Source organism: Ichthyophthirius multifiliis, assembly GCF_000220395.1.
Source record: "Ichthyophthirius multifiliis unplaced genomic scaffold scaff_1120509251272, whole genome shotgun sequence".
NCBI classification, from domain to species: domain Eukaryota; phylum Ciliophora; class Oligohymenophorea; order Hymenostomatida; genus Ichthyophthirius; species Ichthyophthirius multifiliis.
The window spans coordinates 6,497-70,959 of NW_004086036.1; the positions used below are offsets into that span (position 1 = coordinate 6,497).

The 64,463-nt window shown below is 15.7% G+C and overlaps 9 protein-coding genes across 9 annotated transcripts, besides 121 other annotated features; 6 read left to right on the forward strand and 3 right to left on the reverse strand. All coding sequences in view use genetic code 6, as the record gives it.

Annotated features, from left to right (window-relative positions):
- Positions 1-609: 609 nt before the first annotated feature.
- Positions 610-642: a microsatellite.
- Positions 643-2,730: 2,088 nt separating this feature from the next.
- Positions 2,731-2,782: a microsatellite.
- Positions 2,783-4,178: 1,396 nt separating this feature from the next.
- Positions 4,179-4,237: a microsatellite.
- Positions 4,184-4,250: a microsatellite.
- Positions 4,189-4,245: a microsatellite.
- Positions 4,237-4,294: a microsatellite.
- Positions 4,295-4,842: 548 nt separating this feature from the next.
- Positions 4,843-4,912: a microsatellite.
- A 785-nt stretch (positions 4,913-5,697) lies between these two features.
- Positions 5,698-5,724: a microsatellite.
- Positions 5,725-6,826: 1,102 nt separating this feature from the next.
- Positions 6,827-6,875: a microsatellite.
- Positions 6,832-6,892: a microsatellite.
- Positions 6,832-6,900: a microsatellite.
- Positions 6,833-6,871: a microsatellite.
- Positions 6,901-6,969: 69 nt separating the features above from the next.
- Positions 6,970-7,051: a microsatellite.
- Positions 7,052-9,246: 2,195 nt separating this feature from the next.
- Positions 9,247-9,316: a microsatellite.
- A 3-nt stretch (positions 9,317-9,319) lies between these two features.
- Positions 9,320-9,371: a microsatellite.
- Positions 9,372-10,542: 1,171 nt separating this feature from the next.
- Positions 10,543-10,583: a microsatellite.
- Positions 10,584-11,029: 446 nt separating this feature from the next.
- Positions 11,030-11,084: a microsatellite.
- A 353-nt stretch (positions 11,085-11,437) lies between these two features.
- Positions 11,438-11,503: a microsatellite.
- Positions 11,498-11,551: a microsatellite.
- A 619-nt stretch (positions 11,552-12,170) lies between these two features.
- Positions 12,171-12,372: a microsatellite.
- Positions 12,373-12,565: 193 nt separating this feature from the next.
- Positions 12,566-12,595: a microsatellite.
- Positions 12,596-12,637: 42 nt separating this feature from the next.
- Positions 12,638-12,698: a microsatellite.
- Positions 12,699-13,585: 887 nt separating this feature from the next.
- Positions 13,586-13,642: a microsatellite.
- Positions 13,636-13,678: a microsatellite.
- A 229-nt stretch (positions 13,679-13,907) lies between these two features.
- Positions 13,908-13,952: a microsatellite.
- A 740-nt stretch (positions 13,953-14,692) lies between these two features.
- On the forward strand, positions 14,693-16,666 carry IMG5_173430 (hypothetical protein; the record flags this gene model as incomplete). The annotated part of the gene is made up of 1 exon (XM_004029714.1): positions 14,693-16,666. A coding segment is annotated over one exon (1,536 nt), but the record flags the coding sequence as incomplete, so codon positions are not given.
- Positions 15,667-15,766: a microsatellite.
- Positions 16,667-20,594: 3,928 nt separating the features above from the next.
- Positions 20,595-20,660: a microsatellite.
- A 269-nt stretch (positions 20,661-20,929) lies between these two features.
- Positions 20,930-21,391, forward strand: IMG5_173440 (hypothetical protein; the record flags this gene model as incomplete). The annotated part of the gene is made up of 1 exon (XM_004029715.1): positions 20,930-21,391. The coding sequence occupies one exon, from the start codon at positions 20,930-20,932 to the stop codon at positions 21,389-21,391; it is 462 nt and encodes a 153-aa protein (XP_004029763.1).
- A 650-nt stretch (positions 21,392-22,041) lies between these two features.
- Positions 22,042-22,095: a microsatellite.
- Positions 22,096-22,172: 77 nt separating this feature from the next.
- Positions 22,173-22,226: a microsatellite.
- Positions 22,173-22,228: a microsatellite.
- A 1,188-nt stretch (positions 22,229-23,416) lies between these two features.
- Positions 23,417-23,484: a microsatellite.
- Positions 23,485-23,661: 177 nt separating this feature from the next.
- Positions 23,662-23,761: a microsatellite.
- An 802-nt stretch (positions 23,762-24,563) lies between these two features.
- Positions 24,564-24,624: a microsatellite.
- Positions 24,625-24,643: 19 nt separating this feature from the next.
- Positions 24,644-24,675: a microsatellite.
- Positions 24,676-25,180: 505 nt separating this feature from the next.
- IMG5_173450 (hypothetical protein) lies at positions 25,181-27,713 on the forward strand (the record flags this gene model as incomplete). Its single annotated transcript, XM_004029716.1, has 3 exons — positions 25,181-26,256; positions 26,449-26,950; positions 27,222-27,713. 3 exons carry the CDS (start codon positions 25,181-25,183, stop codon positions 27,711-27,713), a joined length of 2,070 nt encoding a protein of 689 aa, XP_004029764.1.
- Positions 26,373-26,432: a microsatellite.
- Positions 26,952-27,065: a microsatellite.
- Positions 26,955-27,023: a microsatellite.
- Positions 26,984-27,076: a microsatellite.
- Positions 27,655-27,697: a microsatellite.
- Positions 27,714-27,790: 77 nt separating the features above from the next.
- Positions 27,791-27,869: a microsatellite.
- Positions 27,870-28,149: 280 nt separating this feature from the next.
- Positions 28,150-30,352, reverse strand: IMG5_173460 (radial spoke head protein, putative; the record flags this gene model as incomplete). Its single annotated transcript, XM_004029717.1, has 3 exons — positions 28,150-28,530; positions 29,091-30,191; positions 30,236-30,352. The coding sequence occupies 3 exons, from the start codon at positions 30,350-30,352 to the stop codon at positions 28,150-28,152; spliced, it is 1,599 nt and encodes a 532-aa protein (XP_004029765.1).
- Positions 28,631-28,727: a microsatellite.
- Positions 29,029-29,067: a microsatellite.
- Positions 29,050-29,089: a microsatellite.
- Positions 30,353-30,919: 567 nt separating the features above from the next.
- Positions 30,920-30,951: a microsatellite.
- Positions 30,945-31,007: a microsatellite.
- A 1,460-nt stretch (positions 31,008-32,467) lies between these two features.
- Positions 32,468-32,512: a microsatellite.
- Positions 32,513-32,769: 257 nt separating this feature from the next.
- IMG5_173470 (hypothetical protein) lies at positions 32,770-41,355 on the forward strand (the record flags this gene model as incomplete). The annotated part of the gene is made up of 14 exons (XM_004029718.1): positions 32,770-32,775; positions 32,926-33,000; positions 35,365-35,483; positions 35,541-35,663; positions 35,784-36,402; positions 37,155-37,309; positions 37,532-37,600; positions 37,794-38,028; positions 38,293-38,673; positions 38,804-39,952; positions 40,006-40,107; positions 40,232-40,366; positions 40,448-41,098; positions 41,140-41,355. 14 exons carry the CDS (start codon positions 32,770-32,772, stop codon positions 41,353-41,355), a joined length of 4,035 nt encoding a protein of 1,344 aa, XP_004029766.1.
- Positions 32,802-32,908: a microsatellite.
- Positions 33,205-33,239: a microsatellite.
- Positions 33,510-33,563: a microsatellite.
- Positions 33,516-33,575: a microsatellite.
- Positions 33,542-33,655: a microsatellite.
- Positions 33,608-33,749: a microsatellite.
- Positions 34,299-34,347: a microsatellite.
- Positions 35,252-35,315: a microsatellite.
- Positions 35,673-35,767: a microsatellite.
- Positions 37,648-37,725: a microsatellite.
- Positions 37,683-37,734: a microsatellite.
- Positions 38,038-38,109: a microsatellite.
- Positions 38,059-38,107: a microsatellite.
- Positions 38,150-38,282: a microsatellite.
- Positions 38,702-38,802: a microsatellite.
- Positions 40,134-40,216: a microsatellite.
- Positions 40,392-40,442: a microsatellite.
- Positions 41,356-41,513: 158 nt separating the features above from the next.
- Positions 41,514-41,555: a microsatellite.
- Positions 41,545-41,601: a microsatellite.
- Positions 41,602-41,640: 39 nt separating this feature from the next.
- Positions 41,641-41,683: a microsatellite.
- Positions 41,684-42,848: 1,165 nt separating this feature from the next.
- Positions 42,849-42,887: a microsatellite.
- Positions 42,888-42,971: 84 nt separating this feature from the next.
- Positions 42,972-43,024: a microsatellite.
- A 115-nt stretch (positions 43,025-43,139) lies between these two features.
- Positions 43,140-43,180: a microsatellite.
- Positions 43,181-43,642: 462 nt separating this feature from the next.
- On the reverse strand, positions 43,643-45,508 carry IMG5_173480 (hypothetical protein; the record flags this gene model as incomplete). The annotated part of the gene is made up of 7 exons (XM_004029719.1): positions 43,643-43,813; positions 43,875-44,301; positions 44,407-44,527; positions 44,569-45,084; positions 45,154-45,214; positions 45,259-45,308; positions 45,460-45,508. The coding sequence occupies 7 exons, from the start codon at positions 45,506-45,508 to the stop codon at positions 43,643-43,645; spliced, it is 1,395 nt and encodes a 464-aa protein (XP_004029767.1).
- Positions 44,334-44,405: a microsatellite.
- Positions 45,304-45,368: a microsatellite.
- Positions 45,310-45,368: a microsatellite.
- Positions 45,310-45,372: a microsatellite.
- A 1,293-nt stretch (positions 45,509-46,801) lies between the features above and the next one.
- Positions 46,802-46,867: a microsatellite.
- Positions 46,868-47,212: 345 nt separating this feature from the next.
- Positions 47,213-47,262: a microsatellite.
- A 455-nt stretch (positions 47,263-47,717) lies between these two features.
- Positions 47,718-47,742: a microsatellite.
- Positions 47,743-47,856: 114 nt separating this feature from the next.
- Positions 47,857-47,887: a microsatellite.
- Positions 47,888-48,185: 298 nt separating this feature from the next.
- Positions 48,186-48,272: a microsatellite.
- Positions 48,210-48,255: a microsatellite.
- Positions 48,210-48,259: a microsatellite.
- Positions 48,221-48,269: a microsatellite.
- Positions 48,273-48,855: 583 nt separating the features above from the next.
- Positions 48,856-48,912: a microsatellite.
- Positions 48,913-49,321: 409 nt separating this feature from the next.
- Positions 49,322-49,354: a microsatellite.
- Positions 49,323-49,369: a microsatellite.
- A 71-nt stretch (positions 49,370-49,440) lies between these two features.
- Positions 49,441-51,673, forward strand: IMG5_173490 (vacuolar sorting protein, putative; the record flags this gene model as incomplete). The annotated part of the gene is made up of 7 exons (XM_004029720.1): positions 49,441-49,493; positions 49,664-50,108; positions 50,158-50,550; positions 50,718-50,959; positions 51,025-51,209; positions 51,338-51,540; positions 51,582-51,673. Exons 1-7 carry the CDS (start codon positions 49,446-49,448, stop codon positions 51,671-51,673), a joined length of 1,608 nt encoding a protein of 535 aa, XP_004029768.1. The 5' UTR covers positions 49,441-49,445.
- Positions 49,485-49,552: a microsatellite.
- Positions 49,526-49,623: a microsatellite.
- Positions 49,537-49,636: a microsatellite.
- Positions 49,574-49,646: a microsatellite.
- Positions 50,587-50,704: a microsatellite.
- Positions 51,217-51,324: a microsatellite.
- Positions 51,674-52,121: 448 nt separating the features above from the next.
- Positions 52,122-52,151: a microsatellite.
- Positions 52,152-52,485: 334 nt separating this feature from the next.
- Positions 52,486-52,524: a microsatellite.
- Positions 52,525-52,607: 83 nt separating this feature from the next.
- Positions 52,608-52,698: a microsatellite.
- Positions 52,699-52,758: 60 nt separating this feature from the next.
- Positions 52,759-52,788: a microsatellite.
- Positions 52,789-52,857: 69 nt separating this feature from the next.
- Positions 52,858-52,901: a microsatellite.
- A 718-nt stretch (positions 52,902-53,619) lies between these two features.
- Positions 53,620-53,673: a microsatellite.
- Positions 53,674-56,092: 2,419 nt separating this feature from the next.
- Positions 56,093-56,156: a microsatellite.
- Positions 56,094-56,148: a microsatellite.
- Positions 56,157-56,739: 583 nt separating the features above from the next.
- Positions 56,740-56,809: a microsatellite.
- Positions 56,791-56,846: a microsatellite.
- A 218-nt stretch (positions 56,847-57,064) lies between these two features.
- Positions 57,065-57,102: a microsatellite.
- A 716-nt stretch (positions 57,103-57,818) lies between these two features.
- Positions 57,819-57,859: a microsatellite.
- A 51-nt stretch (positions 57,860-57,910) lies between these two features.
- Positions 57,911-57,958: a microsatellite.
- Positions 57,930-58,852, forward strand: IMG5_173500 (hypothetical protein). The gene is made up of 2 exons (XM_004029721.1): positions 57,930-57,982; positions 58,041-58,852. The coding sequence occupies exons 1-2, from the start codon at positions 57,978-57,980 to the stop codon at positions 58,681-58,683; spliced, it is 648 nt and encodes a 215-aa protein (XP_004029769.1). The 5' UTR covers positions 57,930-57,977; the 3' UTR covers positions 58,684-58,852.
- Positions 57,963-58,011: a microsatellite.
- Positions 58,853-58,863: 11 nt separating the features above from the next.
- Positions 58,864-58,908: a microsatellite.
- Positions 58,878-58,937: a microsatellite.
- Positions 58,938-59,147: 210 nt separating this feature from the next.
- On the reverse strand, positions 59,148-60,010 carry IMG5_173510 (protein kinase domain protein; the record flags this gene model as incomplete). Its single annotated transcript, XM_004029722.1, has 3 exons — positions 59,148-59,213; positions 59,258-59,782; positions 59,918-60,010. The coding sequence occupies 3 exons, from the start codon at positions 60,008-60,010 to the stop codon at positions 59,148-59,150; spliced, it is 684 nt and encodes a 227-aa protein (XP_004029770.1).
- Positions 59,812-59,845: a microsatellite.
- Positions 59,842-59,899: a microsatellite.
- A 194-nt stretch (positions 60,011-60,204) lies between the features above and the next one.
- Positions 60,205-60,249: a microsatellite.
- Positions 60,250-61,761: 1,512 nt separating this feature from the next.
- Positions 61,762-61,791: a microsatellite.
- Positions 61,765-61,863: a microsatellite.
- Positions 61,791-61,862: a microsatellite.
- Positions 61,864-62,715: 852 nt separating the features above from the next.
- Positions 62,716-62,785: a microsatellite.
- A 606-nt stretch (positions 62,786-63,391) lies between these two features.
- Positions 63,392-63,481: a microsatellite.
- A 20-nt stretch (positions 63,482-63,501) lies between these two features.
- Positions 63,502-63,541: a microsatellite.
- Positions 63,542-63,889: 348 nt separating this feature from the next.
- Positions 63,890-63,935: a microsatellite.
- A 156-nt stretch (positions 63,936-64,091) lies between these two features.
- Positions 64,092-64,130: a microsatellite.
- Positions 64,131-64,180: 50 nt separating this feature from the next.
- Positions 64,181-64,228: a microsatellite.
- Positions 64,229-64,259: 31 nt separating this feature from the next.
- Positions 64,260-64,326: a microsatellite.
- A 35-nt stretch (positions 64,327-64,361) lies between these two features.
- Positions 64,362-64,402: a microsatellite.
- Positions 64,367-64,402: a microsatellite.
- Positions 64,403-64,463: the final 61 nt, after the last annotated feature.

Sequence of the window (64,463 nt, forward strand, 5' to 3'; positions counted from 1 at the left end):
AATATAGTAAGAATATTAAAATATTGCTGAGGAGAATTAAAATTGGTAAATTTAATTTGAAGAAAAAGAAGTATTTTTTTTTTTTTAAAAAAAAAAAAAAAAAAACTAATAATATAAAATATAGATATTATACTAAAATTTAAATTAGTAATTATAATCATAGAAAAATGGTCTAGAAAATTAAATTTAACTTTTGAATTAAAATTTAGAAGAATAAAAAAATTAATATTATTAATAATAATAAAACGATGAGAAGATAATATGCGAATTAGAGGTAACATTTAGTTAAAAATAATTTTTTATAAATAAAAAATAGAATTAATTATCTATAAAAGAAGATATTATTAATGATTAATTAAATTAGATTTAAATATTGAAAGAAGATAATTAAAAAGTAAAGTATATTTTTTTGATTTTTATAATAAAAAAAAGAAAAATCATGAAATCGTAAAATATGAAAATATCTATTTAGAATATTAATGGCTTTAAAAAAATTATTAAGAACTTTAAAAAGTAAAAAAACATTATTTTATTTAAAATCAATGAAAAATTTTAGGTTTGTTCAAAATACGAAAATTCAAACAATCAAAAAGAAAAACAAATATTAATAATAAATTAATTAAAAGAATAAATTAATAAAAATTAACAATAAAAAGAAGATTTAGAAAAGAAATTAATGTAATAAAGTGAAATAATAAATTAATAATATACAATAGTAGAAGAATTATAAAACTAAATAAATGGACTTGAAAAATGTGCAAATTAGAAAGATGAATAAGTTTAAATGATTTAGGAAAAAATAAAAGAATTAAATTAATAAATCATTTAAAAAGATTAAATAATAAAAGATTCATTTTAACCAGTTATAGAATATAAAAATTAATAAATAAACGAACTTTAAAATTAAGAAAATGAACTTTTAAATTAACTATAGGAATTAAAAGAAGAATTGGAAGAGAAAATCGAATTATTATAAGAATTACAAGTTTAGAATTAGTTTTTATAAGAATAAATAAATGATTAAATTAATGAAAGTTAAAAGGAATGTTATTTAGAAGAAATTCAATAATATAAACAAGTTTTATTTTTATGTTTACTAATATTTATTTTAAATTTAAAAAGGAACTACTAAATAGATAAGAAATAATGCAAAAACAATAGGAAGATATTGAATTATTAGAAGTCTAAATGAATAATATTAAGGAAAGCTATAATTAAGAAGTGTATTAATTAAAATAAGAGTTACTTTAAAGAACTAAAGAAAAGAAAGAATACGATTAAAAAATATAAGAATAATAGAATCAAATAAGAGACTTATAAATGAAATTTTAAGAAATAAATAATAAACATTAAAGAGAAATAAGCATAAAAAATGAACATTATGAAGAAATTATATAAAAATAAATCAAAAAAATTTAAGAAATGGATAAGTATAAAACCACCTAAATTGAATAAAAAAAAGAAAACGAACTTTTAAATAATTAAAATGAAAAAATAACAAAATAACAACCTAATCTAATTCTTATTTAAAATAATCAAAAGTAAAAACAAAAAAAGATTATTAATAAACTATTTTATTTTATTTTTTTTAAAAAAAAGATATTAAAATAATCAAAATTCGCCTTTAATATATAATCCTTAATAAACAAATGTTTTAGATTAAGCTTATTTGAAATGTATAGAACGTTCTAAAAATTTATTAAGTAAAAACGAGATAATATTAAATAATTTAAAGGCTTAAAAATAACATACTAGATGTAATAAATCTCCATAACCAAACAATTAGAATTAACAACCAATATAATAAAATATTAATAACTATAATAGTTTAAATAATTCATAGAATTCTTAAAAAATATAAATATCTTCTTACAATTAAAGCTAATTGAACTCATAACATTAATATTAAAAAAAATACAGTAAAATGATAAATAAACACCTTTATAAAATATGAATTTAAATGAAATTAAAACTATTCAAAATTTAAATAATAGTTAATATCCTAAAAGACCTCCTATAATGGAATAAAAAAATAGAACTTTTTCTATAGGAAGCTAATAATCTAATATTCAAATTGATGATTTATAAAATAAGTTTAAATAATATTAATTATAAAAACCTTAAAATGAAAATACTCATAAAAATAATAATATTACATAAGCTAATATTCCTAAATATGAAGGAGAAAGATTAGGAAATTTAAGACATGGAAGAGGTAGATGTTATTATCCTAATGGGGAAATATATGAGGGCGAATGGAAAAGTGATAAGGTATATATATATATATATATTTTATTTAAATTTTTAAGATTTTTTTTTTTTTCGTTATTTTAAATAAAGAGACATGGATTTGGAATCTTAAAAGATTAAAATGGAGAAATATATAATGGAGATTGGGAATATGACCTTTATCATGGTCAAGGAAAACTAAGAAATAAATTTGTTGAAGTTTTAAATAAAGAATTCGATTATAATAATTTCGAATTACTTAAGAATTATTGGGTTAGTTATAGTGGAGAGCTTAAAAATCATTCATTGCATGGATTAGGCACTTTACTTTTGTCAAATGGGGAGAAGTTTTTGGGAGCTTTTGCAGGAGGAAAAATACATGGAGAAGGCAGTTTTTATAGAAAAAATGGGGAAATTGAAGTTGGTTATTGGTAAAATAATAAATTTGTAGGAAAATTATGAAAACTTTTTTTTTTTTAATAAATTTAATTAATATGTATTTTTTTTTTTATTTATTTGCATTTTTTCTTCTTTTTATGATTTTTTTTTTTTTGGGGGGGAGGGGGGGGGGAAAATCTATAAACAAATATTATTTTTTTTTTTTTTATTATTATTTCAAAAAAATGAATTTTAATATATTTTCTTGGACTATATTAAGGTCTATATTTCTTTAAAATTTGGCCGTTTTTCATCTAAAATTTCTATTTAATCTATATAATTTTAAAAATTTTAAATATAGAGGTTATTGTTTTGTTAAAAATAATTCAAAATTTAATTTGTTTATTGAATGAAAATATCTTTGCCGAAAATCCAATAAAATCCAAGCAAAATTTAATGAGAGATTTTCAAATCTAAATCTTCTTTTTTAATTATAGAAATAATTAAGTTTTAAAAAATTTATTAAAAAACCTTTATTTTTTTTTAAATAAATAAAAATATTATTTATATGTTATATATATATATAAAAAGATACTTAATAATTTAAATATTCTTTGTATTTTTAATTATCTTAATTTTAAAAATAATAATTCATAATATCTGTAAAGAAATTAAGATATTTTTAATCTTATTCAGATTCCTTAAACATAATCTATTTATTTATTTATTTATTTTAAAAAAAAACATTAAATTTAAATTATTTACTTAAATCAAATTTAAAAATTGCTATTATTCTAAATAAGTAAATATATATATATCTTTTTCAGCAAAAGTACATATACAAATATAAACACTTTATAATTATTTTCTGAATTAATCTCTACGTTATTCTGTTAAAGAGTTTAAACATATAAATATATTAGAAACTAAAATTTAGTCTTATTCATTTTAAAAGGATAGTTGTTAGTTTTAATAAAGATTATAGACTATTTAGTATATATATTTCAAAGGCTTTATTAATTAGTCTTCTTCTTTATTTTCATCAAATTAATTATTGATTATAATATTTTAAGAATAAATGGTTATTATAATAATTTTATTTTATAAATCCTTTTACAAATAATTTTTTAGATTAATGATTTTCGAACTAATTTAAACCAAAAATTTAAGGGTTAAACTTGTTTCTTATTTTGTTTCTATGATTTATCCAAAAAACTAAAATATGTTATAATTTAATAGAAAATTATAAAAATTTTCAAAAGAAAAATAAGAAATATGTTTAGAAATTCCAATTAAAGCATTTAAAACTTTACTAGAATTTTCTAAATTAAGATTTTATTAAAAAGAAGTATAAAATTCTTATAATAAATTAGACTGTTTTTTATTTTATAATTATAAGTTTTTCCATTTTTTCATATTTGTCAAGAATTATGAATATATTTTTGTATATTTACTGAATTTATTTATTATTTTTTAAAAGAAAATAAAAGCCTTTTTAATGATAAGTAAATAATATATTATTCTAAAATTATTATATATCAAATAAATTTGTAGCAAATAATAATCCCTATTATAAATATATATAAATATATATATATATATATATATATATTTATTTATATATATATATTTTTTTATTATTTTTTATAATTTTTTTTCATTATTATTTATAATTTTTTTTTTATTAATACTTCTTCAGAAACTTAAATTAAATCAGCGAAATTTCTTAATATTTTTATAAAATAAGGAAATTAGTTTTTTTATAAAATATATGCCTAAAAAATATATATTAAATTTGGTAAAAGAGAAACATTTTTTAAATTAATTAATAAAGAAAATTAAGATATTTATTTATTATAATCAAATCTCATATTATTTTTGAAACCGAAAATAAGCTTTATTGTTTTATTAAAAAACTTTACGATAATTTTCTAAATAAAAGATGGAATATTAGTTTTTTAAAGATCAAAAATGAATAAAAAAAACTTAGAAAAAGATGTAAAAGATAATTATAAAATATTTAAATCTTCATTTATATCTATTTAACGAGAATTTAATTCAAAATGCTTATTTACAGTTATTAGTTCATTTTTAATGTTTTAAATTTAAAGTTTTTCTAATAAAATTAAATTAAATGCTAATTTATTATATTAAATTTAATCTTATTCTTTGTTATATTATAATTCTTATAAATTTTCAAATAATATTTCTTCAAATTTATCAATCCTTTTATTTTATATTATATATATATATATATATATATATATATATATATTATATATAAATATATACATATATATATATAATAATTGTTTTTACCATATATGTCCTAGTTTTTAAAATATATCTAATGTTTTTTGATGTTTTTCCATATATTCTTCGAAAAAATCTTATGTTAATATATTTTATTCTATAAATGTAATATTATGCCTAATATAAACAATAATTATATCCTCAACTAAATTTCTTAAAATTTATTAATGATCACTTCCTTCATGATTTAAAGCAAAATGATATCCATTCCAAAACTCAAGAAGTATTTCAGAAAATAAAACTTAATTTTGTTAAATTAAGCCTATATGAAATTACTAAATCTAACTTAAAAAATCAAGAAAGTCTATATTACTTTTAATATTTTTGTTTTGTTTTTTATTAATAAATACAATTAAATATATATTTTTCGATATACTTTTCTCCATCATTAAATGTAATACCTATAGGAATTTTAGCTATACATTCACAAAAGGCTTAAATAATTTATTTCTTTAGAAAGAAGAAATTTTAATCTTGTAATATATTTTCTAACACTTTATTTAGGTTTTTGATTATATGGAATATATGTTGGAATTTTTATTCTTGTTTTTTGAAATATCGGACACTTAATTTAATTAAAAGTCCTATTATATTTAATGCAATAATAGAAATATCAGTATTAATATCAATATATTTAAAATAAAAATCGAAAAGAAAGGAAACAAATTATTCGCTTTTTAATTCATTATGGTAAATATTTAATTCACTTCTTTATTTTTACGGAACAGTGATAATAGCTTATTATTTTTTAAAAACAAAAATATACATAATTAAATAATATATATATATATATATATATATATACTGTAGTTTATAATAAAATTATTATCAGAAACTTTTTTTTAGTCAAAATAATCATAATCTAAACATTCGAATAATAAATTAAGTATTTGAAAAAGTACATATTGACTTTCTTAATCTTATTTGTATGGATTTTCTTTATATTCCTATAATACTTAGAACGGAATTTCATATATTTAAGGAAGTATATTAAATTTGAATTCGTTTTCTTACTTTCTTAAGAAATAATTGTAAGAGTCTTTTGAGTGTTTTGGATTCAGATCGTATTTTTAGATTTCCTGTATTAAGTTTATGAAAAATTAAAGCCCTAATCCTAAATGAAACATTGAATTTTCACAAAAAGCTTTAACATCATCTATTATATTGAAATTTTGTGTAGAATAATTATAAAAAAATTTAAATATAAGGATTAACAAATCTTAATAATAATATGAATTATCTATATTGTATCTATAACAGTAGAAAATTCCTTTATATATTTCTTATTTTTATTATTCATTGAAAATATAATAATATTATTTGATTTATTCCTTTAATAATAGTAATAAATCTATTTAGGATTGTTTATTTGAATATTATTCTTTTTATAGATTTTCAATTATTTTTAGTATTTATTATGTCTTTTTTGAAAGGTTTTCAGAATATTATGTTTATATTGGGTCTTATATTTCCTCTTTTTATAATATTATACTTAATGGGTAACTTTTTTAGGCGGGTAGATATTATTTTTTAGGAGTACTTTTTTATTTATTTATTGTTTATGCTTTTTATTTTATTTTTTACACTCTAAATTGTTTGATTTCTTCTAAAACTTAAACTAACTCTTATTAAATTTCCATTATTTGTAATATTAAATTAAATAATAATGTTTTTTATTTTTTTTTAGTTAAATAAAATTTAATTTTAAATTTCAAATTTTTTTTTTTTGGGGAAATATATAAAGTTGAAATATTTATTTTATAATAAAAGTGTTTTTATTAATTATTTTTTATTAAATTAAATTTAATAATATGAATATATTTTGCATGTTATATAATTAAAATAAATATATATAAATTATAATATAATAGAAATTTAAAAATTACATTAATATTTAATATAAATGTTTAATTTAATTAATATATTATTTATATTAATTATATTTTATTTAATATATTTTTTTTTAAGTATAAATTTTAAATTTGATTTAAATTTTATATATTATAAAAACAAAATTTGTTTTTTTTAAAAATTTTCTAGTAAAAAGAAATATTATATTATATATATATATATATATATATATATATATATATATATATATATTCATATATATATATATATATATATATATTAAATCTCAAAGGATCATAAATCAGTCTACTGAACATAATTTATTATTGATTTATAATAAATTAGGCTATTTTAAAAAGAATGAAAACAATAACAACTATATAATATGTTATATTCTAGTATATTCTATCAAATAAGATCATATAGGTAAATATAAAAAAAAATATATATAAATTTTTTCTTCTCAAAAAAGAGTAGAAATAATCCAGTATTCATTTCATATTACGGGTGAGTCGAGTACTATTAAAAACTACAAACTTATCAAATCATCAGGTGACCGGTCTACTATAGTATCAATTCTATAGGGAAATAAATACAGTAAGATACATACACACTCACTGACTCATATTTTCAACTATAAGACTTTTTTCTGATATAGAAACGACGATTTTTCAAAACAAAATAATAAATTGGGTATGTTTTTTTTTATATATATTAAATTTATTAAGAAAATAATAAATTTCAATAAATAAGACAAAAAAATTCATAATTGAATGACTAAATTATAATTTATATTTAGATAATAAAAATAATAAATTTGAATATATAAGAATAAGTAATTCATATAATTTTAAATTAGTTTTCGTGGTTAATTAAGATTTATTGAATGACTATAATAATGATTAATAATTAGATAATAAAAATAAGCACTTTTTTAAATAAATTCTATAATCTGGATATATATAAAATAAATAAAAAGAATAATATTTATTAAATATAATGAATATTTACTTACTTACTTAGTTAATTTAAAATTATTAAGTAGAAAAAGTAAAAATATAGAATAACAGTTTACGGCTTTTATAAACAAAACATATTATTTAATTAAATAAAATAAATTATAATAACTAAAAGGTTTAATCATGCAATTTAATAAAAATAATAATATTATAACTTGAGTAAATTATATAAAAATGAATGAATTAATATTAAAAAGAAACAAAAAAATAGAATAAATTAGATAAATCATATTGAATTAAAATACTATAAAATAATTCTACTATAAATGTATAAGATAGTGAATATTTAATAGCTAATATATGAGTTATTATATTAATTTAAAAAGCCTTAAAATAAAAAAAGCTAATTTAGTTAATTAAACGACGAAAATATATCAAATAATTTGAAAGAAGTATAACTCAATTAAAAAAAAAAGTATTAATATAGAAAAATAGAGCAATAAATAAATAGAAAATTTTAGTGATTATTAAATTAGATAAGAAATTAATTTAACATCAAGTTAATAAAATAAAATTATTAATAGGAAATAGTCTAATTGTGTTATTTGCTAAATTAAAATTATAAGTTTATTAATTAAAAATAATATAAAAGTATGATTAAAATTTAGAATAATTAAAGACTTGATACTAATTTAGTTTTAAAAATAATTAATTCTAATTTAATAATGAATATAGCATGGAGGAAATTCATTATTATATGGTTTAGATATAATAGAATATAAAATAATAAATAAATTGAATTATATTATAAAATATCAAATTATATTGCTTTATAAATTATTATTAATTAATAAATAAAGTTTTTATAATATAAATAATTTACAAACATTTAAAATTAATAAATAATTAAATATATAAAATTTTTAAATTTATTTTATTTTTTATTAAAGTAATATTTTTCATATTAACTTTTTTATTTATTTTTTTAAAAAAATATTATAGAACATAATTATATGATATTATTTTTATTAACATATAATGTTTTACAAAAATATTAAATTTTATTTTACTATATATGGAAATCCATTAAATAAATATACTAAAAAGAGCATTTTTTATTTAATATAAATATATGTATATATTACTACATATATAAAGTAAATTAATGACTATAATGTATTGTTTTTAAAATAATATATATTTGATAGTTATTTTTATATACTGATTAAATGGAATATATTTGTTTTGATTTGTGCATATTATTAATAATAATAAAATGAAAATAGAAAGATTGATATATATAATTTATTTTTAGAATTATAAAAGCTATGTATTATTATTATAAAAAGATAAAATTAAGATAATATAATATTTATAAAAAAATGAATATTATTTTTATTTTAAGTGTATTTTATAATATTTTAATATATTTTAATTATTGTTCAGATAATTTGGATTGTATTTTCAGAAGGATAAACCTTCAAAGTGAGCTGGTTGTTATCATCATAAATTAATATATATAGTTTTTTATTTTATTTTATTTTATAAATACATTTTTTTATTATATATTTTTTATTTAATATTTTAATAATAATAATATATTTTTTTCTTTTTAAATAATAATTATTTATTTTAGTTTTATATCTATATAAAATTAACTAATAATTACCCTTATTTTATTTTAATATAAAAATAACATTTTTATATATGAAACAAAAAATATAATATTTTTTATAATAATACTAATTAAATTTATCTTAAATATATATTTATTTATATATTAAATATTTTATATTTTATTATATTTACTAATTTTTTTTATTTTTTTTCTCCTTATTACTATTTGGAAAATACTTTTTTTATTTTTTTATAAAAAATCTTTATACATTATTTTTAAATTTAAAAATAAATTATATTCAAGTCATTTTTTAACATAAATGCCATTTATTATTTACTATTTAATATCTGAAATTTCTTAGCATCTTTAAGCATATTGATAAATATTAGAAATATCTTCTATAGATCTAAGTCCTTTAATAATTATATTTAAATCAGATTTCGCTTATGCAAACAAATTATTATTATTTTACAAATACTGCTTAAATTTTAAATTAAATAATTACAATAATTAACTAATTTTATGCTTTTTAAATGGTTCGAATTTTCTTATTTATTTACTATTGTATTTTGTTAATTAGCCTTCTATTCTTAATTAATTTATATCTATTTTTATTAAATCAAAATTATATTTTCATGATTTTTTAGTTCAAAATCTATATTTATTTGTCTTTTTCATAATAATCGAAATATTCTAATTCTCTACATATAGAATTGTGCATTTAATATTGTTCTAAATCAATATATTCTTTGCATTTATCACAGAATAATTCTAAAGTAAAATTCGATTTGTATTGTATTTTATTATCGTTTTATTAAAAACCTATATTATTAGTATTTTAATGTTCTATTTGTTATTAATAATTTTTTGGTAATACTTTAGTAAAAGATAAATTTTTATAATCTAAACTATCATATATAATAGCATTATTTAATATATTATCTTTTTTTTAATTTGTTTTTGATAAATTTTGTTTTGAGGGAATTTATTCTATATTAAATATCGTTCTATCATTATCTTTATTTATATTTGATTTTGTAGAAAGTTTGGTTTAGGTATAATTTAGAGTTGGTTAATTTTCTATTCTTTAAAAATTCTTATTTAATTCTGAGTAATCTACACTTTTTTAGGACTAGTGTAAGATTATTGTTTTATTCTTTTAATCGTTTTAATGAAAGGTTTACTGTGGTTTTTTTTATTTATAAAAAAATAATATTTAGTTTATATATAAATAAATACATTTTATTCGAATTTTTTTAATATAAAAAATTTGTAGTTTATACTCCGCATTCTTTTTTATTTTAAATTTAGTTTTTTTAAAATTATTAATAATTTTTTTCGGGAATTCTAAAAAATTATTATTTAGGAGGAATCGAAAATATTTTTTATTTTTTAGTATTTTGAGATTGATAATTTTAGCTCTTTTAATCATTTATATCTTTATAGAATTCATCTAATTTTCTTTATTCTAATTGTATTTATTATTAAGCTTATATATTATCATTATACATATTGGATTAAATATTAACAATATCTTCAGATTATTCAGTATCAGTAATAAGTTAAGGTTATTTTTTTACTAAGTATTATTCAAGGTTTCAATTTTTACCAGGAACCTCAGTTTTGAGTTAAATGCTATTTTAGTTTTATTGATTTCTTTTCTCCTAATCTATTAATAATGATTATTTTTCTAATAAATATCTTTCTTATTATAATAACTATTATTATTTTTATAAAATCTAAAATTATATTTCATTTTTTTACAAATAAATTTATTAATACTAAAAGGTTTTGCTTCTTATACTTCAAAATTTAAAGGACTTTATTTATTTTTTATAATTGAGAAACCTATTTATTTTAAGGAGTTTAGCTTTAATTTATAATTTGGTTATTTTTATTATTATAGGATTGTATTGATTAATTTTTTAGTTGAATTTAGTTATTATTTATATTATTAATTTGATTATTTATCCCTAAATATGGGCCTTTTTTAGGATGATCAAATGACAAGTTACTTCGATCTTATGGACTTTTATTTTAATAGGAATGAAAGTGTTAATAAAGGCAATTTTAATCCATTTTTTTGCTATTTTATATATTAATAAATAAATTTTATAATATAGTAATATTTATATATAATAAATTTTTATTTATATATTATTATTAATTTTATCTTATTTTATTAATTTTTTTTATTATTATTGGTTATAAATTCACATTTAAACTTTATATTAATAAAAAGTAAATACAATAATACTTAAATTTATATATTTAAGTTAATATATATATAAATATCATGTTTATAATATTTATATAAGTATATTATATATTACTGCTTTTTTAAAAAGTTTGATAATATTTTCTAAATTTTCTCAATTTATGTTAAATATTTAATTAATTATTCTTTTTTCATCTTTTTACAAAATTGCCAAAAAAACATTTGAAAAAAATAACAGATTATTAATATATTTTTAGTTAGTTATAAGTTTAGAAAATAATATTAATCTTTTTCTTTTTTTAATGTTTATTTTTTTTAAAAAAAAGTTATGGCTTAATAATTTTATAGTGTTTAACAGAAAAAATAATAATTTATCAAAAAAAATAATATATTATTTACGAAATATTAATTAAATGTGGTAAATATTTATATTACAATTATTAAAATAATATTTTATAAATTTAATATTTCTTAAGCAGTTATGCTTTTATTTAGGACATTTATTAAATGTATTATTTATAATAAAATGATTATATTCTTAATTTTGTTAATTTATATCTATAAATATGATCCTAAAAATAAATAAAAGGAATGTTTTAAAAACATTAATATTATTATTATAAATATTATTAATATAATAAAACTTATTATTATTTTATTATTATTATTATTATTATTATTATTATTATTATTATTATTATTATTATTATTTTATTATTATTTTTTTTATATTAATTTACTTTTTTTTATTATTTATTATTATTTTAGTTTTATTTTTTTATTTATTATTTTATACTATTTTATTAATCTTTTAAAATTTTTAATTTTTTATTATAATATAATTTAATTTTTTATTTTAAATTTATTAGATCATATATTTTTATTAATTTTTAGAAACTAATTTACCTAATTATTTAAATTTATATATTTCTATTTTCTTTAAAAGTTTTATACTTTAATTAATTTTTATATTAATAATATTAATGTTTTATCATTAAATTATTTTTTTACTTATTTTTTTATTTATTTCAATGTTTTAAGAATAATTTAAACATAGTTTTAGCTTAAAGTTTTTTTATTATTTTATATTAATATATTTTGTTTTTTATTATGATTTATAATAAATATATTTATATTTATTATATTACTTAATTATTAAATCTTATTTATTCTTTATTTTTGTAAATTTAAGAACTAGAATTTATATTTTATTATTATTATTTTTAACAAAAAATTAAAAATTTATTTTTTATAATAATTTTATTTTTTTATTCTATATATAAATTAGATTTTTTATTATTATTATCAAAAAATAAATACAAAGTATTAAAAATAAGATTTTTATATAAAAAAAGAAATAGTTTCTCAAAAATAATGAGTATTGCAAATAAATTAGTAGAAGTTCCATATTAAAAATTACCAAAGACACTTATTAAAAAGATATATTTACCCAACATAGGAAAAATCTAAGTTTTTCATAAAAACTAAAGTAAATTATATATAACAACTGTGAATTTTATAAATAATTACGCACCATCGATAAAGTATTATAATGAACATTTAAACTTCGAAAGAAAGATTAAGAATGAATAATAAACACCTATATTTAATATATTTGATATTAATTAAACATAAGTAGAATAAGTTGATGCAGGAAGTATTACACACTTTAATCTTTTATTAAAAAGAATTATGGAAATAAATAATAAAATTAATAATGAAAATAAAGCTTATATTTTAAATATGAAATCTAACGAATATGAAATTTTGGAAGAAGAAAAATAGAATAAATCATTATTTTAATGAAATAATAATAAAAAAAAATTCTAATATTATATTTAAAATATTAAATATTATGTTTTTTTGTTATAAATTAAATATGTAAAAGTATATTTAATTTTATTTTTTTTAAAAAAGATAATATCTGATATTTATTTTTTAATTAATAAAAATATTTTAAAATTAAAATTATTAAAAAAAAATATTTATTTGAATATAAATAAATGTTTTTAAAAATAAATATTATATATATATATATATATTATATATATATATATATATATATATATATAATATTTTTTTATTTAATAATAATATTCTTTATTAATTTAAATAAAATCAATAAAATATATTTTATATTTTTTATATTTATATTTCATTTTTATTTTTTTTTTAGCCAGTTTTATTAAAAATTTAGAAAATAAATAAAATATAATATATTCTTTTTGTTTTTTTTTTATTTATTCAAAAACAAAAAAACAATTAAGTTTTTATTTAACTCCTTTTTAATTTTGTACTTTTCGATATAAATAAAAATTAAGAAATTTAATCTAAGTTATCTTTTTTTATATTAAAATATTTTATTATTTAAAATTATTTATTTATAATACTATCTTATAGAATACGAAGAATCTATAAAATAATTTTTTTTCCTTTGATATTATTTTCATGTTTATAAATTGAAAAAGCTTTTAATTAAGTTAATTTTTTATTTATATATTAAAAGTATTTTAGGACAAAATTTCATATTGATTTATATTATTTTTTATAAAATAAGTTATTTATATTTATAAAGAAAAAATAGTTTTTTAATTTTCTTTCCTTAAAATTTACTAATAATTAAATTATTAATTACAATGCATAATATATTTTAGTTTTATTATATAAATTAATAAAATGATATTTTTTATATTTATTATATATACTTCATATTTTTTGTTTAATTATATTGATTTAAAAAATACATAAGAAATATGAAATAATGTATTACTATCCGTCTTTATATTGTCTAAAAATAAAATAGCTATTTGATAATATATATAATTAAGATGACCTTAATCAATAAATAAATATTTTTAATCTAAACTATTAATTCTTATTTAATTAACTAAGAACTAAATTCTTAAAATGATTTTTATTTTGTTAAAAGAAAAATATTGCTAAAGTTTCTATATTTCTTAAATTAATTTGTATTATAATTAATTAAGATATTTTATTTATTTTAATCAAAAATAAATGAACCAATATAAATATTTATTTATATAAAAATAAACCAAAATATATATATAAATTTAATAGTTTTTAAAAATTTTTTTATAGATCTAAAAAAAAAAATATATATATGGATTTTAAAAAAAACGAAAAAAGGCAATTAAATAATAAAAACGAAAAAATCCAACATTATTTCACATAAGAAGAAGTATTTGCCTATTCTGAGCATATAAATCACTATTTAAAAGATGATGAAGACCTAAAAAGCATATTACCAATAAATCCTAATAGTGAGGAGTTATTCGAAAAGGTAGGAAATGGCATTTTATTATGTAAATTAATAAATATTACACAACCAGGTGCATTAGATGTGACTAAAATAAATACTAAGAACCCTAATATATTTAAGATAAACGAAAACTTGAACATGGCAATTAGTAGTGCTCAAAAAATAGGATGTGTATGTATTAATATTCATAATTAGAGTATTATGGAGAAATCCGAACATATTATTTTGGGATTATTATGGTAGATTGTTAAAATTTAATTATTAGGAATTACTGATGTGAAGAAAAATCCTGATATTTTTAAACTAAAAGGAGAAAACGAAGACGAAAATACGTTTTCTTAATTGCCAAAAGAAAGCCTGATTATAAGATGGTTTAATTTTCATCTTTCTCATGTGGAACCTGCTAGAAAAATAGCGAATTTGGAACATGATTTATAAGATGGAATTTAGTATATGTATCTTTTGAATTAATTGAATAGAAAAAAATGCCCTATAGTGATGTTGGAAGAAGATTAGAAAAATGAAAGGCTAGCTAAGGTTATTGAGTATTCAAAGAAATTAGGAGTACCGAACTGTATTAGGTATTAAGATATTCTACATGCCAATTAAAAGTCGAATTTAATATTTTGTGCACATCTATTGAACGTTTGTTCAGGGTTAAATGGAGAACAGGAAGATGGGCAAGACGAAGAATTGGAAGATTTGGTTGAGTTTTTAAACAGTTTTGGAGTTAATTAAGGATTGGTTAATGGGGTAGATGAGATTAGTGAGGAAATTAAAAACGGAAAGCTTTTGAAAAAAATCTAAGATTTGGAAGAAGAAAAGGATAATGAATAATAGTAGGAAGGATAGAATTAATAATAAGAATTAAATGAATAAAAGGTCGGATAAAATTATTAAAAGAATAATGAATAATAAAATATAAAGGAAGCTATATAATTAATAAAAAAACAATGTTTAAAAAGACTAAAGAAATATGTAAATGACCCTTATTTAAAGAAATTAAAAAAGGAAGGAGAAAGTATAGAAGAATTCTAAAAAATTCCAGAGGAAAAGCTTTTATTAAGATGGGTTAATTATCATATATAAAAAAGTGAAAAGGAAAAAAAAATAACTAATTTTTCGACTGATTTTGAAAATGGAAATGTTTATTTAAAACTTTTGGATGAAATTACTGGAAGAAAGGGAATTTCGGGAGGTGAGAATAGGATAGAAAATCAAAAAGAAATCACTTAAATTATCCACGAATATTTTCCGGTATTAAAAAGTGTAATATGTCCTATTTAAATTAGTAAAAATGAGGATTTAAATACTATTTTTTGCGCATAATTATATGAGGCAAGTTAAGGGAATTTATGGTAAGAAGAATTAGATGTTTTTTGAAATATATAAATTAATTTTAAATAGAAAAAGAAAGAATTACTAAGGAATAATTAATGGAAAATAAAGAGTAAATAATAAACGAATATTTATTAAATAAAGAAGAACAATTGTAAGTAAATGAGGAAAGTATAATTTATAAAAAAGTAGATTTTATATGGGAAAAAGGAATAAAAAAACATATATAAATGTAAGTTTAAAATATGGAAATTTTAATAAATTGGGTTAATTTTCATTATGGAAGATAAAAAATAGATAAAATTGAAAATTTCAATTATTTAGAATTTTCGGGTTTATTTAATTAATTATTATAGGAAAATAATAAATAGGAATTTTTATATGAATCGTATTAAAAAATATTAGAAAAAATGAAAATTAATCAAATTATTTAATTTGAATAATTAATTTAATAAAATGAGATTTTTAATTTTATTTTTATTTCTTAAATTTATTAGGCTTGTCCGTTTTATTTTTTAAATGAAATAAGAAGCTTTAGCTAATTTATTAATTTCTTATTTCAAAAATAGATAATTGATGAATTTAATCCGTCTGATTTCATAGAAAAGTTAAAAGATGGCTTATTATTAAGAAATATAATTAAATTTTTTAGTAAATAGGAAATTTTAGACTGCAAAGATAAAAAAGAAAATATCTCTTTGGCTATTTTAGAGGCTCGAAAACTCGGGATTTCAGAATAAATAACAATTAATGATGTTTAGGAAGGTAATGAGGAAAAAATGGTAGATTTTTTATTTGAAATTATTAAATTTTCGTTAATAAATAATTCCTTTGTGAAAGATAATTAGGCTTTGTAAAAGATTAGTTAAAAAACAGACGAAAGTTTAATTTTAGATTGGTTTAATTTTCATATGGAAAATTTACAAATGTAAAAAATTTCTAATTTTAAAGAAGATATTTAAAATGGGGAAAAATATGAAATTTTATTGAATTTTTTATTTAAAAATACGAATTTTTCAAAAGAAAATTTAATTTAAGAAATTGTTTTTTTTGTAAATGAAAAAGTTTTTGAAAAAAATGAAGTTTTTATATAAGAAATAGATATTTAATAAGGAAACGAAAGATTAAATTGGATTTTTGCGGCTTAATTATTCAATAAAAAGGCTAAAATTTATAATAGAGATGAAGTTTAGGCTTTTAAAGCTATTATAAATGTCGTTTTGGATAAAAGTGAGACTTTTTTAGATGATGATGAGTTTTTTGAGAAGATTTTCGGTGAAAAAAATGAGGTTTTAGACAATTTATTATGTAATAAAACGAAGAATTCTAATATTATTTTAAGGGAAAATAATTAATAAGAACTTCTTGATTTTTTATATAATATTTTATAAAATGAATTAGTTAAAGACATAAAAATAGAAGAAGAAAATGAAAATAAATAGGAAGAATTAATATTTAAATAGAAATTAGATAAATTAAAAGAATGGGTTAATAAAATTTTAAAAGAAGATAAGATAAATAACTTTTCCTAATTATAAAATATATAATTATATATGAAAATACTTGATTAAATATAAAATAAGAGACCCGAAATTAATTTAGATTTAAATTTAGAGGATTAAATTATATATAGAGTTTAATAAATGAATGAAAAGATGAAATTTTTGGAAGGTTTTGGGTAAAATTTATTGAAAAAAAATGAAAAAATACATGTTCTTTTTACTTCTTTAATTTATAAATATGGTAATTTTTCTCGTTTGGGAGAAGTTTTGGCTTATTAAGGTTTTATAAATTATTTTTTTAAGGAAAATGTTATTTAAGATCAGGGAGTTTTCTTTGAGAGAATTAAAGACAGGAAAATTCTAGCGAAAATTTTGGGAATTTAAGAAGAAAATTTGGATGAAAAAATCGGAAGTTTTTTACAAAAAAATAACAGTTTAGAAGAATTGTTTGAAAATAAAGATAAAATGCTTGATTTGATAAATTTGGTTATTTTAAGTAAATATATTGATATTGAAAAATGTTAAAAAATAAATTTTTAATGAATTGCTAAGAAAAATCATTAGAAACTAATAATATTTATGAAGATATTTTATTAAAGTTTGTGAATTTTCATTTATAAAAAAAAGGAATTTCTATTTAAAATTTAAATAAGGATTTTAGCTTGAATTCGTCAATTTTCCTTTAGGAAATTTTGATAAAAGAAGAAGACCATTTTTAGGGGAAAAATAAAGAATTATTGGAACAAAAAATATTTCAAAATTAAGATTTCATTTTTATTCAAGAAGATGATTTTTTAAAGGAAAATCAAAAATTAAATTCATTTTTTTTAAGTTAGGTTCTATTTTGGAAGGCTTAATTATTCCCTAGAGAGGAAATTTCAGTTTTTGTCAATTTTATCAATAATAAAATACAATCCAATGATAAATTTTAAGATTTTTAATTATTAGATCGTCTAGATGGAGAAGGTTTTTTTAGATTTATTAGAAAATCATCAGAAGCCTTTTTTTAAGAAAAAGAGGAAGATTTATAACATTTTAGTGATGAATAAATTCTTGATTTTATGTGGTGTTAATTAAAAAAGGAACTTTTTGAAAATTTCATAGAAAAAAGCGAAGAATTTTTGAAAAAATGGGTGAATTTTCACCTTTCTAAATGCAATTAAATTAATGATTTCGAAGAATTAAACAAAGGAGACTAATATAAAATATTATTGAATAAAATTTGTTAATAATAATAACAAAATTAATATTTGTAATAAGAAAATGATTTATAATAAGATAACAAATTATAACAAATTAAATTATTAGAAGAAATAATAGAATTTTCTTAAAAATAATTGAATTGTCCAGTTTGTGTTTATGCCGAAGATTTAATGACTAAAAATAAAAAAGTCCATATTGCTTTTTGTGCGAATTTATATAATTGTAGTTAAGGAGGATTATATTTTTAAGATGAAATATAGACTTTAAGTGTATGTTTTAATGAAGTTTTTAAAAATGAAATATAAGTAAACGAAAATAATGGAGAATTACTATATATTGTGCCTTAAGAATTCTGGGAATCGAAAAAATAAGGATAAAAGATGTAAATATTGAAAAAAAAGCAAGATAAAATTTATTAAATTTATCAGGTTTTGTAATCTTAAATACTTGAAAATATTGATTTTTAGAAAAATCCTTATTTATTATAATTAGAGGATTAATAGGATGTTAATTTATATGATTCTCAATAGGAAAATATTTAAATTTTATAAAAGGAAGAAACATAATAATATAAAGACCTATAAAATAAGAAAACATTATTACTAAATTGGATAAATTATCATTTAAAAAGAGGAAATCATTAGTAATTAAATTCTTTTTCAGATACTAATAATACTTTATATATGAATTTATTATCTACATTAACTTAAAAAAAAATATAAAAACATAAATGATAATCCTAATGAAAAAATAGCCTAAATTATTGAAAAAGAGTTAAATATGAATCCCGATTTATACAAAAAAAGGTAAAATATATAAAAGGAAGATCTCTATATAATAATTTTGGGATAAATATATAATAAAATGGGAAGGAATAATGTGGTAGGATGAAATTTATGTATATTCTTAGGTTATTAATTATATTTTAAAGGAGAAAATTAATGCTTTTTCGAATTCTGATCTCTTCGAGAGATTTTCGGAAGGTAAAATTTTAATTAAAATGATAGAAAAAAGCGACAAAAATTACCCGTCAATAAACTCGGGTGAAAAAACGGAATTTTTCAGGCAATTTTTAGAGGCTTGTAGAGAACTTGAAATTTTGTCTTTAAAAAAATTAGAAAAATTTAAAGTTGAAGATTTTTTGGAAAAAATAAAATTAAAATTTTGGAATTTTTAAAGTTTTTTTATATAAAATGCTGCTTTTAAAAATCTAAAAAAACGCCAATATTTATAAAATAACGACTGAAAACAATGTAGAGGATTTTCCATTAGAAAATATACTAGAAAAATGGCTTTCTACTTCCTTTTTATTTAAATAGGATTTAAAAAAATTCTCTTATGAATAAATATATGCTCTATTAGATATTTTAAGGCCTTCTCTTTTAAAATAATACCAAAATCAGTCTTTTTCTATCGATTTATTATTCGAAAAATTAAACCTTTTGAAAATACCGAAAGTATTAAATATATAAATAGCGAAAAGATAACAATAAAATTAATTTTTTAATATTATTTTACTTTCCTTTATTTTCTTTTAAATTAATGGACTTTCTAATCCAGAAATTAAAGCTTATACTATTTATATTAATGAAAAGATGAAATAATAATATGATTCTGAAAATATATTCTTTAAAATCCAATAAGGAGCACTATTATGTCATTTAATTAATAAAGAATGGCCTTAAACAATAGATGAAAGAGCCATAAATGAAGAAAAAACATAAGAAAATGTAGTAAAAACATAAGAAAATGGAGAATAAATATAAGAAAAAGATTAAATAGAAATTTTATAATAAAATAAAGACTTTTTATAAGATGAAATAAATTATTTATAATAAAGAACAATTTAAGAAAATATTAATTTAGGGATTTCTTCTGCAATATCTGTTGGGTGTATTTTCGGGAAAATATAAAAACAAGAAATTGTTAATGGGGAAGAAAGTGCTATAAATGAGGTTTTGGGAAATATTATTAAATAATAAATACTTTAAAATGTCGATATAGTACACTATCCGTATATTTTGAGATTTAAATAGGAAGATGAAGAAGAATAAGACTTAGAAAAATTAAATAAAGAAGAAATTATATTAAGATGGGTAAATTATAGACTAAAAAATGCCTAAAAAGAGCCTATAATGTCCTTTGGAGTCGATTTTGGGCCTATTTATGAGATTATATTACCAAAGGAAAGCGATTTAATGGAAAAATATAAAGAATTAATTTCATAAAAAGAATAAAAGGTTAACATGTTATTATGTGGACTCATATTTATTGAGAATTCAGGTCTATTGGCAAGTGAGGAAGAGAAGAAATATTCCGAAAATTTAAAAAAAGAATAAGAGAAAAACTTAGAAGAAGGCCAATAAGAAAAAGTATTTAAAATGTGGATAAATAGCCTAGGAATAAAAAAGGTTAAAGTAAATAATTTAATTTAAGATGTAAAAGAGGGCATTTTATTATGTCAATTAATGGATTTTTTATTTCCCGGAAAAGTGGATATGAAAAAATTGTCTTTTAAGAAAAAAAATAGTAAATTCCAGAAAATCTAAAATGCTAATTATTCAGTTTAAATAGCTAAAGATATCGGATGTTAAATAATTAATATAGGAGGAGTGGATATAGTAGATGGAAATTAGAAATTAATATTGGCAGTAGTCTGGTAGTTGATGAAAAAATAGCAACTCGAGTTAAATGGAGAAGTTAGTGAACATAAATTAATAGAATGGGCAAATTCTATTGTGCCTAAAGAATATCAAATTTAAGGATTTGGGGATAAAAGTCTTAAAAATAGTATACTTTTTATTAAATTATTGGAATTTATATAGAAGGATGTGGTTGATTTTAATATTGTTTCATAAGGAAATAATGAGGAGGAAATCAAAAATAATGCTAAGTATGCGATTTCAATAGCAAGGAAAATTAATGTCGCTGTCTATTTAGCTTGGTAACATATTAGGGATGTTAATTCGAAGTTTTTACTTACTTTTATTGCGTCTATTTATAGGCAGGCGAAAAAAATAAAAGGGGTTAATATTTGAAAAGGAATTATTTGTGTGTTTTATTTTATATTTAGAAAAAAAGTATTTTATATTATTTATTTAAATACTTTATATGAAGAGCAATATTAATTATATAATAATTAAAAAAAATGTTATATATATATATATATATATATATATATATATATTTATATATAAATATATATACTTAAGAAAAGATGTTTATGTTTTTTTTTTTATAGTCATTTTATTTTTCTACTTCTTTTTTATTTATTTTTTGAAATAAAAATATTAAAATTATTAAAAAAAATATATAAAAATTATAATAAAAAAATATATATACATATATATTACATACATATATAAAAATTTCTATATACAATGGATAAAAAAATAATAAATTCTTCTGAATTTAAAGCTATTTAAAATACTTAAGCATTCAAATAATTACAAAACTAAATTAAAAAAATTCAAAAACACTACACTGAAATCGGTTATAATACAAAATAGGTTTCAGAAATAATCCACTCGATTCTTTTGAGGAAAAGCAATTAAGAAATAAATTGGTAAAAAGTCTCAAATACATCCGAATATTATAATATAATGGAAAAATATAATAGTAATAGTATAGTAGCTGAATCTGCGTTGAAATTTAAAAAAGAAATCAGTTAAATTTAATAATATAATTAGAAGGAAATATTAGAAATAGAGAGTTTGGAAAAGAAAAGATAATAAGAAATTAATTAAATTAGTGATATTTTTATGTTTAGACTTGATAAAAATATAAAAATAGAAAATTATTCGAGTAGTAGTAGTAGTGATAGTAATGATTAGGATCATTATTAATATAAATTAAGTAGTAATATATTAAAAAATGAATAGGAAATGGAGAATTTGAGTAGGAAAAGTTCAGAAAATAAAGGGGATTCTTTGAATAATTCTTACAATAAAAAAAAGAGAAAAATTAAGTTTGAGAATAATTAGGATATTGTTGATAAATAAAATAAAAAAATTCGAAAATGTATTAGTAATTATGAAGATATTTAATAAAAACATAAGTTTTCTGGCAAAAAAAGATAACTGTTTTAATTTAATTAATAAAATAATTAAGGAGATCATAATTTATAGTAATTTTATGATATTGAGGAAATGAAATTGCTGGAAAAAAAATTCAAATATTTTACTCAAAACGAATAATAATAATGAATTTTATATTTATTTAAAGGGGGGGGAGGGGTGCAAATCAATAAATATTAATATATATATGAAATAAGTTTATATATAGATTTTTAAGTATTTAATAATTATTAAGATATATGCAATTTAAAAATAAAAATAAAAAAATTATGTATATATAAATTAAATTTCCATTTTTTTTTTTTAAAAAAAAAATACAAAAATTAAAATATATATATGTTATTATTTTTATTAGAAAAAAAAATTATTTTTAATATTTGCATTTAAATATATATAATTATTTTAATGAAATATATAAAATTAATATTTTTACTTTTTAATTTATTTTTTGAATAAGAAACTATTTAAGATTAATAAGATACTATTTAAAATATATAAGAAAATAGTTAAAATTAATAAATAAATAATAATATAAAAAAAAGAAAAACCAAGTGTAATAATTGACAAAATAAAAAATGAATTAAAACAAGATATTAAATATTAAAAAGGTTTTTTATATAATTTGCCTTATTTAGGTTTAGGTCTTTAATAAAACCCCAAAAAAAAAAATTCTTTAGTGATACTGAAAAAATAGAGTATATATATAATAATATATATATATATATAATATATATATATATATATAAAAATATGTATATATATATATATATATATATATATATATATATATATATATTATTATTTTTAGATAATAATTGCATCATATTGAAAATAGCAATTTAAATAATATATATAAATAATTAAAAGAATAATTTAAATAAATATAACTCAATTTGATAAAGAAAGACGTTATAGAAGATGTTCAAATTATTTAAAATATTGAGAACTTATTATAATAAAAAGAAAATATTAGGAAGATAATATTTCGAATAATATATTTTAAAACTAAGTTTAACATATTTAATTAAATTTGAAAAAGTAATAAGCTTAAGACAATATTTATAAAATAATATGAAATTTATATTTAAGGAAATGATAAATAAGTTGATTAAAATAATTAATTCAATATAAAAGAAAATTTAAAAAATATTTAAAATATATATATATATATACATATATATTTATTAATGAAATATTAAAAAAAAATATTTAAATTATAAATTTTATTTTTATATTTAAATATAATTTATCATAATAATTAAATGTTTTAATATACATATATATATTTTCTATTCATATTATCTTTTTTTTTTTTTTTAATAATATTTAATATATATATATATAATTCTTCCTTTTTTAATTTAAAAATAAATTATTTAATTTAGTTTAAAAATAAACAATATATATATATATATATAAGAAGTCTTATGTTTAAATAAAAAAATATAAAACATATAATAAGAAATTTCAAAAGATTTATATTTTAAACATGTTAGATTGTAAAAAATTAAAATAATTGGAATATTCAATTAATTTACAAGACAATATTATAAAAGAATATATGGCATTTTCTGATGAATTTTATTATTTGGCGGATCAATTATATAAATAAATTTTAATTAATTGAATATATCGAATTTTATTAATATATAAATAAATAAAAAGAAATTAATAATTTAAAATAAAATAAATAAAAATAAAATAATAAAATTAAGTATTTATTTTTATTAGTTATAAGAAATAAATAGGGATTTATATAGCAATAATAAGTTGTTTTTGAAAAAAATTTAATATAATAAAGCTTTGTTAAATATTAAAAAGAATAAGAATATTAATATAATATAATATGCATTTTTTCAATAAAAAATCTATCTATTCTAATAGTAATTTTGAATATTTAATTTATTTTAAAGGATGAAAAAATAAAAATTAACTGAATATGTATATTTGCTATGTTTTTATTTTATATATTAATAAAATAAAAAATATTATTTATTAATAAAAATTTTATAAATTTATTAATTTTTATTATTTTATTATTAAATATTTAATAACAAAAAATTATTAATTTATAATAAAATGGATACTGATAATAATTCTTAAATAGAAAAAGAAAATAATTAGGAAGAATAATAATAAGAAAATTAATTAAATTTATAAGAAAAAGAAATGGAAAATTAAGAAAAATAGGAAACTTAGAATTAAATTTTATAAAATGAATCTTAATAAGATATTAATTTATAAGTAAACGAATAAAAATAAATATAAAAATCTGATAATAAATTAAGCAAATCATAAATAGTAATTTATAAAACAAAAAATACATTTATAATTAAATAAATAAAAGGATATATATGAAATAGATGAATAGTTTTTAAAGAAAGCTAAAAAAGCTATATTAAAAAATATTAATGATATCAGATAATAAAAAAACTTACAAATATTTGAAGTTGATGGATTATATAATATAATAAATTAATAATATTCATAATTTTTATTAAATAATAAATAAGATAATAATTTCTATGAACTAATGTAAATATACATATATACATATTTATTTCAACAAAAAAATAGAAAATAAAAAAATTAAATTCTATAAGATTCTTAATTATGCTTTATTTCAGCATAATATGAATAAGAATAAGTACTATCTGAATAGTATATATATAATTATATAATTGAACTAGGTTATTTATTTTTAGAAAGTGAATAAGATCGAGTTCATTTATTAAGTAATAACAATAACATATATAAATAATAATATAAATATAAAATTATATATATAGATCCTTAAAATAATTCTATTGGAATAGGAGTTTCTTGTGATGAACAAACAGTATCTATTGTATTAACAGTATGTGAAAATTCAATTGTATATACAAGAATATGTAAGCCATAGTTAAATACGATAGAAATACGAGGAAAAGTATTAGATTAATCATTAGGTATATATGCTATCAAGGTACATAATTTGGAAAAAAACTAAGATATTTAAGTCATAGGACCGGAGTTTATAGAGTTTAATAAATAAAAGTAAGAATTTAAGAGTATATTTTAGTTATAAAAAGAAGAGTTTAATAATTAAAATTTAGTGGATTTATATATGAGGATTATGCCAGATTCTATTACTTATATGAATAATTAGGGAAATAGTGAAAATATTTAATTTAAACATTTGTAAATTAAATAGAGAATGCCGGTTATTGTTTTTCCAGATTTGGAAGATTAAGAAGAAGAAGATATGTTGGAAAGGTAAAAAATTGAAGAGGAAATTAGATTTTAGGAAGAGTTGAAAATAAAAAAGAAGAAGAAAAATAAAAAATATTAAGAGAAACCAGAAAAAATTAAGAAGAGTATATATTCGAAGACATATAAGATGAAAATAAAAAAAAGAAAATAACAAAAATAATAATAATAATAATAATAATAATAATAATAATAATAATATTAATAATGATAATAATTAAAAAATATGATTAGGACAATTAATATAAATAATAAGAATAAATATAAATTGTATTAATAATTTTTTATATATTTATTTATTTCTTTATATATATAGTAAGAAATAAGAAATGAATTAGAAATCTCTATTTAAGATGCAAGTAGATAACATTTTGAATTTTTATAACATAATGAAAAATTACAAGAAGAAATAAAAAAATTAAAATAGAAAAATAATGTATATGTAGAATAAAGCTCAGAAATAGTTATGAACGAACATAAATATTTAAATACATTAGGTCATGTACATTAAATTAGGTTAGATTTAAAATAAATATAGGAAAAATATAATAAAATGTGCATGGAATTATAATAATAGTTGATAATTAAATAAAATAAATGTAATGAAATTAAAGAAGCGTTTTAAGAATTAAAATTAGAAGTCGGAAGAAAAGCTATAAATTTTAAAACCAATAAAATATTAGATGAAAAAGTATTAGAAGATTTAAAAATAAGAGAAAATTAAAAATCTAAAGAAGTATATATAAATATAAATATAAATATAAAAATAATATATATTTATATATAAATATATATATATATATACATATTTATATTTATAAATAAATTTATATATTCATATATATATATATTCATATTTATAAGAAATTTTTTTATTACTATTTCATTACTATATTTTTGTAGTTTTTTTATTCTAAATTATATTAGAATTTGTAATTAAAAATTAAAGATAATATAACAAATAATATATATATATAAATATTTATATATTTACATTTTTTAATTAGATATAAGAATTAAGATTAATTATTTTAAAATTAAGAAATTCTTATTTAAAAAACTAAAAATCTTTATTATAAAAAGACGAAATTGCATAAGATTTACATTTAATAGATTTCGAATAACTTAAAATTGAAAATCAAACTTTAAATCAAAAAATATAAGAAAGAAATGAAGAATTAAATAAACTTAAGAAAAAAAATAATGAATCAATATAAATTTTGACACATACAAGAGAAAAAATGTTATATATTTCATAAAAAAACGATATGGTTTATGATTAAAAAGTTAAAATCAATAAAGAATTAGACGATTTCAGATAAAGGTTTAAGGCTATTAAAATTACTAAAGAAGAAAATTATAAAATTATTTAAAATTAAAATAAAAAACAGGGTAAATTTTAGATTATATTTTTTATATATTTAATTATTTAATAAATAAATATATATATATATATATATATATTTATATAAATATATATATAGTATTGTAAATTCTGAGTATCTAGCATAAGATTATAAAAATTTACAAATAAAAATTAAAGATTAATAGGAATAAATTAAATATTTTCAAGTTAATATATATATGTATATAAAAAATATATATATAAATATATATATATATTTATATATTTATATATTTTTATATTTATATATTATTAAATAGGAAAAATTAGATCATATGCATACTGTTATATAATAAGGAAACATTTTAAAACTTCAATAATCATCTTAGTATAAATCTTAAAATTTATAAAAAAATAAATCCTTGTCTAATATTAATTATTAAAATGATTTTTTAAAAGCTGCAAAATGATATAATAAATAATTTTTAAAAATATTATATATTCTTATATATTTAATAAAAAATAAATTTAATTTTATAAATTTTTTTTTTTTTAAAAAGAAAAAACAAAAAAATAAAAATAAAAATTTATCAATAATTATTTAAATCGAAAATAGGATAATCAGGTTAAATATAATCAAGAATCTACTAATGAATATTCTACATAACAGAATCTAATTCGTATAAAATAAAGTACTCTTTAGAATCTATATTTTTAATAAAAGCATTAGAAATTCTTAAAATTTCATTTCTTATAACCTATTCAGCAATTAAATGTACCACAAATACTTCTAAATCTTAATCATTAGGCACAAAAATGGTAACTTTATTTTCATATTCAGCCTCAACAATATTTTCAGGTATAAAAGGAACAATTTCTTCGTTTTCATTAAATTATTCTTTACCTGATCTTTCAGATTAGGGATTTAAAGTTAAAGTTTATAAATTAGGCTTTACTTTTGCTAAACCTTACTAAGTTAATTTATTTAATGTTTTTACAGGATAAAATTTGATTTTACTTTAAACTATTATAAAATAAAAAAAAATGTATGAATAAAACTATAAATAATTAATATATATAAATAAAATATAATAATATATATATACAAATATATATATATATATATATATATATATATTTTATTTTAAATATATATATATAATATATACTTATTTCATCTATAAAATATTATTCTAAAATAAATTTTATTAATATTTTTATTATTCCTTAAGGTAATCCTAATTCTTATTCATGTTAAATCATTATATTTAATATAAAAGTTGAAAAATATTATAATAATAATCCAATTACTTAGTTTTTTTATCCTTCTTCTATAGTATTTAAATTCTAAAGATTTAAATCTTCTTTTATTTAAATCAATTAGTTTTCGATTTTAGCATTTATAGAAAATTCTAAATATCCTTCCGATAAAACAGAATTTAAAAGGTCTTTAAAAATATCTAATATCTAATATATATATTTAAATATATTATATATTTAAAAATATTTTTAAATATATATTTATATATACTTTATCTGTATTTGATAAAATTTCTTTTGTAGTTTAAGCTATTTCCTCATCTGAATATTAACTCAAAGCCTTTAAAAACAACAAAAATTCTCCAATTAAACCTCCCATTAGACCTACGAAAGGTTTATTTTATTAAGCGCCATCTATATCACATATATTTTATTATAAAACGTTATTTTTAAGTTCCCCTTTTGAATGAATTCTTTAATTTATTTCTTCTGTTATTTTGTTTCTTCTTTCTTATTCTTATTTTTTCTCTCTGGCTATTCTTTTCTTTTCTCGTCTTTCTTCTAATTCTTACTATTAAATTTTTTATTCATATATAGCCTTTTTTCTGTTTTCAATATACTTTTAATGTACATTAGAATGCTATTTAATGGTATTTTCTACTATTTCAGTACATATTAATTCGAAAGATTTATCTATTTTCTACTCAGTATTTAATATTTACTCCACATTAGTATAGAACCAGGGCAATATATCCTCAAAAAGTGCATTTTTGACAGGATCATAGAAAATATTTTAGTTTTAAAGGTCTTAAAGTGTATTTTTTTTGATTTAAAGTAGGTATTTTTTCGCTAAATTTCTCGATAAAATTTATTAGTGTGCTAATATGTTTTATTTAAGTTTTTATTTGTAATCGTTTTTCCTTTTTGTATTTTCCTCGAGAAGTCTTTTTTCCTTTTCTTCTAATTATCTGACTTCATCTTATTCTTTATTTCTTAATTCAGTAAATTTCTTCTATTCGTTTTTCATTACTCGCAATTCTTCCTCTTCCAAAACTTCCATTCTGGAAAATTCGAGTGTTTTGCCTATTAAAGCCTATAATAAAGGCTCTACTTCATAATCGAAATCGAATAAATCGCCATCCCATATCTAAGTTTCTCTATCCAAACCAGTCTTGCAAGGCATTATTAATATAGGGTTAGGTTTTGGAATTATAAACTCTGTTTGTGTGTCTTTTTCATAGTTTGGGGGCTTGTCCGTTAGTGTTTCGACGTATTCATCTGTCATTATTTCGACGTTTTGACGGCCTGGAAGGGGCTTAGGTGTTTGGGGTTCATATTAATCTTTTTATAGGTCAGATATATCCTTTATTTGCTATTTATATTTGTTTATTGGGAGTTTTTTGGGGAAATTTTTACCGATTGAAGGTTCTTTTTTTAATACTAAGTATGCCTTTAGGGAAGAGCTGTTTCGGAGTCTTTTGATGTTATTATTCGGGCGTATGTATTTCCACGGACTACGTGTTTATCGAACATTATATTGTTATATTTTTGACTTTTTTTAGTTTTTGTTTGTTTATTTTTATTTGATGTTTTTTTTTTTTTTTTTTGTACTTTTCTTCATCTTCTTTGTTTTATTAAGATTAGTTTTGGTCTCGGTATTTTGAACTTTATTTTAAAACTTTTGGTTTTGCTGAAAAACTATAATCATTACTTGATATTGCTTACATTATTTTAAATATAGAAATTTTGTTTTGTTTTAAAGAGTTATATTTTTATTTTTTATTTGTTTTTTTTTTTATATATATTAATTTAATTTTTTAAATAAAAAATATAGTTTGTTTTATTATTTTTCATAATTATAAATAAAATGATGATTTTATGTAAAATTATATAATGAATATAATGATTTGTTTATATAAAAGAAACAAACCTTATAAATATATATTTTTCCTTTTTTAAAATATATATTAAATCAATTAGTTATTCTATCATAATAATGATTATCATTAATATTTTCAACAGAAGGAATAATTTGACTTTCAAAATATCTTCTAATTGTATTTAAAGCATTCAATTATTCATCTCTTAAAATAGAATAATAAAAAATAATATATACAAAAAAATAATATATATATATATATATATATATATATATATATTATATATAATATATATATATATATATATAACTTATATATACCTTTCATTCTTTCCTTATAAATAATTTGATTCATCATTATTGCACTATTTTATTTTATTATTTAGTAATTTTTCTTACATTTCTTTTAATGTTTATGTAATATCTATATTAGTTTATAATTCTTCTAATCTTAATTAAATAAAATTAAGTCTATCATCTAAAACTATAATTTATTAAGTAGAATGATCGATTTGTTTTTAAGTTGAATCCAAAACATTATTTTAATTATCTAAAAGAATTGTATGACTATCAATTAATTATTATAATTATTATCTTAATTAATCCAAAAGCTAATTAATTAAAGAAATAATTTTGTTAAGTTTCACTTAATCAACTTCTTCTTTATTAGAACTAAGTTCTGTTAAAATATTTAAAATACTTCCAATTATTTAAGATTAATGTCCTTATAATTTTTCCTATAGCAAAACTTTTAATTTGATAAGTTTTGAAGATGTTGATCCTAATTAAACAAAAGAACTATTATTTTATTGCACTAATTAATTTAATAATCTAATTTAATTTTAAAAATATATAAATATATAAATAAATGTTAACTTTAAAGAAGTTTCACATGCCTAAATAGCTTATTAGTAATCATTTTTTTAATTTTCGAATTTCAAATTTTCTTATATTAATTCTTCATTTGTCTTTTTCAATTAATCAGTAGCATTTTGTAAAGATTATTTCTATTCTAAAAGATCACTGTTTTTTTAATTTTCTTCGTTTTATAATTTTTCTTCTTCGTCTAAATTTTATTATAATGAGTTTCCATATTCTAACATTTTTTCTTTGTTGTAAGTTTAGTCTTTTTTTATTTTAATATTTATTTATTTATCATTTATATTTACCATCATTGCATTATTTACGAACACTATCTATCCAATTTAATTAAGATTAGTTTTAAAATTATAAAGAAGATTCTACGGAATTCAGTACGTCGTTTATTGCGTTTAATCTACCGGAAGGTTCCCCAGATTACATTTAAATTTAAATAAGAGAGGTTATTGATTAACCAAAAGCTGTTTTTTTTATCTTTTTTTATTTTATAAAATTAATAGAAATAAGTTTTTTTTTTTTTTTTTAATATAAAAAATGATTAATAATTAGATCTTATTTATATTAAATTTAGATATTTATTTATTATACCTGTAAAAATGTATTTTAATCAAATGCTGATATATTACAGTTAATTAAACATATTGTAATTAATAATATTATTATTTTATTCATGTTTGCTTATTTATTATTTTTTTACCTTTTTTATTTTTTGTTTTAATTTAATAATAATAAATTTGTTATATTATACTAATATTAATTTTTTTATTTTTATTTTTCTTTATGTTTTTAATTATTGTAAAAAAAAAAAGTTGTTTTTGAATATATTGATGCACCGTTTTGAAAAAAAAAATAAAAAAAATAAAACGAAAACAATAAATATTATTAAGAAAATATATATATATATATATATATATATATATATATATATATATATACAATTTTTAATAAAAAATATTTGTTTTTTTTAAAAAAAAAAAATTTTTTATTAATTTAAAATAATAAAATATATTTTGTATATTTATATTTTACTTTAAATTAATATTAATAAATTAATAAGAAATATTTATGAAAAAAAAATAAAAAAAATAATAATTTAAATATTATTAAATTATTTTAAATAATATGATTTTTCATATCATAATAGATAAATTTATTTTGAAATAAAAATAATATATTAAATTAACAAAATTATATGTTTGTAAAAAATTAAATATAATAAATAATATTTAATTTAATTTAATTTAATTTAATTTAATTTTAATTTAATTTATATATATTTTAATATAATATAATTTTTTTTTTTTTAATATAATTTAAATTTTATTAATTTAGATAATAATAATAATAGACCATTAGAAAAAATGTTATGAATTTCATTTCTAAAAAATTATATAAATTACTTTGTTATTAAAAATTAAGATTAGTAATATAATAATTAAAATAAATTTATTATATTCATAATAACTTTATTTATTTAAAATTATTTTAATTATTAAAAAAAATTAATGAATTTGTTATATCTAATTATATTTTTTACTTATTTATATAACTTTTTATTATAAGTCATTATTATTTTTTATAATTCTAAAATAATAATATTTAATAAATATATTTTAATTATTATAAAAATTTATATATAATTTATATATATATTATATATAAAAAAAATTAATTAAATAAAATAAAATATTCTTAATATATTTTAAAAATTAGAATTATTTATATATAAAAAAAATTACTTTTATTTTTATTAAATCAAATAAATAAAAATCAAAATATTTATAAAAATTCAATTTAATTTAATAATATAATTTCATATGAATTTAAAAAAAAATTAAGTTTTTAAATATATATTATAATACTTTTTAATATAATAGAAATTAAAATTATAATGTTTTTTTTTTTTTAATTTTATTTGAACATTAATTTGCAAATTTTATTATTTTAAATTTAAATAATAATTTTATTATATTAAATTATAAATAAAAAAATAATTATTAAATATTATAATTGATATAAATAAGAAAAAAATAAAATATATATATAAATTTATAAAAATAAATAATAATAATAATATTGATTTATAAATGTTATATATAAATTATTAATTAAAATAAATTAAGAATATAATGATTATAAAATTATATTTAAAATAATAAGTTAAAAAAAATAATATAAATAATTTTTTTTTATATATAAATAAATATAATATAAAATAAAATTTTATAAAAATTAATTATGAAATTACAATCTGTCAAAAATGATTCTGAAATTCTTAGTTAAAGCCCTAAAATATAAAAAAGTATTAACCAGATTCCCACTTTATAAATATTATCGACGCAAAATAAATAAATGCAATCACAAATTTCGAAACCAATGTTAGGTTTATTATATTAATATCAATAATTACAAGGCTACTAACCAGAAAAGGAATAAACTTAATAAAAATAACTTTATTAAAAATCAAGTTTTAATTTAGAGTCGCAAAGTAAAGGTTCCGATAGAAATAATAAATAAAGTTAAGACTATTTAGAAATAGAATAAATAAATGATGACTTTAATATTTAAAATATGGAAATTAATTAAAAAAATGAAAACAAAAATATTACCAAAAATAATAATAATTTAATAATAAATTAATAAAATAGATAAACAAAAATAAAAATTAAAAAGATAAATTTATAAATAAAAATAATATTAAAAGTATAAGTAACATAGATGATAATAATAATAATAATAATAATAATAATAATAATAATAATAATAATAAATATTAATCTGTTTTAAAAAATAATTAATAGGCAATTTTAAAGTCTTTGGACTTTAAAAATGTAGTAAAATCTAATAATTCAAGTTTTTATAATTCTTAAAATTTACATTAATAAAAACAGTAATAATATTAGTAATAAATATTAAAAATTTAATAATAATAAACTATGTAAAAGTCTAATTAGAAATTAAATTTTAAAAATAAAAAAAAGTCTTTTGGTTCTCGTATTTTTCCTATTTAATAAAATAAAGGATTTCTTTAAATAGTAACAGCTAATTAATATGATAGTAAGTAAGATAACAATCTATTTACTAACAAAAATGATGTGCATTCATCAAATTATTTATAAGACGAAATTACAAACGAAAAAAAATAAGATAATAATAATTAATAAACCTATGTAATGAGTGCTTAAGTGGCGGAAAAGTACTTTTAAATGTATTAAATAAGGCAATTAGAAAATACAAATTAAAAGAAATGCTGCGATTTTAATTTCTAATTGAATATAATACAAAATATATCAAAGTTATGTCTTTTTTAAGCAAAACAATACATAATATAAACCAGTTTTTTTTATATAAATTCGAATAATTAAATAATTGTTTAGTTAAATTATCCAGAAACATAATAGGAATTGATATTTTGTGGTTTATTTCTCTAATTTTAATTATAACTATTGTTTATGTTACTATTACAAGTGATTCAAAAAATATTACTAAGCCTGATACTTATGATGATTTAAAATAATATATTTCAGAAAATATTATTATTGGTTCATTTATTTTTATTATTTATGGAATTATTATTGTTAGCTTTTATAATTATTATTTCTATGGAGTTTTATTTTTTTGTTAATTTGTACCTTCAATTTTCGCTTTCATGTATTATGTTTGTGTAAATTTTAATATATATATATATATATATATATATATATATATATATATATATATATATATATATATATATATTAATTTATATACATCTATATTTATTTTTTAATCATAATTATTTAATTAGGATGCTTTAAAAAGATATAAACATGTGCCTATATAATCACCTGGATATATCAATTGTGTTTATTCTTTCGGTATATACTTATTTTGGGTAACTACGTCTATGATAACATAAGATATTAAGTAATAATAAAATAATATTTATATATATTATTTAATTTTTGTTATAATTAATTTAAGAAATCATTTTAATATTTAAACTAAAAATATATTCCATTTAATATAATTCATTATATTAGCTGCTTTGATTTTCGGATTTACTGTATATACTACAAGTACCACTTTTGATTTAAATTTTAGATGGTAAATAATTATATATATAATTTAAATATACATATATATATATATATATATATATATATTTATATATATATATATATATTTATATATATATTTATATATATATAAAAAAAAAAAACTTAGGGGCGTTGAGTTTTTTAAAATATTAGCCGGTCCATATATAATAATGTTGTGTCTAGGATGGGTTTATATGCATTTTCGTTTTTTTGCTCCTTATTTATAAAAAGTGCCTGATCGTTTGACTTTAGAAGATGAAAAAAAACTTGAAGAGCATATATAAAAAGAGAAATAAGTACCTACTTTGATGATCAAAACTATAAATAATTTAAAAATCGAAGATGAGAATAATAATAATGAAGAATCATATGAAGAAATAGAACAATTATTAAAAGAAGAATAATAAAAGAAAGAAGAAGAAAAAGAATAAGTTAAATAATAATTTGAACAAAAAATAGATATATTTAACCCTTAAGATTAGTAATTATTATTAGAGGAAAAAATAAAATAAAGAGTAATAAATGAAGCCGAATAATAAAAAAAACTAAAAGAATAATAAGAAGAAGAAAGAGACTGGAAAAATCGATAAATTTAAAAAAAACATCTAATGTTAAAAATTGAACTCTAAAAGGATAAACCAGACCCCAGAACCTAAATTATTCTCCAAAATTACTTAATTATATTCTCATCATGTGCCCTTGGGGCCTCTTTATTGATTTTAACGATAATACCAATATTAGAAATGGTACATTAATTATAAATGGGTATAGATAATAATAGATTTTTGAATCATTAAGGCTTTTTTATGTCCATTTTTTTCGTTTTTATTATTCCAATAGTTATTTTTGTGGGCACTTCGTTCCTTTTATCAACATCCTTTTCCGAAAAAATTAAGTTTATATGGTTTCCTATATGCGGAGGGCTAATTCCTATATGTTTTTTGATGCCATTGTCAGTTATAATGGAAGAATATTACTAAATAAGGCCTATAAGGAATTATTTTTCATTAGGACCATGTGGTTTAAGTCTATATTGGATTTCTTTGGTATTTATTAAGATAAAAAGTTGGAAAATAGGGATGTTTTTGTAAAGTTATATATGCGTTTTTTTTTAATTCCTTTAGTGTTTATAATTCCATTGAGATCAGTTGATTATTTCGGAGATTATGATGATTTTGCGGAAATAATAGAGATTATACTTATTATTATAGGAGTTAGTTTTTTAGTTGGAGTTGGGTTTTTGTTAGTATTTTTAAATATAAGGATGAAATAGAGGAAAAGGCAATTAAAAGAGAAGTTAAAAAAAGAAGGAAAAAAAGAGGAAATCGAAGAACTGGAAAAAGAGGAATTCAATGAAAGTTAAAAATTCGATCTCTCGAATATTTTTAGGTATTAATTAATTAATTTTGGGCTGTGGGGAAATGCTTTTGGGTATATTATTACTTTGACAGTTTTAATTTTTATGACTTTTAATAAACCTACATATATAAATTTGTAGTAATCTGGAGCTGTTTTTGGTATGTAATTTGTCATATTGTTCCTATTTATAACTTCTCTTATTTTACTTTTTATGAAGATAATACCAGAAAAAGAAAAAATCGCAGTCTCATTTAGTGAAACTATAACTTAGATTTTAGAAAGTAAAGGCGAAAGGTAATAAACTCTAGATATTTAACATAAAGTATTAAGGTCAGTATTGGTTTTTAGCTTTTTTTATGTGCCAGTTATATTGGGAATATTTTATGTTATATATCAAGGCGATGAAGATAAGAAATATAATATTATTACAGTTATGATAGGGTTTCCAATTGTAGCTATAGTTTTTTATATTTTTTATAAAATAAAATAAAACTTTGATGAATTTTCAAAATTCAGTATACCGTCATTAATTGTATTTTGTTGGATATTTCTTTATTTACCTTTTGCAGGTATTATTCCAGTGAGGTAATAATATATAATATTTATATAAAAATTATAATAATATTTAAGAAATAAATTAGATATTTATTATATATATATAAAAAAAATATTTATATATATTTAATTATACATTTATATATATATATATATATTTATATTAATATTAAAATTATATTTTATTTTATACATATATTTTTTTAAATATATATTAAATCAGTGTATAATATCTTAGTTAAGATGATGAAGATATAATACTCTATTAAAAAATTATAATTGGTTTTATTGCTATATTAGTATTTTTAGGTATTGGAATTTTAGCAATATTTATACATTTATATTTTAAAAGAAGAAATTTTTAGAAAAAATTTGAATTTATAGCCGCTAAAGTTATAAAAAAGTTAGCAAAATTTCATGTTAAATCTGATTTTCATGTGATTGATTTGATGTATTAGGTAATACATTAAATATAAATAAAATAAGATAATAATATATTTATATAAGATAAAATAAATATATATATAAATATAAATATATTTTAATTATTGTTTTAAATATATAAACATAGGTTATTAGTATATATTATAAATATAAATTATATATATATAAACACATATTATAAAAATATATATATATATATATATATATATATATATATATATATTTATCATATTAATATATATATATATATACATATATTATTTATATAAATTTTAAAGGGATATCTTATTAATGGAGCTGAAGGTATAAAACAAGATTTAATTAATTTAAAAATGCCTGTTTATTATGCTAATGTTTCTGAAAAAGACCCTGATCCACGTTTTTCTAAAATAATAATAGATGCTAATGCTTACAATAAGATAATGAACAGAAATAAAAATAATTAATCTAAATTCAAAGAACAATGTATAAAAAATTTTCTCCTTTTATTATGTTGCTATAAAGACTATTATGATAAAAATCTTAATAATATTGATAATAATAATATAGATATGTAAACTTAAAACGAATTAGATAATATAGAAAATGAAATATAAAAAGCATTAAATCAAGCTAGAGAATAATAAAAACTAGAAGAAGAATTTGAAACTATGGAAGAAGTAATTATACAAAAATATACTCATACAGATATATATATGGATATATATATAAATACAAATATAAATATAAATATAATTATAAATATATATATATATATATATATATATATATATATATTTATATATATAGGATCCTTGGTAAAAAAAATATATAATGAGTAAATCTAATAGACCTATGCATGAGAAAATAATAGAACCATTAAGAAGATATGATTTAGGTTAATAAGTTTAAATAAGTAAACCTTATACATAGAAATTATTAAAAGATATATTTCATATATTCGCTTGGGGTTCTTCTAAGAAATTTAAAAACACTAAATGGGTAGACTATATCATGTTTAAAGAAATTTTATCTAAAGGAGGCGTCATGCCTTGCAAAGAAATTGAAGATTTTATTATAGATGTTAAATATGCAAAATTTACTACTTATAATAATAAACCTAATTAAAATCCTATTACATTTAATAGATTTTAAGAAATACTTACTTAAATTGCTAAAATGAAATATCCATTTGAACCTGATGAAGAAGCTATGGGAAAATTGTGTAAAATGTGGCTTTATCCTTATTTGTTGTGGAATTTACCACCTTTTAGGGCTTTATATACTCATGAATGGGATTATGTGCTTTTTTTATTGAAAATGTATGGAGAATATGACCTTTATGCTGAACTTGTTGCAGAAGATGAGGCTTATTATTATAAATTAAAGAAGGAATTAGGGCTTTTGGAAAAGCATGAAATGTTAGATCAGGTAGATATGCCTGATATTGATGATAGATTGAAGAAAAGAAAGGGAAAATGCTAAAGATGTTTAGAAAGAATGAAGAAGATTTTCGATTAAATGTTGAAAAACACCAATTATTTTTTAAAAAGTTTATGTCTATTAGATAAGGATATTAAAAGTGATGGAAAAGATGATATTTTTATGGAAGTTAATTTAGTTAATAATAGTATTTTGGCACCCTAGACTTAGGGAGCGAAAAAAAATGCAAATGGAAGAGGTTTTTATCATTAAGAATCGCCTGAATGGCCTGAAATATGTAATATTATGGTAGACGAAATATAACATTAGGAAAAATAATTCTAAATAAAAAAAGATGAGGAAATTGGGTTTGTGGAAATAAGGTTTAATTTTACGAATTTTTTTGTAATTGTTTGTAAGTTTTTAGAGTTCTTTATGTTCTTTTCTTTGGCCTTTAGACCTAGTTTAAATTCATGGAATTTAGATGAGATTGTGCTAAATATACTGAATTTTGCAAATACTGAGATGCCTTTTGCGGTTTATATAAATATGCCTATATTTATTTATATATGTATATTTTATTTTTTTAGGATTATATGATAATGTTTTGGGTAGGGTTTAGTAGTTCTTTATTATTCTTTTTGGTTTTATATAGATCTATAATAAGAATAAAAACTTTAAAATATGGATATGTAATATATAAAATAATAAACAATTAATATATATATATATATATATATATATATATATATATATATATATATATATATATATATATATATATATTATATTATATTATATTTCATTTATTTTTAGAGTGAATCAAAAAGAAAAAAACATAGATTTTCTTATGATTTTTTTTAGATTTAATTTGCAAATTTTGTCGGACACTTTTTATATTATTGGATAATAAAAATTGCTGTTGATGCTTATTCTTGTAATTATTCAGAAGTATTAAATTTTAATAATTACATAAATATATATATATATATATATATATATATATATATATATATATATATATATAATTAGATACCAAAATTGTTATATTAAGATTTAAATTTATAATGTTTTTCATAAAAACATATATAATATATGGCTATAGGTGGTTTAAGCTTGTTAATATTTTATCCAATTGGAAGCTTTTTATGGCCAAATGTTTAATATTAAAATCGTGCTTTAGATTTTAGATATGATCCTACTTATTTAGTAATTGGTGGTTAAATGAGGTTTGTTTTGACTGGAATTATGGCTTTTATGTTTGATAAAGATGTTTAAATATATGGATTTATTTGCAGTAGTATCCTGATGTTTTTATTCGGGTTTTTAACACATAAAATGAAACCTTGTTTGGTGAAAAAAGTTAATGCTTTGGATACTGGAGGGTATGTATTATGTGGGTGGATTCATTTTTCGGCTGTTATAGCTGTCGTAGTACACCATTGGCTTATTCCTTTAATTATTTTAGGAGTAGGTGGTGTTTTTATAATAATTTTAGCCTTTTTAAACTGGAAATTTATTCATGATTTAGATAAAAAAATACTAGAGGAACGAAGAATGTTAAAGAAAGCGAAAGAAGAATTAGTAGGAATAAAAGATTTAACTGAAGAAGAATATGATGAGGATAAAAAAGTTGAGGTAGAAGAAAATTATTAGAAAATATGCTATGATAATTTATAAAAAGTAATATTTAAATAATATATTTATATATAATTTTACAATAGTAATTATAAAAATATGAAACTCATTTATTAGTTTAAACTTAGTAGATATTAAATAATTAATAAGAAATAAAAAAAATAACTCAAAAATAAGAAAAAGAATTATAATAAAGGCTTAAACTTATAAAAGAAATGGATAAAGAAGATATCGAAGATGGTATTATGGAAGATCCGAATAAGAAAAAAGATGAAGATGAGGAAGACGAGAAATATAATTGAAAATAATAATAAATAAAAATATCAATTAAAAATAAATAGTAAAATAGTAGATTTTATATATATACAATTATTTATTTTTTTATAAAATTAAAAAAAACACATCTATATTCATTTTTATAACTTTTTTATTTTTAAATATATTAATAAAAGATAAAAAGATAAAATCTAATATATAAATAAAAATTGATAATATAAATAAATAAATATATTTATATATATATATATATATATATATATATGTATATAATTTTTTAAATTAAAAAATATACTTTTTATTATAAATTATTATTATATTTTTTTTTTTAGTTTTATTTTTTTATTTATTTTAATGGATATGAATTAACTTAATTTAATTTTGAATTTTATATATAAATTATTTTTAATTTTTATATATATATTATTAATATTTAATTTTGTGTTTATATATATGTATTATTAATAAAAATATTTTATTAACTTTTTATTAATTTAATATTTATTATTTTTGATATATATTTACATTTTTTAAAAATACATATATTTCATAATATAATTAATTTCATATTATTTTTTAAGTATATAATTAATTTATTTTATTATTCACAAATTTAATAAATATGTAATTATCAAAAAATGCAAATTTATCAAAATATAACTATACTTCGCCTTTAGAAAACACTAATAATGATACTGCAGATGACTATGATTATTCAAAAATTTCAAAAAAAATCAAAAAAAGTATAAATATATCTTATTTAAGTTAATTTTTTGTGACTGAAAGTAATTATGTGCTTGATAGAAATAGCTCATTAAAGAATTTAGATTAATAATAGAATTATTTGTAAGATTTTAAGTAATATTTGCTATAACGAAGCTAGAAAAGATTGATTAATTTAAATAATCAAAATCAGGAAAAAAATACTCCCGATATAAAAAAAAACTCCGCAAATGAAATAATGTTCAATATAAGAAAAAGAATGAAACTATAACCTTAAAATAAAGACTAAATTTTCGAAAAAAATATGCGAATTTTCAAGAATATAGATTCTTATTTAGAAATAAAACCTTTTTTATAATAATTAAATAGGGAAAATCATCAGGATTTTCTATAAAATATACAAAAATATAAAAAGAATATAAAAATGGCTTAATATAATGAATAAAAAAGTGGTATTCTATATGAAGAAAGTCAATAATCTTTAAATGATAAAGATATATATGGTACAAAATACTTAGAAAAATACGAAAATATAGTAAATAAATCATACAGGTAGATAATAAATTCATAATAGCATAAAAAAACATTAGTTTTTTAATCTAAAATACTCTAAGAATTATCAAATGATCCTTTTTTATAAGAATATGATAATAATAATAATTAAAGCGACTCGAACTTTTTCTTTTAAAAATTAGATATTTTTATACAAGATGCTTAAAAAGAAATTAATAATAAAATTAATTTGGAATATGAACAGAATGTATATAAGTAAATTATTGAATAGAATTAAAAAAAAATATAAGAAGAAAGACTTAGATATAAAAATAAAGGACTTTTTCCAAATTTAGATCCCGAACAACTTATTTTAGATGATCAATAATGCAAAATAAGTGTTTATTATCAAATGTAAATAATATGAATATATATATATATATATATATATATATATATATATATATATATATATATATACATCTATTTGTATATTTTTTTTATAAATATAGTTATAAATAAAAGGCTGAATAAGTTTAGTAAACTTTACATAAAGTAAATTAATAAATATTCAAAAAAAAATGGGCAAATGCCTTAATAAAATAATAATAAGAAAGATAATAAGAATTATAATAATTAAAGAGTAAATTTAAAGATTAAAAGAAACTATATGATGATATATTAAATCCTACTAAAAAAATGAATGAAATATTACTTAATAAACGTGAGAAAAATTTAAAAGAAAAAGCCGAGAAAGAATAATAGCTTCTTTTCCCAAAAATACATAAAAACTATACAGTATAATCTCGAAAATCTAAATTAACATATTTATAAAATAGAAATTTATCATAATTTAGTTCACTACATAATAGTACTCCTAAAAGGAATGAATTTGATGATTTTTAAAATATTTTAATATAATTAGAAAATTAGTATTAAGATTTTGTTAAATACAAAGCCCTTTTTTTATCTTAAATTTAACAAATTTAAACTTTTTATGATACAGAAACATAAAAATATAAAAAAAAAGAGGATGAAAAAATTAGTTTTATTAAAGAAGATTTAATAAAACAATAAAAATAATGAAAATCTATATATTCAATAATATATTTATTAATTATTAGATATAAAAGGAAAAACTTCTCCATTTTTTTATAATCCTATATATTATACTTTATATGTACCTCCCATTTCTTCAGGAGATACTAGTCTATAATATTCTTCTTCTAAAGCTTTTTTTTTTTAAATATTTACATTTTTACATAACATCTTTTTATTTTTTTTATTTATTATAAAAATTTTTCTTCTTTTTATTTTAAAATAAAATTACTTCTAATCTTGTATTTAAACCCATAGATTCTAAAAATAAACCTTAAGTCATTATATCGTAAGCTTTTATTCCTTTCACTTATTATGATGCTTCGGCTAAATGAGCAAAATTTACATAAGCTGAGAGGTCTATTTAACCTGGATATTCCAATATATCTTCATTTTTGATAAATTTGTGTTTTCTAATTCCTCTAAAACTGTTTGAAAATGCTTAGTTTTCACCATAATCTATAGAAAGAATTGCTCCATTTGTCTTTTATATGAGTTCAGATAAAGAATTAATTATTATAGGAGATTTAGCTTATATTTCTATTTAATCACCATCTATTATTTATTTCATTTTTTCATTTGCAAAAGTTTTTTTTGGTTACAAAATTTTCTCAACATTCTCATTAGGCCCATCAGAATGAATCCAATCAAAATTTTTCCTATTTATTATATTTATAATAATATATAAACTTATATTATATATATATATATATATATAATATATATATATATATATATATAAATATATATATATATATATATACATTTTCATTGAATCGTAATTAATATTTACTAATTTTTCACACCAGCCTTTACCTTTTTAATATACAAATTAATGTGCTGGTAAAGCATCGAAAAATTCATGTGCAAAAACAATTATAGGCTCTATATAAAATATAGAAACATTTTTAATAAAATATTTATACTTAAACTTTTTTATTTTTTCTAATCTAATTAAGGCATTACTAAATCTCCAAAATCTTCAAAAAGCATATTTTCATACATTTTAAACCATCTTATACTCATAATAATGTCTTTGTTTTCGCTCACAAAACGTTCTACTTTACTTTTTTTGGCTTCATTATAATCATATGACATATAAATTCCGTATTTTTATAGCTAATTAATAATTTTTTCTTGCTATAATTTTCTCATATAAGGCGAATATTCTATTAAATTTATTTCTATGCCATTTAAAAGATTAAATTGGTATAAAACTCTTATTATATCACTCATTAAAGTACCTCTTCCAGGTCCGAATTCAACTAAAGAAAATTTCTTTTTATCTCTATCTGAATTTGTATTACTTAAATTTATAGCACCAATTTATTAAAGAGTATTTATGGTCCAAATACCTAAAATTTCACCAAACATTTAAGATATTTCAACTGATGTAATAAAATCACCTTTAGCTGAAATTACGTCATTTTTCATATAATATCCTATATAAAAATAAATAAAATATAAATATTATATAAAGAAATATATATATTATTTTTAATAATTTAAACCATGTTATTCATCTAATAATGCTAAATGCCAATATTCACTTAATGATATCGGTCCTTTTTACTTATTTTTTATTTTATTATTTTAAAAGATTTTTTAATAATTACATATATTAAGTCCTTTATTTTATTAATTAAAGGAAGATCATTTGGTATTTCTATATATTTTATAATATATATATATATATATTTATATATAATTATATATATTTATATATTAATGTAAAATTAAATACAAATATTTATTTATATTTATAAATAAATAAGTATTTGTATTTTGTTATTTATTTTTTTAGTATTGAATTAAACCTGCTAAATCCATTTATGTTGCATAGGGAATCTGTTTTCCATTAGGCATTTTATTAATTTGTTATTAATTTAATTTATGTATATTTTAAAATAAGAACTTTGGTATTTTTAACATTTTATTTTTATATATATAATATTTTCTTTTTTCTATTGTTTTTTTGTTATATTATATCTAAATGTCTTTTTAATTACTATATTTTTATATTTTTTATACACTATGTTTTAATAATAAATTAATTTATATTTACAAATATAGAATATGGAATTTTAATGCATTTCAAAACCTTTTTTTTTATATTAGAAATAAATAAAAATATTTAATTAGTTATGTATCAATGGTATTTAACTAAGATAATTTTAATAATAATATAATATATAAAATACATTTTACATATATTAATAGTAATAGTGTTGAATAAAAAATTGATAAAAATAATATTTTAAAGACATGAAGATTTTATTAATTATAAAAAATAATTTGTTATTAATATTTTTACATTTCTAAATCAGGTATATATATTTTATTCAAGTCAGAAAATAAATCAGTATAATTTATTTTATTATTAAATCTTTAGTAAAAGAAAGAATTTGAAATTAGACTATTAAAAAAAAATTATTAAAAATAAAAATTAAGAAGTAATAAGAAACATAAAAACAAAATTAAAAACATCAAAAAATATAAAATTTAATTATTAGATAATATGAAAAATTTATAAATGTATGAGAATATAAAATATAAGAATTAGTTTATGTAGATAATAAAAAAAAAAAATATAGAAAATTTAAGTAAATAATGATATTAGAAAGTATTAAAAAATAGTTTATAATAATTAAATAAATATATGAAAAATAAACTTAAAATAAAAAAATATAATATAATAAGATAATGAATAATTAGAAAAAAAATTAATTAAGTAAAAAATTAAATAATTAATTTAAAAAAAAAAAAAAAAAATTGTATGTTACAAAACTTTTTAATTATATAGACAAAAATAATTATAAAATAATAAATAAAATAAAAATTAAATATTAATATAGATTACATATATATTTTATATATATATATAATAATTTATATTTTTATTCAATATTTTTATTTCTTAAATATTACTATTCATACCTGAAATTTCTTATCTTTATATTTTCTTTATTATTTTTTTTGACACACTATAATTTAAACCTTTTTTTTAAAATTTTTTATTAATAAGTCTATATTTAAAACTTTATATATTATTATTTTTATTTTATTTTTTTCTAATTTTTTAATTATGGATATATAAGATATGTTACTTAATCTTTTCTTTTACTTTATTTTATATTATTTTAATAATTTAAAAAATTGTTGTTTATTTTATATACATTTGTTTGTTTATATAATATTAAAATGTTGTTTATTTATATATATATATGAATTATTTATATATAAAGTAAATATAAAAATTTAATAGTATTATTTTTATTTTTTAAATGTAAATTAATATATATATATATATTTATATATTGATTTTTTTTGATATATTAATTAAAAATTTTTATTATGCTAATATTTTTATTAAAATTTTATTTTTTTAAAAAAGAATATGAAAATAATAAAATATAATATACAATTGATATAATTTACATTTTTAAATAAATAAAAAAAAATTAATGATAAAATTTTCTTGTGTGTTATTTATAATATCTTACTTTATTTACTTGGATTTTATTTAAAATTTGCTATTTCTTGTTAAAGATAGAAATCAATTATATAATTAAATATAATTATATTAAAATCAAATAATATAAAAATATAATTAATATTAAGATAATGCTTAACCATAACTTTTAGAAAAGCTTAGAAAAATAAAAACATAAATAAAAAAATGTGAAAGATTATTAAAATTTTAATTATTAGAATAATAAGATATTTAATAATTAATAAAATTATATAAATAAGAATAAATTATAAATGAATTAAGTAAATTTTCTAAATAATCGTTAAATAGTATTTCTTTTTTTATAATATATTAATAATAATTATAATAAAAATTTTGTAAATAATAAAAAAGTTAGCTATAATAATTATTAATTTTTACAGAAATATTATAATATATATATAGATTTTAAGGATTTATAAATAGGTATTTATTTTATATATATACATTTATTAATAATAATATATTTTAAAAATTATTTTATTTATTAATATATATATATTTATAGGTGAATGATTTTAATATAAATATTAATATTATTTTTTATTATATTTATGATATTTAAAATATATAAATATATAAATATATATTATATGTTGTTATTAATTTGCATTTTATATTATAATTTTATATATAGTATTATTAATAATAATATACATTATAATATTTAATGTTTAAGTTTATTTAAACTTTATTTTTTTATTATTAAAATATTAAAATATTAAAATATAAAAAACAATAATTTAAAACTAAAAAAATAAAATAATAAATACATTTATATATATGAATAAAATATAAATTTATTTTTATATTTATATTAAAATATAAACAAAAATATATATTAAAAAATTTTTAATAAATAAAATTAATATTTTATATATATGTAAATATTATATATATAATTTATATTTTATTATTTGAAATAAAAGATAAACATAATTTATACATTTATAATATATTTATTTTATTATTTATGTTTATATATCTAATTTTAATTATTAATTAATTAAAAAAAAATTTTTTTAATAATTAATAATATTTAAAATATATTTATTTTTAATAATATTTTATTTATATAATTAATAATTATCTTATATAATAAATTATTTATATAATATATATACATATTAATATATACTATAATTTTACATAAAAATTATTTTTATCTTTTTTTATATTTTGTTTTTGTCAAATACTATTAATGTTATTTTGTGAAAATATATTAATTTAGATTTAACTAGATATTATTAAATATATTTTCTGAATAATAATTATTAAAATTTCATTTGTTTTAATTAGAAATTTTAAAAAGATCAAAACTAAGATATATTTTAAAGAATGAATAAATATTTATTATTTTTATGCAATATAAAAAAAAATATTAATTTATAAAAAAATGAATTATTAATTAATTTTAAGAAATTAATATTATTATTTTATTAAAATTATATAAAATTATAGGAAAATCAATAAAATATTAATCTTATTGATAAAATATAATAAATTTGCATGTAATATATAAAAATTAGATAATTATTTGTTAATATATTTATTATAAAAAATTTCTATAAATTATTGTATCTTCTTTAAATTATAATAAAGATTTAAAAATATTAAAAATCAACAAATTTTAATATTAAAATATAAAAAAAAAAACTATAATGTCATTAATAATTAAAAGAAAAAATATTTAGGTAAATGATAAAATAAATATATTAAATATTTATATTTAAAAAAACATATTAAATATATATTATTTTATTAAGATTTATATATTGAATATATTTAAATATAAAATCGTCAAAACTAATATAAAAATACAAATATAATTATTTTATATAAAATTTTTTATTAATCAAATATATATAAACTATTGATACACATATATATATAAAAAGAACTCATAATTTTATTATAATAATAAAGTTTATTTTAATATTTTTTGATTAATAAATATATATTTAAATAAAAAATTAACAAAATATATCCTTTTTAAAATATTTTTTAATATTATTTATATATTTTAAAAATAAAATAAATATAAATGGATTATACATTTGATTCTCTTTTAGAAAATTATCAGACAAAAAAAAGTGATGAGAAAATATTGGATACAACAATATTTAAAGAATATACAAGAATAAAATTAAATTAACTTTTTGAATAAGTAAAAAAAAGAAAAAATTAAAAAAAAAAAAAAAAATAATTAAAAAAAAGGTTAAAGATAAAAAACATTTAATATATGATTTAGAAGTAAAAAACGCACTTATTTTAACATATGACTAACCTGCTATGAAAGAGTAAGGTGTAGAATCTTTTAGTTTAATAGATACTATAAATGTAAAAATAATATGTATATATATAAAACTATAAATTAAATTATTATATATATAAATATACATATATTTATACATAATTAAATATATATATATATATATATATATCTATTTATATATATATAAATATATATTTTTTATATATATTATTTTATATTAAAATTTAATTTAAAGTATGAAGAATTAGATCATAGTCAAATAATGATTTTTGTTAGTTAAAAATAAAAAAATATTGGACTAATTCATAAACTTTTATAGAAAGATAGCAAAATATAATAAAATAAAAAATATTTTTATGTGATATTCTGGCCAAAAATAAATTAATTGTATTTATAAACATTAAATAGTTATAAATCCTAATATTATTCATAAATGGAAATTTTAAATTTTAATTTTGATTTTATTCCTTTAGATAATGATTTTTTAAGTTTGGAATAATAAGATAGTTTTAATAATATTTATTTAGAAAATGATTATTTTACCTATTAGTAAGTTTCCGAATCTATTTAAAAACTTTAAATTATTTTTGGAAAAATTCCTAATATTTTTTCTAAAGGGGATGGAATCAAAGCAAATATAATATTTATTTTTTTAAAAATTAAATAAAAAAAAAATAAAGGTTATATTAGATATTTTAAATTAAGATGAAGAATATAATAAAAATGTAGATTCTTCATAAAGTTAAATAGAAACTATGATTATTATTGAAAGAGGAATCGATTTTATTACTCCATTATGTACTTAATTAACATATGAAGGATTAATAGACGATAATTATGAAATTAATGGAAATATTTTAAGAATAGACTCTTCTATTTTAGGAGGTGAATAAGGAAAAACCTCTAGTTTAAGACTTTCAAGCGAAGAAAACTAAATATATGAAAATATAAGAAACTAATAAATAACATAAGCACGAAAATATTTAAACAATCAAACTTTAAAAATTCAATAATTAAAATAATAAATAAACGAATTAAAGAAAAAAGCCACAGCCGAGGAACTTGAAAAGTGTTTAAAACTAGTAAATTTAATGTAGAAAAATTAAAAAAATCTAGAAGATAGTAAAAAACAGAATATATATGAAAAAAAAATAAAAAATATATGTATATATATGAATATATACATATATATATATATATATATATACATTTATAAATATATATACATTTATATATATATATATATATATATATATACATTTATATATATATATATTTAAATTATAAAGATGTTAATATTTCTGTTAGTATTATTGTGAAAATGAGATCTATTGAGTTTTATAAAGAACTTTCATTAGAGTAAAGTATTTTAATAGGCGCGAATCAAAATTAAACATTTGATTATATAGAAAATATATGTGGACTAGGTGTTCCTATTCTAAAACCTATGAAATTCTTATGTCTATAATCTCTTATAGATAAAGGAATTAAATCTAAATAATATGATGATATTAGAAAAGAATTAATACATGTATTATTATTATTATTATTTTTTTAAAAAAAATATATTTTTTTTTTTTTTTAAAAAAAAAAAAGGAATACGGTATTCAATGTTTTCTTACTTTATAAAAATTATAATAAATTGGATTAATTAAAAGATAAGATAATTCTAAAAATATTTGGACTGAATTAAAAGATTCATTTTAATTAATTAATGAAGAAGTAGATTCTGAAAATCCTAATGATGCTTCTTATGTGTATTCTGGATATTGTCCTTTATTGTATTTTTTTTTTTTTTTTTTTAATAATTTTTATGTTTTTTTTTTTTTTTAATTAATTTTTGTGTTTTTTTGTTTTTTTTAATAATTTTTGTGATTTTTTTTTTTTTTAATAATTATTTTTATTTAAGGGTCAGATTAGTAGAATGCTGTATTAAACATTAAAGCTGGAAACCATTTTAAAAATAACTTAAAATAGTTTAAGGCTTTTAAAATTATCCAGAACCTTAATAATATGTAAAATTATAAAATAAAAGCGCGATTTTAGTTTATGTTGTGGGGGGAATTACTTATGGAGAAATCTCAGCTTTAAGATATGTATCTTAATAATTAAGTATGTTTTTATGATAAATATATTTTAATTTATTTTTTTAGATAAAGAGATTATTATAGCTACTACTAATAGGATTAATTGTAAAAAAATGCTATAAGGAATAATTAATCATGGATATAAATAAAAAGATTGAATATTTAGTTTTTAAATAAAAAAATTATTTTTATGTATAAAAAAATATATATATATTAAACTAAATTTTTTTAATTTATATTGAATATTTTTTTTTTGATGTTATTATAATATATAGTACACACTTTTTAATAATTTTTTAATCAAAATTAATTGCTTTATTTTAAATAAATATTTTTTTATTCTTCAAAATTCTAAATATCTATATTAAGTTTTTATAAGTTTTTTTCGAAATCTTAATAACTTTATTATTTAATAAAAATTTTTGAAAAAAAACAAATAAATACTATTAGAATTTTGATATGTTGTTATGTCTATTATCAGGTTCAGATAGTTTTATATTCAAAGTATTTTTAGATTATTCTTAAATTAAACAATTTCGAATTCTGTTAATAAATATAAAAAAATGTATAATAATAAAAAAATATATGATTTAAAATGATAAATAAATATATATATATATATATATATATATATATTTTTTATATTTTATATGATATATTAAATAATTACGATTCTATTTATATTTCATCAAAATTATTTTAATTATTATTAAAATTTGTCTTTTATTTAATATAATAAAAATATATATTATAAGGTTTATATTTATATTTTTTTACCAAATCTATACTTTAAATGTTTTAATTATCTAATTTATTTTATATATTTTATTTTGGATTATTTACTGATTAATACATAAATTGTAAAATTTATTCATAATTTTAAGAATTATTATTATTTAAAGTACTTTAAGCTATTTATTTAACTTCTAATCTGTTTTTCTTTTATTCAGGAGTAAGATTTAAATTATTAATATTTTTATCTAAAAATTATATATTTTGTTTAAAAATTCTACATTAGCTATTATTATTTTATCTTTATTATACTGATTTTTATATTTATTATTAATATTAATTCTATTTGAATTACTATGTTTATTATTATTATAATTGTTATAATTATTATAATTATTATTATTATTATTATTATTATTATTATTATTATTATTATTATTATTATTATTATAATTCAGAATTTTATTCATTAAAACTATCTTTTTTTTATTCTAATGATTTTATCTTAATTTTTTTTATTTTATTTTTTATTTTATTTTTTTGTTACTTAAATTTAATATTCAAACATCTATTATTTTAGTTTTATTATTTTATTATTTTTTTTTTCTACTTTTTATTTTAATTTCTCATTTTTTTAATTTAAATATTCTATTTATTATGTATTTTATAAAATTATTTCCTTTTTTTTTTTTTTTATACAAAAAAAATAATAATAATAATAATATTTTTTTATTCTATTAAAAAAAATACTTTATATTCACTTAATATATTATTAAACATAAATAATAACTCAGTTTTCTATTTATATTCATTTTCTTATATTTTAGCATTTAATTCATTTTAAAAAGATTATAATTTATAATTAGATAAACTATCATTAAAATTTGCATTATTAATTTCTTTTTAAAAATTTTGTTTTGCTTTATAAGTCGGAGATTAAATTTATTTTGCATCTTATTTTTAGAAAATACTATTACCTTTATATTTTTCTAATAATTCTTGAAGTCTTTAAATCTCTTTATCTTTTTCTTTCAATTAATTATTTAAATTCGAATAATATTATTCTATACTATTTAATTCTGTAAGCACATCATTTTATAATTTTTATATTTAAACTTTTAATTATTCAGAATTTAAACTTTCTATTTATAACTAAAAAAATCAAAAAACTATTTATTTAAAATTAATATATACTTTTTATTCTAAGTCTTTATTTTTTCCTTTAAATGATTTAAAAGTTAATCATCATTAATTTCTGTTAAATTTAAATTAATTTTTTATTCTAATTCACGTATTTTATGTTTCATATATTCATTTTCTTATATCAAATCACTTAAATTTTCACAATCAAATTAATTCTTTATAAAAATTAATATATATATATATATATATATATATATATATATATATATATATTATAAATATACATAGTTACTTTGAACTTTAATAGCTCTTAATTTAATAATTAAATTCTTTTTGTTTCTTTTTTATATTCTGAATTATCTTTTTCTTATTATATTATTATAAAAGATTAGTTTTTAATTTTTGTTTTGCACTTTTCTAGTTCAGTTTATAATAATTAATACTTTATATTATTATCTTCTAATTTTTGGTTTTTATTTTTATTTCTTAAATAAGTTAGTTAATTTCATTAATATAATTCTTTTTTTATTTTAGTAAAAAATTATAAAATAAATAAATAATTTACATATTCATCTTTTACATTATTTTTTTAAAATTCACAATTATCTTCTTTTTTTTTATTTTTTTTTGTTAAGAAAAAAATAAAAGAAAGTAAATTTTATTTTATTGTAAAAAATTAAAAAATAAAATACATTACCTAAAATATCAATATTAGATCCACTTATAAAAATACATTTTTCAATACAATATAATAAATTGAAATTCCCAACTAAATTTTTTAATTTAAAATACTTTTTTTCATTTCCTTAATTTTGAATTCCTATATAACCCAAATCTATACTATATAAAAAATATTATTTTTTAATTAAATTTAAAACAAAAACAATACTTAGATTTAATCCAAATAGTATTATTTATTTCAATATATATAATATAATATTTTCCAATCGAAAAGTTTTTAACTTTTTATTATATAGTGTTTTAAACTATTAATTAATTATCCTCTAATATATAGAGATTTTATTATTCATCAAGTGCTCCTAAAACTCCTTAATTTAATTTTATTTTTGTTATATTATTTTGGGTTTATATTTATTATATAGTATTTTAATTCTTATATAAATAGATTTTTCCTTATTCTATATAATATAATTAGTATTTATATTTATATATATATTTATTTAATACCAGTTAAAAAGTATAACAAAAGATTATTTATATCTTCTTAAAAATGTATTATTTAAAAATTTTCGAAATTCTTAATAGTACTCATATTTTTTTTGTCTATTATTTAACCTAAATTATTTAGCCAATAATTTATTCCTAAAAGCTATATTTTTGGAAATATAATCAATTTTTTTATTTCTTAATTATTAATTTGCCATTCAAATACTTCATATTATTCTTTTTTTATTTTATAAAAAAAAAAAGAAAAAAAACTATATTTTTATATATTAAAAAAAATATACAGTTTATTCCATAACATTTTTTTAATTCAGTGTTTATTATTATATCATTTATATTTTATAAACCATTTATATATTGTTTTTTATTATTTTAAATTAAAGTATTATTTGTATAATAAACAATTCCTTAACCTATATTTTATTTAATTATTTATTTAAAGATTTTATAAATACTTTCTAATACTAGAATAAAATCTTCGAAAACGCAAAATTATTTTATTGATGTTTCCTTTAAAATTTATTGATAATTATTGTTTAGTTTTTAATTTTCATTTATTTTTAAATGCTAATAATCTTTAAAATCCAAAAAAAATATTTGTTTTTATTTAAAAAATTAAATATTTTGTGTATATACTGCCTATTAAATATAGATTATCCATTAAAATTATTGAAAAATAAAATAAAAAAAAAATTGTTTTTCTTAAATATAAAAAAAATTATTAAAAAAAAAAAAAAAAAAAAAAAATGTAAATAAACAATTAACAATATTTTTTTTTTTATTATTATTATTAAATAAATCAATAAAAAAAATAAAATTATATTAATTCTTTTATTATTATTATATTAAAAAAAATTTTTTCATAATATTTAAAGATTATCATTATTTATATCATCTGTATTAATATTTTATTTTTATTCTATTTAATTTTAGTTAGAATATTATTCATTTTATTCATTAATTATTTATTATTAAGAAATTTATTCATCTTAGTTTTAAGTTTGTGTTTTTTATTCCTATAGTTATAATAATTATTATATTTATTATAATTTTGTATTTGATTCTTGTTTATTTTCTTAATATTATTCTTATTATTAAATTTTTGTTTCTGTATTTTCTTATGATTATTATTATTAGGTTATTTATATTATTTTTTATTATTCAATTTATATATTTTCTTATATTATATCTTATTTTTAATTTTATTAAAAAAGTGACATTTATTATAATTCACTTTGTTGGGAGATCTAATTATCTTAGGATTAATATAATTTCCAAAATTCTATAATTTTATTATCAGCCTATAAATTAAAATTTTTTAAAAGAGTTTTTTCATTTTCAATAATATTATCAAAATCAATATTTGATTAATTCAATATAATTTCATCTTAGTCTATCTATTATTATTAATGAAAAATTAAAATTTCTTGTAAAGAAATAGGAGAAGGTAAAGGATAATCAGTACCTATATAAAATTTTAAAAATATATTAAAACATAATATTAAAAAAATTAATAATTATATATATATATATATATATATATATATATATATATATATTTATATATAAATATTTAAATATTTATTTTACCATCGTTATTTCCTATATTTTCAAATGGAAACCAAAAAAAAAAGATATCATTGTTAAAATAATTTTTAATATTTGCAAATAATCCTTAATTATACATATTTATCTATGGGTTTAAAGCTTTATATATAATTTTTTTTAAAAAAAAAAATACTTATCTTTTTTCTTAATTAGTATTTTAAGGTGATAAACATGGCAAAGATAAATTTATTCCACCTAATGTATCTATAGTAGTCATATTATTAATCAATAGCATACTATGAAAAAATGTAAGACCCAAAAGCATAATACATACAGGATAAACTATTATTGAAGTAAATGTCCAATATACATAAAACATAAAATTATGAATCCAAAAATCATCACTATTTATTAAATAAGTATAAAAAATAAATGATCTATAACAATATTATGTTGATCCAGCCTATATATAATTAAATTGATATATTTTTTTTTTTATGTATTATATTATAAATAATAAGATAATATTCTTAATAGCTATATATATTTATTAAATTTTATTAATGTTTTGATTAATAATATTTTTAAAAAAATAGAAGATAATTAAAATAAATTAATATAATTATATAATTAAGAATTTATATTTATAATTAAAATTTAAAAATTGATATATATATATATATATACTTATATATATATATATATATATATATTTATATATATTTACAGCCATATATAAAGTAAAAAGATAAAATGCTCTACTATTTCTATATCCTACACAATTAGTTATCCAAGGACAATGATGATCCATTTTTAATATACAAGATTTACATTATCGGCAATGTTTTGCTCTTTAAGGTTTCCATATATTACATTCTTTGCATGTTTCATTATTTTATCTTAAATTATCAACTATTTTAGGATCTGATGGTGGTGCAAGCTATTTTTTTTTTTTTTTTTTTTTATATTTTTATTTTTTACACGAGAAACGGGATTGTTTTTTATTATTATACACATATAATATGATATATAGCACAATAAAATAATTATAGTCATAAATATTTAAGAAAAATAATATTCAAAAATGTTATTTTCTAAGGTTTTATTCATCCACTTTATTTTTTTATTTTTTAAGTATTTTTTTTTTATTTACAAAAATTTGTAGTATAAAACAATTAAAGGGCATAAATACTGTAAAAAATCTAATATATATGTTTTATCTGTCTTTTTTTTAACACCTATAAGTATTAGCATGATTATGAATTGTATTATCGTGATTATGGTTACATTTATGTGAGTGATTATGGTGTTGATGAGTACTTTAATTGTTTTTTTGGGATTCTTTGGTACATTAATCGATTTTTATGGTAGTTAGAGGTTATTCTTCTGTAAGTTTTTAATAAGTTTGATTTATACTCATATTATTATTATTATTTTATTTTTATAAAGAGATGTTTTTAGATAGGATTTAATTTTTATTGATTTAATATAAAATATTAAATTATTATTATATTTAAATTTTTCTTTATTTTTTTAAAAAATGAATTAAATTAAAACTTTTTTTTTTTATTATTAATATAAAAAAATGACTTTTTTTGGATTTTTTTTTTTTTATAAAAAATGACTTATTTTACTAAAAAAAATGAGATTTGTATTTTATTTTCAAAAGCTTTTTTTTATTTTAAAAAAAAAATCAAAAAAACAAAACTATAAAAAAAGGAAAAGTATAAAAAAAAATAAAAAAAAAGGAAAAAATAAAATAAATCTCATATATATATATAAATATATAAAAAAACAAAAAAAAACTAAAATAAGAAATAAAATAAAAAAAGAAAGAAAGAGAAAAATAAAAAAATGAGGTAAATAAAAAAAATGAATAAATGAAAAATATTTTTTTTTAAAAAAAAAAAAAATTAGCAAAATCTCATCTGAAACATTAAAATCTACAATCGCTTAAATGTTAACCGAAAGAAAGAAAAGAGAATTTTCCGAAACCATTGAATTACAAATAGGTTTAAGAGATTACGACCCTGAAAAAGATAAACGTTTTTCCGGTTCTATTAAGCTCCCTAATATGCCTTATCCTAACAAAAGAGTAGCCATTATTGGTACTATGAAACATTGTGATGAAGCTAAAGCTGCTAATATTGCATATATTGATGTTGAAGGTTTAAAGAAATTTAATAAAGACAAAAAATTAATCAAGAAATGGTCTAAACCTTTTGATACTTTAATTTGTTCTGAATCTCTTATGAAATAAGTACCCAGATTATTAGGAAACACATTGAACAAAATCGGTAAATTCCCTATCTCAATCACTGAAGGTGAATCAGTCGTTTCTAAAGTAAAAGAATTATAATAAACTGTAAAATTCTAATTAAAAAAAGTGATCTGTTTAGCCACTGCTGTAGGTACAGATAAACTTACTGAAGAATAAATTAGATAAAATATTAATATGTCAATCAATTTCTTGGTCTCTTTATTAAAGAAAGGATGGTAAAATATTAAAACTTTACACATTAAAACTACTATGTCTAAGTCTTATAGAATTTTTGGTTGATTCTTACTTTTTTTTATTTCTTTTGTAGAGATTATTATTTTATAAGTATTATTTATAGCAAACAAAAAAAAGAAAAAAAAAAAAAATGTATTTTTAGTAATTATATTTGTTAAGTTTTTTTATAAAAATAAATAAATATAATATTTAAACTTGCAATGAGTATTATTTTTAAACAAAAAAATATATAAATATATATATATATATATATAATATATATATATATATTTTTATTTAAATATATATGTATTTTTTAATATTTTAATAATATCAGCTTTTGGATTTTATATATTTATTTTATTTTATTTAATATTTATGTATTTTTATTCCTATATTTTTTAAATATTTTCACAAATTATGTAATATAAAAAATTATATTAACGGTATATTAAAAAAAATGTTTTTTGTTAAAAAAAATAAAATTAGTTTTGTATTAAATACATTTTTTATAAACATATATATTTTATTCATATTTATTAATTGTTTGAATTAATTTATTAATTTATATTTATAAACCATGAATTTCTTAAAACCTATAATTTTATTTAATAAATAACATTAAAAAAAATAAAAATACTTAATTAGCATCTGGTCTTTCTTCCGGAAATACATTTAACATTTACGAAATCAAATTTCTAGCCTAATTTGAAACATATTAAGGAAATTCGAATCTTCCATCAATTATTTTTTTATATAATTCCTACTCACAAGATCCTTTAAAAGGGAATTACCCACAAATTAAAACATATAATAGAACACCACAACTCCAAATATCAACAGGCTATCCAAAATATTCTTTTTTTCCTGCAATTTCAGGAGCCATATAGGAAGGTGTTCCACAAAAAGAACCTAATTTTTTACCAGTAAAAACTTTAATTGCAAACCCAAAGTCTATAATTTTTATATTTTTAAAATCATCAATAAGAAGATTTTCGAGTTTTATATCTCTATGTACAGTATTCATATGATGTAAGTATTTAATCCCTTCCATTATTTAATAAAATATATGTTTAGCCTCTTCTTCATTTATTTTTCGACTACTTTTTGATTTCAAGAATGCATATAGAGAATTACTTCCTATATATTCCATTACTAAATTTAGCTATTTTATATTAAAAAATGATGTTAATAAAATAAATATTTAAATAAATATTTAAATAAATATATATATATATATATATATATATATAAATATTTTTATATATATATATATATATATTTAATTTATATTATTTACTGTAGTTTTTCCGTCTAAAACTTTATATAGTTTAATAATATAAGGATTATTTAAAGAGTTTAAAATATCTACTTCCCTTTTAAAATTCTTCATTTTATTTGGATCTAAAAGTTTTTATTTTTCATATATTTTAATTGCTACTTTTTTATTGGTATTTGTGTCTATTGCTAGTTTTACTATTGCATATGATCCACTTCCTATTTGGGCTTGAATTTGGTAATCGTCTAAATTATTTGAATTAAAGTTATTTAAAGTCAATTAATTTGCTGAATTGAAATGAGGAATGTTTTATATATTGTTTATTTATTATTATTATATTATATATTATTATAATGGTGCATTTATATATTAATTATTTTTTATATTATTAGAATTATTTCTATATTAAATTTATTTTTAAACCTATTCAGGTTATTATTATTAATAATTTTTAAAGGCAAAAGCTGGATATTCATTATTTTTAAATTTTTTACTTTTTATAAGTACATTCTCGTTTTTTTAATTTTCGTTTATATTTTTTAAATTGGGATTATTCTCAGTGTCTTATTTAATGTTTTTTGTTTAAATTTTTTTTATAATTTAGTCGATTTCTTTTAACATTTTGCAGTCTTTTTCTTAATTATTTCCTGTTTTTATTATTTTGGCATATTTTACTCTAGAATTACCCTATATACGTCTCTATATATTCAATAAATCATATTTTAAATTTTAATTATTTAATATAATATTATTATTATTTGAAGAACTTCTAGGTCTATTTTAATTAAAATAATATTAATCAGGAGATGCATTATTTGAAACGAAATTTGGTTTTCCGAATTTTAAATTATTATTAATAAGATAAACGTTATTTGAATTATGTATATATATTTCTGTTTCTTAACCTAAACCACCACTATTGACTATATATATATATCCATATATATATTATTATTATTATTTTATTTTTTACATCTATATGGACTATTTGAACCATAAATATTATGCCTTTTAAAAAAATTAGGTCTTTCATGATTTTATTCTTCAGTTTAGATTTTTGGACGGGATAAATTTATAAAAGTATTGTTATTCATTTATTATTATAGTCCATTTATTGCTATTTTTATATATTTTTTTTTTGCTTTTTTTTTAAATTATTTATATTTTTTGATAATTTACTATATTTTTTTATTAGTAGTGTTTCTTGTTTTTTTTCATGTTTTTAAAAAAATTAATTCGAATTATTGTCTTTTATATTCATTTCATTAATATATGTAAAATTATTTTTCATGTTCATTTATTCGATATTCTTTCGGTTTGTTTTTTTTCTACTATTGCTTGTTTATAAGTTGATTTATTAATCCTTTTTGACTTATTTTAATTAGATTTAAATATTTTTTTATTTTTTTTTATCATATTTTATACATTAATCATATTAATTATTGCTTTTTTATTAATAAATTTATTGGGCTAATTATTATTATAGTTTTTATTATTCTAATTCATATAACATCATAATTATATTGTTTATTTTATTTGGTTTATAAGAAAAAAAATATAAATATTTTATTCGTGTGAATTAGTTAATTTATATATTTGTTTTTTTTTTAAAAAAAAAATTATTAATTTTTTTTAAAAAAAAAATTCGAAAATTAAAATGTATATTTATTAATATACATAATAAAAAAAAAAAAAAATTAAATGTATATTGAATAAATATAAAAATTTATAGTATATATTATTTTTTAATTATATTATAAAAAAAAATATTTTTAAATAATGTAAAAAAAAAAAAATATAAGAATATAAATATGTAACAATAAGTAAAAATGGAATAATAATAAAGATTTATATTAAAAATAAACAAAAAATATAAATAAAAAAAATTAAATAAATATATATATTATAAAAAAATATATATATATATATATATATATATATATATATATATATATATATATATATAATTATTTTATTATTTAATTTTTTAAAAATTTTTTTTTTTTTTTTTAAATTATATGAATTATTTTTTTTCTACATTTATTTTCTTAATATTTATTCTTGATTTTTCTATAATTTACACACAAATTTATTTCTATTTTTTGTTTAATGTTAGCTATTTTTTTTATAGTTGATTCACTATATATTATAATTTAAACTATATAAAATATTATCTGACATCCTTTCTTTTGCTTTAGGTAAATGTTTTAAATTATTATGAATATAAATCTTCTTAATTTTTTAACTTTATTCAAACTGATTTTTATAATATTTAGAATATATCTATTTACTGCAATCATCAAATTATCTATTAAATTACATTTAGATATAAAAATATCTTATAAATATTTTTTTTAAAAAATTCTTTCGTAATAATATAACAAATTGCGCCTTATTTTTTTTTTAAATATTCTCATTTAAATAGGGAATATTAGATATATGTTTTATTTATATATTAAATTCTTAATTTCGATTATATATAATAAATAAACATTAAAGTACATCAATTACTTACAATATCCAATACTCCTTGATAAAATCGAATTTATTAATTTACAAATAGGTCTAAGTAAATAATATTATCGATTATTTTTAAAATAAAATAATATCTTCTTATAAATATTTAATTAGAATAGTTTTTTTTATTTTGTTTCTAATTATATTATCGATTTTTTTTATGTATTTTATTCTTGAAAAATTACATATTAGAAAGTATTCATTTATTTAATAAAAATACTATTTAATGTTTTTATATATAAATGCATGTTTTTTCTTATTTTATTCCAACAAAAAAGTTTAAGTTTTTATTAAACTTTTTAATATATATAAATATATATATATATATATATATATATATATATATATATATATATATATATATATATATATTCCCCCTTTCTTATATTTATAATAAATTAATTAAAGCCATAATATTATACGAACTTTTATAAATATTCAAAAGTGGAAAAAAAAAATTAATAAATACATCCATTTTTATAATTTTTCATTAATAATAGACTTTTTAAAAAAAACACTTACCTATTTATTATTTTGTTTAAGTTTTTTTTTAAAAAAAAATTAAATTATTCTCTAATAATTAGACTATACTTTGATATTATTTTTTCTTATAATCCCCAAATCAAGTAGATTATTAAAACCATACTTTTGAAATTCAAATGCATGATTCTTGATTTATTTATATCATAATAATATATTTCATCTTAATAATAATATTAAGATACATACTTTTGATAGAATATTCCGGAAACAAGAAAAAAAAAAAAGCAATAATTATGTATTAATTATATAGAAATGCTTTTAAATAATAATTTAAACATATAATATTAAATAAATAAAATAAATAATATATAAGAATGGATAAGAGGCTTATTAAGAATAAAAGATTATTTTAATATAATAGTTGTAAATTTGAATTTAAAAAATGAAATATGTAAAATACAAAATATGATGATATCATGTTATATATATTTATTAAAAAAATTGTATAGTATAAAATATTAAATAATTATATAAAAAATTTATAAGTATTAAAAATTAATAGATATTATATATAATAAATTTATATTAGTTATATATATTTAATTTAAGGAATAAATTTAAATAAATAAGAAATATATTTAAATATTTAATATAAGAAAATAAAAAAGTATTATAATGTTTAATTTTTTGGTTTATTAATAATAAAAAAATATTCATTTTAAAATATAAATTATACGCAATTCGTAATTATTATTATATTTTATAAAACAAACAAATTATATGGCTATAAATTTTACTTATAAATATCATAAATAAATTCTTATTTAAACAAATATATATAAATTTAATAAAATAACAAAATTATTTTATATATGAATAATTAAATATAAAATTAATTTTTTAATAAATAAAAAGATAATGTGATAAATTTATTAAAATAAAAAATTATTATTAACTTTACAATAAATTACTAATAATGATAATTATATATAATATAAAAAAAATATATGTTTAATTATAAAAAAAAGAACTATGTTTATGAAAATTGATTAACTTAAAATATATAAATTATAAAAAAAATATAAATAAAAATATGATTATAATAAATGTAAAAAAAAAATATCATATGTAAAAATTTATGAATATAAAATTAAAAATAAATATGTTTAATTTAAATAAATCTTAAAATTTATAGAAATTTTTTCTTAAAATAAAATTTTTATTTAAAATAAAAAATAATAAATAAATATCTTTATTTTATACATAAAATAATTATATCAAAAAAAAAAAATTATTTTTAATTTTTCAAAAAAATTCTATATTAATGTTTTCTAGTTTATTTTCTAATTTATGAATAGTCTTTAAATATATATAATAAAATATAATATAAAAATATATATATAATTATATAAATATAAGAATATATATATTTGTATATTTATTATTTATATTTTCATATTGTATATATAAATTTATTTTAATATATTTATTTTATATATTTTTTTACTTTTAAAGTTATTTAAGATTTATTATTACTATATAATTATGTTTATTAGTTATCACTTTA